This window comes from Lactuca virosa, chromosome 3, assembly GCF_052849685.1.
Source record: "Lactuca virosa cultivar CGN04683 chromosome 3, Lactuca_virosa_CGN04683_v6, whole genome shotgun sequence".
NCBI classification, from domain to species: Eukaryota; Viridiplantae; Streptophyta; class Magnoliopsida; order Asterales; family Asteraceae; genus Lactuca; species Lactuca virosa.
In genome coordinates, this window is record NC_136428.1 from 202,631,564 (window position 1) to 202,703,652 (window position 72,089).

Consider the following 72,089-nt stretch of genomic DNA (forward strand, 5'->3'; position numbering starts at 1 on the left):
ACATCCGGGGGCAGATTACGTCACTGTATAATATCATAGCAGTTGAATATAAATGATACATAGCAACCAAACATCATACATTACAATATACCAACATTTATTGTTTAGAAACTGTACTTATTCTTTGATTACACAAAAATACATAAAGTATGATATCTAAAAAAGATAGCAAAATATCCAGATCCAAGGCTCGAGTACCTGTTCACTAAGTACCTGAGAATACAAGTCATTTTGAAAAGCGTCAACATAGAATGTTGGTGAGTTCATAAACATGTTTGCAGGAGAAACTTTGTAATATCTTCCTTTATAATAAGTTGTAAAACTCCAGAAAATCCAATATTTTCTATAAAAAGTAGTCTGAGAGTCTCGTTCCAAAACCGTGTATAATTGCATGCTTGTTCTTTATTTTCCTTTGTTTGTTTTTGAAAAGGGTGTGTTCCCAGAAAATCCTATATTTTCTGTATATAAAAGAGTTGTAGTCTTAAAACCCTAAGACACGAGTGGTGAAATTAGTTTACAAAATAGACAAAACATAGTTGTGTATTTTATAAAACTAGGAGAGTGTATATTCTTCATAATTCAAATAATATTTTTATTCTCTATGTGAGTCGTTACAACCGTGCTAGTATGACTATCGCGCCTCTCTTAACGTTCTTCAGGCGTCGGTTTCTAAAAGATATTTGTCACCCTAGACTGGCCCGTCTAGCTGTAGCGAACAGCTCAGGTGTGGCGGTGTCAACCCCGTATAGATCTATACATAATTACCTTGCTCTCCCTCCAGGAAACTCTTGTTTTAACTATAGGGCTTACGGTGTACGTAGGGCTTACGATGTACGCTAGCTACGTACGATGAAGGAGTGTCTCACAAGAGCCTCAATAAAATTTACGCGAATTTACCGAAAAATGCATACGACGTTCTTAGGTTAAATTCATGACCGCGGTTTTATGACACGCGATGTTACGGCTTTATGACATACGACTTAATACTTGTATTATTAAAAGTTTTATGATGGACATATTATGACACGCGAATATTTCTGTCGTAAAACTATGTTTTGCTTACCGGTTATATTAAATTATTTATAATGATATTTATAAATAATTAGAATTAACTTGTCAACTCACCATATATGTTGTAAGCATAACAAAATATTGTAGGTTTTATACCTTTCAAATAGTGCAAACTTTTACGATTATTTTACTAACAAAAAAAACTATATTTAGTAAAATATTCAAATGTTGAGTTGAGTTTTTAACACACCAAAATTTTTGTTAAAAGTGTTTTGTAGCTCCAAAAATAATCTAATTTTGTTGTGGCTAAAACTTGTCATAATTTTCACAAAATTATATAAAACCTTGAAATTTATTATGTTTCCACAATATTACAAATGTTAGTGGTAAAAGTTTATATAACCAAAAATTTACCATTTTTGAGTGTAAACTCTCATATTTACCATTTTTTAAGATTTGATAACCATAAATGCTTCAACATTTCTTTGACATTATTTGTGATTTTTAACACACATATCAAAGAGACCACTTTCACTTAGCAACATGTTTCATTTTCAACATGACACCAAAATATGTGAAACCACACAAAGATAACTTTGTTCCAACAACTTCAAACTTTGTAAAAATTTCGAGTTTAAGGAGTTCTAGCATGAAATAACAACACTTCAACACACATAAACATATAAACATACAAGTACATGGAAATATCCAAAGATTTCAACAAGACTTGACTTCTATTCTCCCCCAAAAATGATGAAAACTTGAAAGGAGTGGGGTATGAAGCTCACCTTGGGGATTTTCGAGAGGTAGAGGAAGGAGAAGAAGAATTTTCGAGCCTAGCTTGTTCTCTTGGTAAGATTCTCGAAATGGTGGTGCTCTAGTGTTCATATTCACGAAAATAAGAGTGTAAAAGGAAAGATCTTAGTATAAACTTGAAGTAAAACATCTTGAGTTTACTATAGACTTACGAAGGAGCTTAAAGATCGATCTATGATGATTATAAACTCGAAAATTATTGAGAGAACAATGGAGACTTGTGAGAGAAATGAGATGAGAGTGATGTTTGGAAGTGGATGTGGAGAGAGAGGGGAGTTAGGCCGATTCAAGAGGATGGGGGAGAGAATAGGAGTTGATGTAGGCTTGGTGATGTGAGGTGCATAGGAGTTTGTTGGGAAAAAACCTTGTTACATGTTGTATATTTGTGAGGTGGCATGCACCCTTATCTCACCCTTTTTTTACCTTTTTTTTTGTTTAGATAGGTCAACCGATTAGGGAGGGTTCTCGGCCCACATGATGGCCCAAAAGGGTTTTCAGCTCATATAAAGGCCAACTAGAAGCTTTCGGCCCAAAAAGGCCCATTAGAGGAGTTTTCGGCCCAAAGTAATGCCTAATAGAAGTTTTTGGCCCAATAGGGCCCAAAGAGGGGTTTTCGACCCAACAAGGCTAGAAGGAGAAGTAATCGGCCCATTAAGGCCCAATAAGGAAGTCTTGGTCCAATAAGGGTTTTGGGCTGAGAATTCCTGGGCTAAGACCCAAAATTTATTGGACTTGGCTTATTGGATCTAGATTTTGGGCTTATACGAGGTTGTTTTGACTTGAATCACAATGTGTGAACGTAGGAACTGAAATACAACAGTAGTTCGATTTTCACTAAATGGAGAGTTGCAAGGTTTTATAGAGGAAATTATTGTGAGCAAGCTTCACATCTTAAATGCTAAATTTCTAGTTGTGACACTTGGCGATCTTAGAGAAATTCTAAAAGAACCTCTCGTAGTAACCAGTGAGGCCTAAGAATTGCATGATCTCCGTTGGGGTTTTAGGGGTTGCGCAGCCTTTGATTGCTTTGATTTTCGAAGGGTCCACATGTATCCCTTCTTCACTGACTACATGGCCTAAGAATTCCACCCTTCGGATCTAGAACTCGCACATGGAGAATTTCGCATACAACTTCTCTACCCTTAATGTTTCCAGAACATGCCGCATATGTTTACTGTGTTCTTCTTTACTTCGTGAATCGAAGAGTATATCATCGAAAAAAACAATCATGAGGTTGTCGAGGTAGGGTCGGCAAACTCGGTTCATCACGTCCATAAATGACGTTGGTGCATTTGTGAGACCGAAGGGCATCACTAAGAATTCATAGTGACCATATCGGGTTCGGAATGCAGTCTTGGGGATGTCTACTTCTCGGACCCATAGTTGGTGATATCCAGATCTTAAATCTATCTTTGAGAAGTAACTTGCTCCTTGTAGCTAGTCAAATAGATCATTGATCCGGGGAAGAGGGTATCGATTCTTGATGGTAAGCTTGTTGAGTTCTCGGTAGTCAATGCACATACAAAACGACCCATCCTTCTTCTTCACGAATAAGGTCGGAGCTCGCCAGGGTGAGAAGCTTGGCCTTATAAACCCTTTGTCCAGTAATCCACTTAATTGACTGGAAAGCTCTTGCATCTCCGCAGGAGCTAATCTATATTGCGCCTTGGCGATTGGTGTGGCTCCGGGTATCAAGTCGATCCGAAATTTGACTTGTCGTTCGGGAGGTATTGCCGGAAGGTCTTCGGGAAACACGTCGGGAAAATCGCACACCTCCGGGATGTCTTTGATGTTCCTTTCTTCTTTCTTTTTATCAACCACATGAGCTAAGAAGGCGTAGTTCTTCTTGTACAAACACTTATGTGTCTTGATACATGAGATGAGACGAAGGTTCGTACCGGGTTTGTCGCCATATATTACCAGGGTTTCATTGTCGGGTAGGTGAAGGCGAACGTCCTTCTCGTACTGGGTGTGTCGCCAATTAACTTGTCAACTCACCATAAATGTTGTTAGCATAACAAAATATTCTAGTTTTTATACTTCTGAAATAGTGCAAACTTTTACGATTATCTTTCTAACAAAATATTTTTGTGGTGAGTTTTTAACACACCAAAATTTTTGTTAAAAGTTTTTTGTAGCACAAAAAATACTCTAATTTTGTTCTAGCTAAAACTTGTCTCAATTTACACAAAATTTCACAAAACCTTGAAATTTATTATGTTTCCACAATTTTACAAGTATTAGTGGTAAAAGTTTATATAACCTAAAAATTTCCATTTTTGAGTGTAAACTCTCATATTTACCATTTTTCAAGCTTTGATAACCATAAATGCTTTAACATTTCTTTGACATTATTTGTGATTTTTAAACAGACCACTTTCACTTAGCAACATGTTTCATTTTCAACATGACAACAAAATATGTGAAACTACACAAAGATAAATTTGTTCTAACAACTGCAGACTTTGTAAAAATGTCGAGTTTAAGGAGTTCTAGCATGAAATCACAACATTTCAACACACATAAACATATAAACATACAAGTACATGCAAATATCTAAAGATTTCAACAAGACTTGACTTGTATTCTCCCCCAAAAAAGATGAAAACTTGAAAAGAGTGGGGTATAAAGCTCACTGCTCTAGGGTTCATATTTACGAAAATGAGAGTGTAAGAGGAAAGATCTTAGTATAAACTTGAAGTAAAACATATTTAGTTTACTATGGACTTACCAAGCAGCTTAAAGATCGATCTTTGATGATGATGAACTCGAAAATTCTTGAGAGAACAATGGAGACTTGAGAGAGAAATGAGATGTAAGTGAAGTTTGGAAGTGATTGTGGAGAGAGAGGGGAGGTAGGCCAATTCAAGAGGAAGGGGAGAGAATAGGAGTTGACTGAGGCTCGGTGATGTTAGGTGCATGGGAGTTTGTTGGGCAAAAACCTTGTTACATGTTGTGTATTTGTGAGGTCGCATGCACGCTTATGTCACTCGTTTTTTTCTCTTTTTTTTCTTTTTCCTTTTTTTTGTTTAGATAGGCCAACCGATTAGGGTGAGGGTTATCGGCCCGCATGATGGCCTAAAAGAATTTTCAGCCCATATAAAGGCCAACTAGAAGCTTTCGGCCCAAAAAGGCCAATTAGAGGAGTTTTCGGCCCAAAGTAATGCCTAATAGAAGTTTTCAGCCCATTAGGGCCCAAAGAGGGGTATCCGGCTCAACAAGGCTAAAAGGAGAAGTTATCGGCCCATTAGCGCCCAATAAGGAAGTCTTGGTCCAATAAGGGTTTTGGACCGAGAATTCTAGGGCTAAGACCCAAAAATTTTTGGACTTGGCTTATTGGATCTATTTTTTGGGCATATACGAGGTTGTTTTGACTTGAATCACAATGTGTGAACGTAGGAACTTAAATAGCATTGTAGTTCAATTTTCACTAAATGGAGTGTTGCAAGGTTTAATAGAGGAAATTATTCTGACAAAGTTTCACATCTTAAATCCTAAATTTCTAGTTGTGACACTTGGCGATCTTAGAGAAATTCTGAATGAACCTCCTGTAGTAACCAGCGAGGCCTAAGAATTGCCTGATCTCCGTTGGGGTTCTGGGGGTTTCCCAGCCTTCGATTGCTCTGATTTTGGAAGGGTCCACATGTATCCCTTCTTCACTGACTACATGCCTAAGAATTTCACCCATCGGATCCAGAACTCCCACTTGGAGAATTTCACATACAACTTCTCTGCCCTTAAAGTTCCCAGAACCTGCCACAGATGTTTACTGTGTTCTTCTTTACTGCGTTCATCACGTCAATAAATGGCGTTGGCGCAATTGTCAGACTGAAGGGCATCACTACGAATTCATAGTGACCATATCGGGTTCGGAATGTAGTCTTGGGGATGTCTTCTTATCAGACTCATAGTTGGTGGTACCCGGATCTTAAATCTATCTTTGAGAAGTAACTTGCTCCTTGTAGCTGGTCAAATAGATCATCGATCCAGGGAAGAGGGTATCGATTCTTGACGGTAAGCTTGTTGAGTTCGTGGTAGTCGATACACATACGAAACGACACATCTTTCTTCTTCACGAATAAGACCGGAGCTCCCCAGGGTGAGAAGCTTGGCCTTATAAACCCTTTGTCCAGTAATTCACTTAATTGACTGGAAAGCTCTTGCATCTCCACAGAAGCTAATCTATATGGTGCCTTGGCGATTGGTGTGGCTCCGGGTATGAATTCGAATCGAAATTCGACTTGTCGTTCTGGAGGTATTCCCGGAAGGTCTTCGAGAAACACATCCGGAAAATCGCACACCTCTGGGATGTTTTAATGTTCCTTTCTTCTTTCATTTTATCAACCACATGAGTTAAGAAGGCGTAGTTCTTCTTGTGCAAACACTTATGTGCCTTGATACATGAGATGAGACGAAGGTTCGTACCGGGTTTGTCGCCATATATGACCAGGGTTTCATTGTCGGGTAGGTGAAGGCGAACGGCCTTCTCGTATTGGGTTTGTCGCAAATTAACTTGTCAACTCACCATATATTTTGTAACACTAACAAAATATTCTAGGTTTTATACCTTTCAAATAGTGCAAACTTTTACGATTATTTTACTAACAAAAAAAACTATATTTAGTAAAATATTCAAATGTTGTGGTGAGTTTTTAACATACCAAAATTTTTGGTAGAAGTGTTTTGTAGAACCAAAAATACTCTAATTTTATTGTGGCTAAAACTTGTCACAATTTTCACAAAATTACATAAACCCTTGAAATTTATTATGTTTCCACAATTTTACAAGTGTTAGTGGTAAAAGTTTATATATCAAAAAATTTACCATTTTTGAGTGTAAACTCTCATATTTACCATTTTTCAAGCTTTGATAACCATAAATGCTTCAACATTTCTTTGACATTATTTGTGATTTTTAACACACATTTCAAAGAGACGAATTTCACTTAGCATCATGTTTCATTTTCAACATGACACCAAAATATGTGAAACTACACAAAGTACATACAAAATTTTCGAGTCTAAGGAGTTCTAGCATGAAATAACAACATTTCAACACACATAAACATTTAAACATACAAGTACATGCAAATATCCAAAGATTTCGACAAGACTTCACTTATATTCTCCCCCAAAAGGATGAAAACTTGAAAAGAATGGGGTATGAAGGTCACCTTGGGGATTTTCGAGATGTAGAGGAAGGAGAAGAAGGATTTTTGAGCCTAGCTTGTTCTCTTGGTATGACTCGCGAAATGGTGGTGCTCTAGGTGTTCATATTCACGAAAACGAGAGTGTAAGAGGAAAGATCTTAGTATAAACTTGAAGTAAAACATCTTCAGTTTACTATGGACTTACCAAGGATCTTAAAGATCAATCTTTGATGATGATGAACTCGAAAATTATTAAGAGAACAATGGAGACTTGAGAGAGAAATGACATCTGAGTAAAGTTTGGAAGTGATTGTGGAGAGAGAGAGAAGGTAGGCCGATTCAAGAGGAGGGGGAGAGAATAGGAGTTGACCTAGGCTTGGTGATGTGAGGTGCATGGGAGTTTGTTGGGCAAAAACCTTGTTACATGTTGTGTATTTGTGAGGTGGCATACACCCTAATCTCACCCCTTTTTTTCCTTTTTTTTAGATAGGCCAACCGATTAGGGAGGGTTCTCGGCCCACATGATGGCCCAAAAGGGTTTTTAGCCCATATAAAGGCCAACTAGAAGCTTTCGTCCGAAAAAGGCCCATTAGAGGAGTTTTCGGCCGAAAGTAATGCCTAATAGAAGTTTTCGGCCCATTAGGGCCCAAAGAGGGGTTTTCGGCCCAACAAGGATAAAAGAAGAAGTCATCGGCCCATTAGGGCCCAATAAGGAAGTCTTGGTCCAATAAGGGTTTTGGGCCGAGAATTCGTGGGCTAAGACCCAAAATTTATTGGACTTGGATTATTGGATCTATTTTTTGGGCTTATATCAGGTTGTTTTGACTTGAATCACAATGTATGAACGTAGGAACTTAAATAGCACGGTAATTCAACTTTCACTAAATGGAGTGTTACAAGGTTTTATTGAGGAAATTATTGTGAGCAAGCTTCACATCTTAAATCCTAAATTGCTAGTTGTGACAGTTGGCGATCTTAGAGAAATTCTAATAGAACCTCTTGTAGCAACCAGCAAGGCGTAAGAATTGTCTGATCTCCGTTGGGGTTCCGGGGGTTTCCTAGCCTTCGATTGCTCTCATTTTGGAAGGGTCCACATGTATCCCTTCTTCACTGACTACATGGCCTAATAATTCCACCCTTCGGATCCAGAACTCGCACTTGGAGTATTTCTCAAACAACTTCTCCTCCCTTAATGTTTCCAGAACCTGCCACAGATGTTTACTGTGTTCTTCTTTACTTCGTGAATAGACGAGTATATCGTCGACCAAAACAATCATGAAGTTGTCGAGGTAGGGTCGGCAAACTCGGTTCATCAGGTCCATAAATGTTGTTGGCGCATTTGTCAGACCGAAGGGCATCACTACGAATTCATAGTGACCATATCGGGTTCAGAATGCATTCTTGGGGATGTCTTCTTCTCGGACCCGTAGTTGGTGGTACCCGGATCTTAAATCTATCTTTGAGAAGTAACTTGCTCCTTGTTGCTGGTCAAATAGATCATCGATCCGGGGAAGAGGGTGTCGATTCTTGACGGTAAGCTTGTTGATTTCACGGTAGTCGATGCACATACGAAACGACCCATCCTTCTTCTTCACGAATAAGACCGGAGCTCCCTAGGGTGAGAAGTTTGGCCTTATAAACCCTTTGTCCAGTAATTCACTTAATTGACTGGAAAGCTCTTGCATCTCCGCAGTAGCTAATCTATATGGCGCCTTGGCGATTGGTGTGGCTCCGGGTATCAAGTTGATCCGAAATTCGACTTGTCGTTCGGGAGCTATTCCCGGAAGGTCTTCGGGAAACACGTCGGGAAAATCGCACACCTCCAGGATGTCTTTAATGTTCCTTTCTTCTTTCTTTTTATCAACCACATGAGCTAAGAAGTCGTAGTTCTTCTTGTGCAAACACTTTTGTGTCTTGATACATGAGATGAGACGAAAGTTCGTACCGGGTTTGTCGCCATATATTACCAAGATTTCATTGTCGGGTAGGTGAAGGCGAACGACCTTCTCGTACCGGGTTTGTCGCCAATTAACTTGTCAACTCACAATAAATGTTGTAACTGTAAAAAAATATTCTAGGTTTTATACCTTTGAAATAGTGCAAACTTTTTACAATTATTTTACTAACAAAAAGAAACTATATTTAGTAAATTATTCAAATGTTGTGGTGAGTTTTTATCACACCAAAATTTTTGTTAAAAGTGTTTTGTAGCACCAAAAATACTCTAATTTTGTTGTGGCTAAAACTTGTCACAATTTACACAAAATTACATAAAACCTTGAAATTTATTATGTTTCCACAATTTTACAAGTGTTAGTGGTAAAAGTTTATATAACCAAAAGTTTACCATTTTTTGAGTGTAAACTCTCATATTTACCATTTTTCAAGCTTTGATAAACATAAATGCTTCAATATTTCTTTGACATTATTTGTGATTTTTAACACACATTTCAAAGAGACGACTTTCACTTAGCAAAATGTTTCATTTTCAACATGACACCAAAATATGTGAAACTACAAAAAGATAACTTTGTTCCAACAACTTGAGACTTTGTAAAAATTTCGTGTTTAAGGGGTTCTAGCATGAAATAACAACATTTCAACACACATAAACATATAAACATACAAGTACATGCAAATATCCAAAGATTTCAACAAGAATTGACTTGTATTCTTTCCCAAAAAGGATGAAAACTTGAAAGGAGTAGGGTACGAAGCTCACGTTGGGGATTTTCGAGATGTAGAGGAAGGAGAAGATGGATTTTCAAGCCTAGCTTGTTCTCTTGGTAAGATTCTCGAAATGGTGGTGCTCTAGCGTTCATATTCATGAAAATGAGAGCGTAAGAGGAAAGATCTTAGTATAAACTTGAAGTAAAACATCTTCAGTTTACTATGGACTTACCAAGGAGCTTAAAGATCGATCTTTGATGATGATGAACTCGAAAATTATTGAGAGAACAATGGAGACTTGAGAGAGAAATAAGATAAGAGAGAAGTTTGGAAGTGAATGTGGAGAGAGAGGAGAGGTAGGCCGATTCAAGAGGAGGGGGGAGACAATAGGAGTTGACCTAGGCTTGTTGGCCAAAAACCTTGTTAAATGTTGTGTATTTGTGAGGTGGCATGCACCCTTATCTCACCCCCTTTTTTTTTCTTTTTTTCCTTATTTTTTTGTTTAGATAGGTCAACCGATTAGGGAGGGCTCTCGGCCCACATGATGGCCCAAAAGGGTTTTCAGCCCATATAAAGGCCAACAAGAAGCTTTCGGCCCAAAAATGCCCAGTAGAGGAGTTTTCGGCCGAAAGTAATGCCTAATAGAAGTTTTCGGCCCATTAGGGCCCAAAGAGGGGTTTTCGGCCCAACAAGGGTAAAAGAATAAGTTATCGGACCATTAGGGCCCAATAAGGAAGTCTTGGTCCAATAAGGGTTATGGATCGAGAATTCTTGGGCTAAGACCCAACATTTATTGGACATGGCTTATTGGATCTAGTTTTTGGGCTTATACGAGGTTGTTTTGACTTGAATCACAATGTATAAACGTAGGAACTTAAATAGCATGGTAGTTCAATTTTCACTAAATGGAGTTTTGCAAGGTTTTATAGAGGAAATTATTGTGAGCAAGCTTCACATCTTAAACCCTAAATTCGTAGTTGTGACACTTGGCCATCTTAGAGAAATTCTGAATTAACCTCCTGTGGTCCCCATCGAGGCCTAAGAATTGCCTGATCTCCGTTGGGGTTCTGGGGTTTGTCAAGCCTTCAATTTCTCTGATTTTGGAAGGGTCCACATGTATCCCTTCTTCACTGAATACATGGCCTAAGAATTCCACCCTTCGGATCCAAAACTCGCACTTGGAGAATTTTACATACAACTTCTCCGCCCTTATTGTTTCCAGAACCTGTCGCAGATGTTTACTGTGTTCTTCTTTACTTCGTGAATAGACGAGTATATCGTCGAGAAAAACAATCATGAAGTTGTTGAGGTAGGGTCGGCAAACTCGGTTCATCAGGTCCATAAATGTCGCTGGAGCATTTGTCAGACCGAAGGGCATCACTACGAATTCACAATGACCTTATCGGGTTCGAAATGCAGTCTTAGGGATGTCTTCTTCTCAGACCCGTAGTTGGTGGTACCCGGATCTTAAATCTATCTTTGAGAAGTAACTTTCTCCTTGTAGATGGTAAAATAGATCATCGATCCGGGGAAGAGGGTATCGATTCTTGACGATAAGCTTGTTGAGTTCGCGGTAGTCGATGCACATACGAAACGACCCATCCTTCTTCTTCACGAATAAGAACCGGAGCTCCCCAGGGTGAGAAGCTTGGCCTTATAAACCCTTTGTCCAGTAATTCACTTAATTAACTGGAAAGTTGTTGCATCTCCGCATGAGCTAATCTATATGGCGCCTTGGTGAATGGTGTGGCTCCGGGTATCAAGTTGATCCGAAATTCGACTTGTCGTTCGGGAGGTATTCCCGTAAGGTCATCGGGAAACACGTCAGGAAAATCGCACACCTCCGGGATGTCTTTAATGTTATTTTTTCTATCTTTTTATGAACCACATGAGCTAAGAAGGCGTAGTTCTTCTTGTGCAAACACTTTTGTGTCTTGATACATGAGATGAGAAGAAGGTTCGTACCTGGTTTGTCGGCATATATTACCAGGGTTTCATTGCCAGGTAGGTGAAGGCGAACGTCCTTCTAGTACCGGGTTTGTCGCCAATTAACTTCTCAACTCACCATAAATGTTGTTAGCGTAACAAAATATTCTAGTTTTTATACCTCTGAAATAGTTCAAACTTTTACGATTATCTTACTAACAAAAAAAACTATATTTAGTAAAATATTCAAATGTTGTGGTGAGTTTTTAACACACCAAAATTTTTGTTAAAAGTGTTTTGTAGCAACAAAAATACTCTAATTTTGTTGTGGCTAAAACTTGTCACAATTTACACAAAATTACATAAAATCTTGAAATTTATTATGTTTACACAATTTTACAAGTGTTAGTGGTAAAAGTTTATATAACCTAAAATTTACCATTTTTGAGTGTAAACTCTCATATTTACCATTTTTCAAGCTTTGATAACCATAAATGCTTCAACATTTCTTTGACATTATTTGTGATTTTTAACACACATTTCAAAGAGACCACTTTCACTTAGCAACATGTTTCATTTTCAACATGACACCAAAATATGTGAAACTAAAAAAAGATAACTTTGTTCTAACAACTTGAGACTTTGTAAAAATTTCGAGATGACAACATTTCAACACACATAAACATATAAACATACAAGTACATCCAAATATCCAAAGATTTCAACAAGAATTGACTTGTATTCTTTCCCAAAAAGGATGAAAACTTGAACAGGGTAGGCTACGAAGCTCACCTTGGGGCTTTTCGAGATGTAGATGAAGGAGAAGAAGGATTTTCGAGCCTAGCTTGTTCTCTTGGTAAGATTCTCAAAATGGTGGTGCTCTAGCGTTCATATTCACGAAAATGAGAGTGTAAGAGGAAAGATCTGAAGGGTTTTGAGCATTCTAACACTCCTAAGGTGTACATGCAACCCTAAATACCTTGGATCTATGTTTTCTCTATTATACAAGCAAATATCAATTTTCCAAGGTATTGTTCTAACTAGCATACAAAACATTGATTCATATAAAATAATACAAGTTAGATAACATACCTTTTGGTGTAGCTTGATTCCATGGAGCTTAAGAGCCTAGTGCCCCAAGTGTGACACCTCAAATGGTTCACACAACATCAAATGCACTTGGAATAACTTGAGAGAAATCGTACACTTCATGAAATCGGCTAGCCCTCACCATACACCCATAGTCTCTCATGGTGTCCGATTTTGGGAAGAATAAGATGATTATATAGTGTGTCATAATTAGGGTTAAACCATGTAAACCCTAATTGTCATGGCCTTTCATTTCCATGATCCATGGGTATAAAAACACCATGGAGCATCCATGGAGCATCCTATGGGTTTTAGCCCAACTTGATAATCAATGGAGCATTAGCCCGCTATACAAGTATGCATGATTTACACAATCAACCCATATATTTAATTAGTCTCATTTTGATCACTAAATTAATTCCAAATTAATTCTTGATCAATACTAATTAAATAATCTTATTAATATATTAGAACTTATAATATATTAACAAACCTTAAGTGTTATTTCTCTCATTTTAGTCTATCCAAATGCATGATCCCATGCAACCCAAATGGACCATGCCAATCGGGTTAAGTACATACCAAATATAGTTATGGACTTAGACACTAATCCAATAGTCTCCCACTTGGATAAGTCTAAAACTATTATTGAGTATGACTTCAAAAACCGACTGACAATCGTAGCTCTTTAAGCCGATGTCGAACTCTGACGTTGTAACTAAACTCTGATCTCGTCAATGACTTGTCCATTAGATAAGGGATCATATATTCCTCCATTCTGAATATCATATAGACTGAGACATGGATTATAAATCATTCTCTCTGTCCATTTGTTATTTCCTGATTTCCGGTTCATGATGACTGACTGATTGAACATATCAAATCAGTCCTGGCTTGGCCAATCACTCGCATGTGTCATCACCAAATCATCAAGGGGCCCATATATATCGCTTTTATCCCGAAGATAAAAGGAATGGATAAACTTCGACTCATATGGCTTGTTCTACTACTTGTTGAATCATACACAAAGGCACGTTTGATAACATCGAGTTACCAATGCGTTTTCGTGCAATCAATATATAACCAACTCATAGTAACAAGTCATATCTCTAGGTTTGAAGAATATAAGATATTATCGTATCATGATCACTCGTGATAAAATCCATGAAGTGATTCAAATGAGTGCGGGTTGAATCCAATACTCAGAACTTATGAGCACTCGTGAGTGTTGTAGCACCACTTTTTCCAACATCTTAGACCTCTACAAGCCAACCCATGACAGTCTTGATTCATATCTACTTCCAACATATGACCGACTGTGGATTGTTTGAATAACTTAGTCATTCAGGAAGAACGACCTAGTTATTCTGGAAGTCAAAACATGCAAAGTGAAACACAAGAATAATCGAATCCAATATGGTCTCACAACTTATGAATATAAATAAAGCACCTTTTATTTATCACCATATTGATTGCCCATTATTCATTGTATATTGTTTCAACTGTCAACGTTATACTTGAATTAAAACAATAGTTGTCCCATGCTCCAAGCATGTACACTATGTTTCCTAAACACTAGTCATGCCATACACCAAGTATGCACACTATGTTTGTCTAAACATTAGTTATGCCATACATTAATTATGCACTCTGTGAAATAGATCGATTGAACATAATTCCAATGCTTCTCATTTCACAATCCCAATTCCTTACCGCAAATGCAAGAATTCCAAATCCTGCCATTTACCAAAATCTGTTATATTCTAAACTTATATGCATTGATCCTCTTGTAATGATTATTCACAAAGTCACAAAGACTTGTCAACAGACATTACAGAGTATTCCAATGGAGATCAACTCCATGGAAATATCCTTCTTGCATTAAATTTTTCTAATCTTACACATATTGAATCCACCTATGGAGACAACTCCATATTCCCATTTTGACTATTATTTCTGAACAAGAGTTGCCTCTTTTCAGAAGATGTCAATATGGTCCTTCCAGAAACACTATACTTCCAACTGTCCCTGAGCAACCAATCTTTGGTAAACCTTAGATTGTCCTTGACAATTGCTTAATCAAATTAGTCGTATCCAATTATAGACTTTTCCCCTCTTAATGCCCTGAGCATTTGAAAATTTAGAAAGGATGAATATTATAGCACATGTAATCGATCCTATATCCGAAGCATATGGGACACGTTTCATGATGTCTCACATAAAGACATGATACTAGACCAGTCCTTTTGCTACAATATTTCTATTTGCCAAGTTCTCATAATTCAGAATATGAAAAGGGATGTCGTAATCATAATCGAATTTTAGAACGCAAATAATGGACCCATATATAGAATTTCCTTATGGTGAGCCATTCCAACACAAAATTCATATATATCCTTGACTAAAGATGATTAAAACCTCAATCTAAGCTTTTAGAATTGAAATGAAGTATAATTTCCTCTCCCTTAATTATAGCAAAACAACTTTTCAACCCCTACAACTTCACGAATTAAAACTTTTGTTTTCTATAATTAACATTGCTATCTTGAAATACTAATAATAATTATCATGCTCCCTCTAACATGATGATTATTAGCATAACATTTATGCTCCCACTAGCTTTGACATGTACTCAAAAATCAGCTGGACTTCTAGAAATCAATACTTTATTGACTTTCTTACCAAAGTTCAGATTTCTGATACTATATATGCTTTGATAAAACTTTATCAAAATCATACACCTTTCCTCAGATAGCACACATGTGTGTCTAAACAATTTCAGAACTATGAAAAGGGATGTCGTAATCATAGTCCCAGTTGTTTAGACCTTCGCCATTTCTCACAAGTCCATGTTAGTGTGGCCGTTAACTACCCACGCTCCACTAACGACTTTGAGAATGCAAATATCACAATTACTATCTACCTAAAATCTACTTAGTGAAAGCGTTTCCTCACCATCATTTTCATGAATCGGAGAGAAACCTTATGCCACTTATATTTTCTGGTGTATGTTTTCTTATCCATGTGAATTTGTCAAAACCATAATCACAAGACAAGGATAATGACAATTCCAATCTCATATCGACTGAACTCAATCTTAATTTCTTGCCACCTGGTAGCGCAAGGGCCTCTCATTGCTTCCAAGTTGTTATGCAACCAATTGAGAACTCTCAGAACTCATATGCAAGGCCAACTTTAACTGGAATGGGCACAGAAATAGAAATATGTCAACACGATAGGTTATAAACCTCACGTCGTGTGCTAGTGTCAAACTACAGGTTTTTATTCTTAATTAGATCTTGAAATTCTTTCAGGATCTTTAAGACTCGCACTGTCTTGTTGACATATAAGACTATCTTGCCAAATATTCAAGAGATAGTGCGGATTCTTTTTCAAGACAAACACTTCACACAAGTGGCCTTAGTTGGTATTTGTTTTATCCAAAGCATAACAACTTAACAATTTCAAATGTACAAGAGTAGGAAACTTTTACTCTTACATTTGACAAGTGTTATAAACCATCTTTAAGATGTGTCACTCAAGTTACAATCTTGGAGTATGACTCTAAGACTTGTTTTGGAACGAAGTATGACTCATCTTCTTGATTTAACAATTCATGCCTCCTCTTCTTAGCCATAAGAATGCACTAAGATGTCCTTAGAAGACCAATTGTGATATGGTTCTTTAATCATTAAGATGATCACAAAACATGATACTAAAGTACTCTCCCATCTTTTCAGATTTGAAAAACTTTTGTCCTTCAGCCAAATTTTGATTCTTCTTATTCGTTCTGCCATACATCGAAAATTTTCCAATGCTTCAGAATTATACTTAAACTTGTAAGTATAATCATATTTACTAAACTTTAATAAATCATAACGAATAGTCTTATCGATCTTTGGTGGTGGAATTGACCAGTGCACAAGAATGTGTACTCGATCCCTTAGTCCTTCACTTGAATCACATGTACATGTGAACAAGGAATTAGTCTTAATTTTCCAAAGATGAAAATTCTCATTCATCATACAATACAACTTGCATGATTCCAAGTTTCTATCCAACTCAAACTTGGTTGATGAGAATCTTTCCTTATTTGGTGAATTATGACACTACCACAAACGACAGAATCAAATTCATTTTCCAATGTTGCTATCAATGGAATCATATAAACAACAATTTTTCACAAGTGTCATTGTAAGGATACTTAAAATAAGTAAAATCAAAACTTTTCTTTTATTTTAAAACTTGCGGAAAAACTTATCCTTACAATGCAGATGCATATGAAAACTATATTGTTATTTATTCCTAAGCAATCTATCATAATTCTTAAGCAACAGCTCAAATTTCTGATCACCGAACCATGCGATCGAAATCCATCTTCGCGATCAGAATCAGCTTAAGATTCCTCTCCTTTCTTAGATTCTTAAAACTTCAACATGTAACCCAGTCACATCATCTAATAAGAATCACCAAATAGGAACTTAATAGAGTTAGATAGTGGACTTACCTAAAGTAGAGTCAAACTTTTTTGACCAACCTTATGATCTTTCAGGTAAATAGGGCAGCTTTGCAACCAATGCCCCTTCCTTTGGCAATATAAGCATATGGACCTTTTGGGAATGGTACACAAGACTATCTCAGACTTAGCCTTTCTCTTTACCATTTGGTCAACCGAGGTGACTATGGCCGATCCCTTTTCCATTGGGAAGAGAAAGCTTTTCTGGATTTTCAATGTTACCATTGTCAATGTCCATGGAAGTATGGGAAGTTGATCTTCAAATCAAATTTGCTTTACCAGTGCTCCAAATCATTGTTGATTCAGCAGCACCTAACAAATAGATAAGATCATTAAGGGTCATGTCACAGTCTGTTTCATAGTAGTCCCAAGGAAACTCACTATGTGACTTAGAAAGTGATTGAACATCCAACTTTCTTAAGACTTTGACACCCAACTCTCCCGGCTTGTCAATATGTGACTTCATCTCCAAGATGCAGTCACACATAGACCTTGCTTGCCAATACGGCTTGAGTGACCTTGAACTTGTAGGTTAGAGAGAATAATTGGAGGAGGTGGAGAAAGTGAAGTTCCAAGAGATTTGGGAAGATCATAGATGTGGGTTAGGGAGAATAACCATGCAAATATACTTTGTACCCTTAATATTTACCCCTCAATCGATGTGTCGGTTAACCACACGCGCTCCAACGATACTATGATAAACATTAAGTTACCCTTTGCCTACCTTGTTAAATCAAGCTAGTGTGCCGGTTAACCACACGCGCTCCACTAACCGACTTAAGCAAAGTGCAAAGTGTAATTTCATGGGTTAGCACCAAATTCACATTTTCCTAAGTAACTAAGATTGGGAATTTATAAAAGTTTAGTTACTTAGTATTTATCATTAATACTTTTAATGAAGGGAGAATTCTAGTCCTTGTCCTACCCGTTCCGCTAACGACCCTCCACCAGTCAACGAAGCAGTGGGTGAGAGTGGACACCCATTAAATTGCCATTTTATAGGCAGTAACCTTATACCCCCCTTATAGACCGGCTTCGTGAATGAGGCCTACTAACGGTAAGCCTGACTTTCTCTTATACATATATATATTATTAACTTATAATACTATAAAGTATAAGGGTTGAATTTTAACTTTTAAAATTCTAAGGGCTTAACTTGGAATTAAAGTAGTCATAAGGAAAACTTTACAAATTCCAAAACTTGAGGGCAAGTTTTGAAACTATTCAAAACTATTCAATTCCATAACTTATGTGTTTAAAGTAGTTTTAATTAAAAACTCTTCAAGTTCCATAACTCGAGGACAAGTTATGGAAGACTTTAAACCATTAAAAGAATATGACTTTTCTTTATTCATAACCTATGGAAATATTTATGAGTTTTATGAATCTTAAATGTGACTTTTCATATAACTTGAGGACAAGTTACAAAAAACACATTTTAGAACCAACTCTTAGATTAATTTGGATTGAAAACAACAATTTCACATAACTTTTCTATTAATCTGAGCAACTCATAAGAACAAGATAATTCAATCAAACTTTTTCATGTAATTAGCCTAACCATTAAACTAATACAAAACATGAATCTATTGACAATTATCTTTGAAATTGGATTAGAATGAACATTACCACATCAAAAACAGGTTTATAGGTTCAAAAACAGCTTAGAGTAATGATTCTAGTCCAATTCCAGCCTTAAAAGTCGAAAATATGTTGTCAGGGGGTCCTACTCGTCGAGTGTATGAACCTACTCGATGAGTATGATGAGTTTCCTCATGGACTCGGCGAGTCCATCAGTGAACTCGGCGAGTCCAGTGCCCAGACAGCCCGAAAATCGATTTTTTCAGCATTTTCAGCACTTTGCATCAAGTATAATTGAAAACAAGCCTAGGCTCTGATACCACTGAAGGGTTTTGAGCATTCTAACACTCCTAAGGTGTACATGCAACCCTAAATACCTTGGATCTATGTTTTCTCTATTATACATGCAAATATCAATTTTCCAAGGTATTTTTCTAACTAGCATACAAAACATTGATTCATATGAAATAATACAAGTTAGATAACATACCTTTTGGTGTAGCTTGATTCCATGGAGCTTAAGTGCCTAGTGCCCCAAGTGTGACACCTCAAATGGTTCACACAACATCAAATGCACTTGGAATAACTTGAGAGAAATCATACACTTCATGAAATCGGCTAGCCCTCACGATACACCCGTAGTCTCTCATGGTGTCCGATTTTGGGAAGAATAAGATGCTTATATAGTGTGTCACAATTAGGGTTAAACCATGTAAACCCTAATTATCATGGCCTTTCATATCCATGATCCATGGGTACAAAAACACCATGGAGCATCCATGGAGCATCCTATGGGTTTGAGCCCAACTTGATAATCAATGGAGCATTAGCCCTCTATATATGTATGGATGATTTACACAATCAACCCATATATTTAATTAGTCTCCTTATGATCACTTAATTAATTCCAAATTAATTCTTAATCAATACTAATTAAATAATCTTATTAATATATTAGAACTTATAATATATTAACAATCCTTAAGTGTTATTTCTCTCATTTAATCTATCCAAATACATGATGCCATGCAACCCAAATGGACCATGCCAATCTGGTTAAGTACATACCAAATATACTTATGGACTTAGACACTAATCCAACAAGATCTTAGTATAAACTTGAAGTAAAACATCTTGAGTTTACTATGGACTTACCAAGGAGCTTAAAGATCGATCTTTGATGATGATGAACTCGAAAATTATTGAGAGAACAATGGAGACTTGATAGAGAAATAATATGAGAGTGAAGTTTGGAAGTGAATGTGGAGAGAGAGGGGAGGTAGGCCGATTCAAGAGGAGGGGGGAGAAAATAGGAGTTGACCTAGGCTTGGTGATTTGAGGCGTATGGGAGTTTGTTGGGCAAAAACCTTGTTACATGTTGTGTATTTGTGAGGTGGCATGCACCCTTATCTCACCCCCTTTTTTTTCTTTTTTTTCCTTATTTTTTTGTTTAGATAGGTCAACCGATTATGGAGGGTTCTCGGCCCACATGATGGCCCAAAAGGGTTTTCAGCCATTATAAAGGCCAACAAGAAACTTTCGGCCCAGAAATGCCCAGTAGTGGAGTTTTCGGCCCAATGTAATGCCTAATAGAAGTTTTTGGCCCATTAGGGCCCAAAGAGGGGTTTTCGGCCAAACAAGGCTAAAATGAGAAGTTATCGGCCCATTAGGGCCCAAGAAAGAAGTCTTGGTCCAATAAGGGTTATGGGCCGAGAATTCTTGGGCTAAGACCCAACATTTGTTGGACTTGGCTTATTGGATCTAGTTTTTGGGCTTATACGAGGTTGTTTTGACTTGAATCACAATGTATGAACGTAGGAACTTAAATAGCACGGTAGTTCAATTTTCACTAAATGGAGTTTTGCAAGGTTTTATAGAGGAAATTATTGTGCGCAAGCTTCACATCTTAAACCCTAAATTGCTAGTTGTGACACTTGGCCATCTTAGAGAAATTATGAATTAACCTCCTGTAGTCCCCATCAAGGCCTAAGAATTGCCTGATCTCTGTTGGGGTTCTGGGGGTTGCCCAGCCTTCAATTTCTCTGATTTTAGAAGGGTCCACATGTATCCCTTCTTCACTGAATACATAGCCTAAGACTTCCACCCTTCGGATCCAGAACTCGCACTTGGAGAACTTCGCATACAACTTCTCCACCCTTAATGTTTCCATAACCTGTCGCAGATGTTTACTGTGTTCTTCTTTACTTCATGAATAGACGATTATATCGTCGAGAAAAACAATCATGAAGTTGTCGAGGTAGGGTCGGCAAACTTGGTTTATCAGGTCCATAAATGTCGTTGGAGAATTTTTCAGACCGAAGTGCATCACTACGAATTCATAACGACCATATCGGGTTCCGAATGCAGTCTTGGGGATGTCTTCTTCTCGGACCCGTAGTTGGTGGTACCCAGATCTTCAATGTATCTTTGAGAAGTAACTTGCTCCTTGTAGCTGGTCAAATAGATCATCGATCCGGCGAAGAGGGTATCGATTCTTGACGGTAAGCTTGTTGAGTTCGCGGTAGTCGATGCACATACGAAACGACCCATCCTTCTTCTTCACGAATAAGAACCGGAGCTCCCCAGGGTGAGAAGCTTGGCCTTATAAACCCTTTGCATCTCCGCAGGAGCTAATTTATGTGGCGCCTTGGCGATTGGTGTGGCTCCGGGTATCAAGTCGATCCGAAATTCGACTTGTTGTTCGGGAGGTATTCCCGGAAGGTCTTCGGGAAAAACGTCGGGAAAATCGCACACCTTCGGGATGTCTTTAATGTTCCTTTCTTCTTTCTTTTTATCAACCACATGAGCTAAGAAGGCATAGTTCTTCTTGTGCAAACACTTCCGTGTCTTGATACATGAGATGAGACGAAGGTTCGTACCGGGTTTGTAGCCATATATTACCAGGGTTTCATTGCCGGGTTAGTGAAGGCGAACGTCCTTCTTGTACCGAGTTTGTCGCCAATTATCTTGTCAACTCACCATAAATGTTGTTAGCGTAACAAAATATTCTAGTTTTTATTCCTCTGAAATAGTGCAAACTTTTACGATTATCTTACTAACAAAAAAAACTATATTTAGTAAAATATTCAAATGTTGTGGTCAGTTTTTAACACACCAAAATTTTTGTTAAAAGTGTTTTGTAGCACCAAAAATACACTAATTTTGTTGTGTCTAAAACTTGTCACAATTTACACAAAATTACATAAAACCTTGAAATTTATTATGTTTCCACAATTTTACAAGTGTTAGTGGTAAAAGTTTATATAACCTAAAATATACCATTTTTGAGTGTAAACTCTCATATTTACAATTTTTCAAGCTTTGATAACCATAAATGCTTCAACATTTCTTTGACATTATTTGTGATTTTTAACACACATTTCAAAGAGACCACTTTCACTTAGCAACATGTTTTATTTTCAACATGACACAAAAATATGTGAAACTACACAAAGATAACTTTGTTCCAACAACTTGAGACTTTGTAAAAATTTCGAGTTTAAGGAGTTATAGCATGAAATAACAACATTTCAACACACATAAACATCTAAACATACAAGTACATGCAAATATCCAAAGATTTCAAAATTACTTGACTTGTATTCTCTCCCAAAAAGGATAAAAATTTGAAAATAGTGGGGTATGAAGCTCACTTTGGGGATTTTCGAGATGTAGAGGAAGGAGAAGAAGGATTTTCGAGCCAGGCTTGTTCTCTTGGTAAGATTCGTGAAATGATGGTGCTCTAGGGTTCATATTCTCAAAAATGAGAGTGTAAGAGGAAAGATATTAGTATAAACTTGAAGTAAAACATCTTGAGTTTACTATGGACTTACCAAGGAGCTTAAAGATCGATCTTTGATGATGATGAACTTGAAAATTCTTGAGAGAACAAAGGATACTTGAGAGAGAAATGAGATGAGAGTGAAGTTTGGAAGTGAATGTGGAGAGAGAGGGGAGGTAGGCCGATTCAAGAGGAGGGGAGAGAATAGGAGTTGACCTAGGCTTGGTGATGTGAGATACATAGGTGTTTGTTGGCCAAAAACCTTGTTACATGTTATGTATTTGTGAGGTGGCGTGCACCCTTATCTCACCCCCTTCTTTTTCTTTTTTTTTCTTTTTTTTTGTTTAGATAGGCCAACCGATTAGGGAGGGTTCTCGGCCCACATGATGGCCCAAAAGGGTTTTCAGCCCATATAAAGGCCAACTAGAAGCTTTCGGCCCAAAAAGGCCCATTAGAGGAGTTTTCAGCCCAAAGTAATTCCTAATAGACGTTTTCAGCCCATTAGGGCCCAAAGAGGAGTTTTCGGCCCAACAAGGCTAAAACGAGATGTTGTCGGCCCATTAGGGCCGAATAAGGAAGTCTTGCTCCAATAAGGGTTTTCGGCCGAGAATTCTTTGGCTAAGACCCAAAATTTATTGGACTTGGCTTATTGGATCTAGTTTTTGGGCTTATACGAGGTTGTTTTGACTTGAATCACAATGTGTGAACGTAGGAACTTAAATAGCACAGTAGTTTAATTTTCACTAAATGGATTGTTGCAAGGTTTTATAGAGGAAATTGTTGTGAGCAAGCTTCACATCTTAAACCTTAAATTGCTAGTTGTGACACTTGGTGATCTTAGAGAAATTCTGAATGAACCTCCTGTAGTAACCAACGAGGCCTAAGAATTGCCTGATCTCCGTTGGAGTTCTGGGGGTTGCCCAGCCTTCGATTGCTCTGGTTTTGGAAGGGTCCACATGTATCCCTTCTTCAATGACTACATGGCCTATGAATTCCACCCTTCGGATCCAGAACTCGCACTTGGAAAATTTTGCATACAACTTCTCCGCCCTTAATGTTTCCAGAACCTGTCGCACTTGTTTACTGTGTTCTTCTTTACTTCGTGAATAGACGAGTATATCGTCGATAAAAACAATCATGAAGTTGTCGTGGAAGGGTCGGCAGACTCGGTTCATCGGGTCCATAAATGTTGCTGGCACATTTTTCAGACGTAAGGGCATCACTACGAATTCATAGTGACCATATCGGGTTCAAAATTCAGTCTTGGTGATGTCTTCTTCTCGGACCCATAGTTGGTGGTACCCGGATCTTAAATCTATCTTTGAGAAGTAACTTGCTCCTTGTAGCTGGTCAAATAGATCATCGATCTGGGGAAGAGGGTATCGATTCATGATAGTAAGCGTGTTGAGTTCGCGGTAGTCGATGCACATACGAAACGACCCATACTTCTTCTTCACGATAAGAATGGAGCTCCCCAGGGTGAGAAGCTTGACCTTGTAAACCCTTTGTCCAGTAATTCACTTAATTGACTGGAAATCTCTTGCATCTCCGCAGGAGCTAATATATATGGGTCCTTGGCGATTGGTGTGGCTCCGGGTATCAAGTCGATCCGAAATTCAACTTGTCGTTCGGGAGGTATTCCCGGAAGGTCTTCGGGAAACACGTCGGAAAAATCGCACACCTCCGGGATGTCTTTAATGTTCCTTTCTTCTTTCTTTTTATCAACCACATGAGCTAAAAAGGCGTAGTTCTTCTTGTGCGAACACTTATGTGCCTTGATACATGAGATGAGACGAAGGTTTGTACCGGGGTTGTCGCCATATATTACCAGGGTTTCATTGTCTGGTAGGTGAAGGCGAACAACCATCTCGTACCGGGTTTGTCGCCAATTAACTTGTCAACTCACCATATATGTTGTAAGCTTAACAAAATATTGTAGGTTTTATACCTTTGAAATAGTGCAAACTTTTACGATTATCTTACTAATAAAAAAACTATATTTATTAAAATATTCAGATGTTGTGGTGAGTTTTTAACACACCAAATTTTTTGTTAAAAGTGTTTTGTAGCACCAAAAATACTCTAATTTTGTTGTGGCTAAAACTTGTCACAATTTACACAAAATTACATTAAACCTTGAAATTTATTATGTTTCCACAATTTTACAAGTGTTGGTGGTAAAAGTTTTTATAACCAAAAATTTACCATTTTTGAGTGCAAACTCTCATATTTTCCATTTTTCAAGATTTGATAACCATAAATGCTTCAACATTTATTTGACATTATTTGTGATTTTTAACACAAATTTCAAAGAGACCACTATCACTTAGCGACATCTTTCATTTCAACATGACACCAAAATATGTGAAACTACACAAAGATAAATTTGTTCCAACAACTTGAGACTTTGTAAAAATTTGGAGTTTAAGGAGTTCTATCATAAAATAACAACATTTCAACACACATAAACATATAAACATACAAGTACATGAAAATATCCAAAGATTTCAAAATGACTTGACTTGTATTCTCCCCCAAAAAGGATAAAAACTTGAAAAGAGTGGGGTATGAAGCTCACCTTGGGGATGTTCGAGATGTAGAGGAAGGAGAATATGGATTTTCGAGCCAAGCTTGTTCTCTTGGTAAGATTCTTGAAATGGTGGTGCTCTGGGGTTCATATTCACGAAAATGAGATTGTAAGAGGAAAGATATTAGTATAAACTTGAAGTAAAACATCTTGAGTTTACTATGGACTTACCAAGGAGCTTAAAGACCGATCTTTGATGATGATGAACTCGAAAATTCTTGAGAGAACATTGGATACTTGAGAGAGAAATGATATGAGAGTGAAGTTTGGAAGTGAATGTGGAAAGAGAAGGGACGTAGGCCGATTCAAGAGGAGAGGGGAGAGATTTGGAGTTGACCTAGGCTTGGTGATGTGAGATGCATGCGAGTTTGTTGGGCAAAAACCTTGTTGCATGTTGTGTATTTGTGAAGTGGCATGCACCCTTATCTCACCCCTTTCTTTTTCATTTTTCTCTTTTTTTTTGTTTAGATAGGCCAACCGATTAGGGAGGGTTCTCGGCCCACATGATGGCCCAAAAGGGTTTTCAGCCCATATAAAGGCCAACTAGAAGCTTTCGACCCAAAAAGGCCCATTAGAGGAGTTTTCGGCCCAAAGTAATGCCTAATAGAAGTTTTCAACCGATTAGGGCCCAAAGAGGGGTTTTCGGCCCAACAAGGCTAAAAGGAGAAGTTATCGGCCCATTAGGGCCCAATAAGGAAGTCTTGGTCCAATAAGGGTTTTCGGCCGAGAATTCTTGGGCTAAGACCCAAAATTTATTGGACTTGGCTTATTGGATCTGGTTTTTGGGCTTATACGAGGTTGTTTTGACTTGAATCACAATGTGTGAACGTAGGAACTTAAATAGCACGGTAGTCCAATTTTCACTAAATGGATTGTTGCAAGGTTTTATAGAGGAAATTGTTGTGAGCAAGCTTCACATCTTAAACCTTAAATTGCTAGTCATGACACTTGGTGATCTTAGAGAAATTTTGGATGAACCTCCTGTAGTAACCAGCGAGGCCAAAGAATCTTAAACCTCTGATTTTGGAAGGGTCCACAAGTATCCCTTCTTGACTAACTACATGGCCTAAGAATTCCACCCTTCGGATCCAGAACTCGCACTTGGAGAATTCCGCATACAATTTCTCCACACATAATGTTTCCAGAATCTACCGCAGATGTTTACTGTGTTCTTCTTTACTTCGTGAATAGACGAGTATATCGTCAATAAAAAGAATCACGAAGTTGTCGAGGTAGGGTCTGAAAACTCGGCTCATCAGGTCCATAAATGTCGCTGATGCGTTTTTCCGACCGAAGGGCATCACTACGAATTCTAGTGACCGTATCGGGTTCGGAATGTAGTCCTGGGGATGACTTCTTCTCGGACCCGTAGTTGGTGGTACCCCGATCTTAAATCTATCTTTGGTAAGTAACTTGCTCCTTGTAGCTGGTCAAATAGATCATCGATCCGGGGAAGGGGGTATCGATTCTTGACGGTAAGCTTCTTGAGTTCGCTGTAGTCGATGCACATACGAAACGACCCATCCTTCTTCTTCACGAATAAGACCGGAGCTCCCCAGGGTGAGAAGCTTGGCCTTATAAACCCTTTGTCCAGTAGTTCACTTAATTGACTGGAAATCTCTTTCATCTCCGCAGGAGCTAATCTATATGGCGCTTTGGCGATTGGTGTGGCTCCGGTTATCAAGTCGATCCGAAATTCGACTTGTCATTCGGGAGGTATTCTCGGAAGGTCTTCGGGAAACACGTCGGGAAAATCGCACACCTCCGGGATGTCTTTAATGTTCCTTTCTTCTTTTCTTTTTATCAACCACATGAGCTAAAAAGGCGTAGTTCTTCTTGTGCAAATACTTTTGTGCCTTGATACAGGAGATGAGAAGATGGTTTGTACCGGGTTGGTCGCCATATATTACCAGGGTTTCATTGTCTGGTAGGTGAAGGCGAACAGCCTTCTCGTACCAGGTTTGTCGCTAATTAACTTGTCAACTCACCATATATGTTGTAAGCGTAACAAAATATTGTAGGTTTTATACCTTTGAAATAGTGGAAACTTTTACGATTATCTTACTAACAAAAAAAACTATATTTAGTAAAATATTCAAATGTTGTGGTGAGTTTTTAACACACCAAAATTTTTGTTAAAAGTGTTTTGTAGCACCAAAACTACTCTATTTTTGTTGTGGCTAAAACTTGTCACAATTTACACAAAATTACATTAAACCTTGAAATTTATTATGTTTCCACAATTTTACAAGTGTTAGTAGTAAAAGTTTTTATAACCAAAAATTTACCATTTTTGAGTGTAAACTCTCATATTTACCATTTTTCAAGCTTTGATAACCATAAATGCTTCAACATTTCATTGACATTATTTGTGATTTTTAACATACATTTCAAAGAGACCACTTTCACTTAACGACATATTTCATTTTCAACATGACACCAAAATATGTGAAACTACATAAAGATAACTTTGTTCCAACAACTTGAGACTTTATAAAAATTTCTAGTTTAAGGAGTTCTAGCATGAAATAACAACATTTCAACACACATAAACATATAAACATACAAGTACATGCAAATATCCAAAGATTTCAACAAGACTTCACTTGTATTCTCCCCCAAAAAGGATAAAAACTTGAAAAGAGTGGGGTATGAAGCTCACCTTGGGGATTTTCGAGATGTAGAGGAAGGAGAATAAGGATTTTCGAGCCTAGCTTGTTCTCTTGGTAAGATTCTCGAAATGGTGGTGCTCGAGGGTTCATATTCATGAAAATGAGAGTGTAAGAGGAAATATATTAGTATAAACTTGAAGTAAAACATCTTGAGTTTACTATGGACTTACCAAGGAGCTTAAAGATCGATCTTTAATGATGATGAACTCGAAAATTCTTGAGAGAACAATGGAGACTTGAGAGAGAAATGAGATGAGAGTGAAGTTTGGAAGTGAATGTGGAGAGAGAGGGGAGGTAGGCCGATTCAAGATGAGGGGGGAGAGAATAGGAGTTGACCTATGTCTGGTGATGTGAGATGCATGGGTGTTTGTTGGGCAAAAACCTAGTTGCATGTTGTGTATTTGTGAGGTGGCATGCACCCTTATCTCACCCTTATCTTTTTCTTTTTTTTTCTTTTTTTTAGATAGGCCAACCGATTAGGGAGGGTTCTCGGCCCACGTGATGGCCCAAAAGGGTTTTCAACCCATTTAAAGGCCAAATAGAAGCTTTCGGCCGAAAGAGGCCCATTAGAGGAGTTTTCGGCCCAAAGTAATGCCTAATAGAAGTTTTCGGCCCATAAGGGCCCAAAGAGGGGCTTTCAGCCCAACAAGGCTAAAAGGAGAAGTTATCGGCCTATTAGGGCCCAATAAGAAAGTCTTGGTCCAATAAGGGTTTTCGGCCGAGAATTCTTGGGCTAAGACCTAAAATTTATTGGACTTGGCTTATTGAATCTAGTTTTTGGGCTTATACGAGGTTGTTTTGAATTGAATCATAATGTGTAAACGTAGGAACTTAAATAGCACGGTAGTTCAGTTTTCACTAAATGGATTGTTGCAAGGTTTTATAGAGGAAATTGTTGTGAGCAAGCTTCACATCTTAAACCTTAAATTGCTAGTTGTGACACTTGGTGATCTTAGAGAAATTCTGAGTGAACCTCTTGTAGTAACCAGCGAGGCCTAAGAATTGTCTGATCTCCGTTGGGGTTCTGGGGGTTCCACAACCTTTGATTGCTCTAATTTTGGAAGGGTCCACATGTATCCCTTCTTCACTGACTAGATGGCCTAAGAATTCCACCCTTCAGATCCAGAACCCGCACTTGGAGAATTCCGCATAGAACTTCTCCGCCCTTAATGCTTCCAGAACCTGCCGCAAATGTGTACTGTGTTCTTCTTTACTTCGCGAATAGACGAGTATATCATCGATAAAAACAATCACGAAGTTGTCGAGGTAGGGTCGGCAAACTCGGCTCATCAGGTCCATAAATGTCCCTGGCGCATTTTTCAGAACGAAGGGCATCACTACGAATTCATAGTGACCGTATCGGGTTTGGAATGCAGTATTGGGGATGTCTTATTCTCGGACCCATAGTTGCTGGTACCTGGATCTTAAATCTATCTTTTAGAAGTAACTTTCTCCTTGTAGCTGGTCAAATAGATCATCGATTCGGGGAAGAGGGTATCGATTATTGATGGTAAGCTTGTTGAGTTTTCCGTAGTCGATGAACATACGAAATGACCCATCCTTCTTTTCCACGAATAAGATCGGAGCTCCCCAGGGTGAGAAGCTTGGCCTTATAAATCCTTTGTCCAGTAATTCACTTAATTGACTAGAAAGCTATTGCATCTCCGCGGGAGCTAATCTATATGGCGCTTTGGAGATTGGTGTGGCTCCGAGTATCAAGTCGATCCGAAATTCGACTTGTCGTTCGGGAGTTATTCTCGGAAGGTTTTCGGGAAACACGTCGGGAAAATCGCACACCTCCGCGATGTCTTTAATGTTCCTTTCTTCTTTCTTTTTATCAACCACATGAGCTAAAAAGGCGTAGTTCTTCTTGTACAAGCACTTCTGTGCCTTGATACATGAAATGAGAAGAAGGTTTGTACCGGGTTTGTCGCCATATATTACCAGGGTTTAATTGTCGGGTAGGTGAAGGCGAACAGCCTTCTCGTACCAGGTTTGTCGCCAATTAACTTCTCAACTCACCATATATATTGTAAGCGTAACAAAATATTGTAGGTTTTATACCTTTGAAATAGTGGAAACTTTTATGATTATCTTACTAACAAAAAAAACTATATTTAGTAAAATATTCAAATGTTGTGGTGAGTTTTTAACACACCAAAATTTTTGTTAAAAGTGTTTTGTAGCACCAAAACTACTCTATTTTTGTTGTGGCTAAAACATGTCACAATTTACACAAAATTACATTAAACCTTGAAATTTATTATGTTTCCACAATTTTACAAGTGTTAGTAGTAAAAGTTTATATAACCAAAAATTTACCATTTTTGAGTGTAAACTCTCATATTTACCATTTTTCATGCTTTGATAACCATAAATGCTTCAACATTTCTTTGACATTATTTGTGATTTTTAACACACATTTCAAAGAGACGACTTTCACTTAGCGACATGTTTCATTTTGAACATGACACCAAAATATGTGAAACTACACAAATACAACTTTGTACCAACAACTTGACACTTTATAAAAATTTCGATTTTAAGGAGTTCTAGCATGAAATAACAACATTTCAACACACATAAACATATAAACATACAAGTACATGCAAATATCTAAAGATTTCAACAAGACTTCACTTGTATTCTCCCCCAAAAAGGATAAAAACTTGAAAAGAGTTGGGTATGAAGCTCACCTTGGGGATTTTCGAGATGTATATTAACGTAATTGCACTTTTAGAAAAACTTATGATATGAGTTTCATGACACACAAACTATGCTAATAAAAATTTGTCTTGTATGTTTTTGTGTAGTAGTAAACTATGTTGTTAAACATAATATTCTTGGGTTTTAACCCACCAAAAGTGATGACTAAAATATGACCACTTTTACGAGAAAAACTATTTTAGCAAAGAGGGTTACCAAGACTTGTAGTTTTACAACTCATATTTTCTTGTTGCTACTTGTATCACATAATGAGTTTTACTTTTGTACATCAACTTATATATATACGATTTTTGTGTACATAAAATAGTGTTAAGCATATCTTATGCAAATATTGTTTCATAAATAATAAAGATGAATATAGCAAATATTCATAAGTTAAACAAGTTTGACTTGTACCCACCCCCCCCGCTAAAAGCATGAAATCTCGAAAAAATAGGGGTATGAAGTTCACCTTGAGTGGTTGATGTGTGTACTTGAAGTGATGAGATGAAGGTTTTGAGCCTAAAACACTTGTAGTGTTTGATGAACTCTTGAAGATTATGATACCCAAAAGTTTTCAACACATAATATTATGTGTAAATAGAATGAAATTAACAAGATAATGTGTAGAATCACTAGCCAAACTCGAAATACTTACAAGGGTCTAGGGAACGCTTTGAAGAAATAAGTCTTCTTGAAGCTTGAAGCTTGAATTCTTTGAGAGAAAATTTGGAATTTCACAGTAAGTGAAAGTGGAATTGTAGTATGGGAAGAAGGGTTCTCGTTCATAATAAAAGAGAGAAGGTTGACATGATATTTACTTGGATTACTGGAGGTTAATGCATTGTTATATGGTGGTTATTACGTGATTTACTGTGAATTGCATGAGAAATGGGTGAGATGTCACACCTTAAAGTCAACTAAGCTTGTTTTTTCTTTATTCTAGGCCGCAAACACTATATTATATCCTAGCATGACCGCAAACACATGTGATTGCGGTCCTAGGATGGGTTTCCTTTTTGGTTTTCGGTCCTAAGTCCTTTCCCTTTGTGATTTGGGCCAAACATTGAGCTAGTGAAGTGGTTTTCGGCCAAAGTGTGGTCCACTAGGGGTGTTTCCGGTTCTAAGTCTTTTCTCTTAGAGTTTTTGGCCAAAACATGATTCATTAAGGTAGTTTTCGGCCATGGTGCTTGGTTTTGGGTTGATTACGGTCCTGAGCTCCCCCATGGAAAGTGTTTTCGGCCTTAGTGGGGTGTCATGTTATGAATCCTAGGAAATTGTTTAATGTGTGCTTTCTTGTTGACTTGTCAAGGCTAATCACAACATGGTTCTTCAAGGCTTATATATATATATATATATATATATATATATATATATATATATATATATATATGATAGCTTATAACATCAATGCTCATATGTCTTTTAAATGTTTTATTACAATATGGTCACATCTTACATTATGGATACACTTGTACAGAAGACCCCTTAGACTAGGTTTGACGCTAATATTTCTAGTTACGACATTGTTGGGTAAGTTGAATGCAATTATGTGTGAATCTTATTTACACATGATTTCCAAAAAAAAAATTGATTAAGAATCAAATCATTGAGCTAGAACAAATTTCAAATCAGAAACAGTGATCTGAACAAAGAATTTCGGATCAAATTGCAAATAGATTGCAAAATGAAGAAAAGATCACAGAAATTCAAAGGAAAAGACAAAAGACTTGATGAACAAGAATAAACGAATTTAGGGATTAAATTGAGGTCAGAGAAACCCTTGCTCTGATACCACTTCTATGCTCGTAAGATTCCATAAGATGGAAATCAATATGCAAAAGATGTAGATCGACGTAATTGAATGAAATCGACAAAGTAAGTAAGATCTTCTTTCCATTAGATTGACTCTCCCTCTCTCTCTTTCTCTCTCTCTAAGCTAACATCCTTTATATAGGAGGATAAAGGAGTCTGATAGTTATCTGACCAATAAGTTCAACCGTCCTAAGCTAAGACAGCAGTCCTAAGCTAAGACAGTCTGTCATAACACTAACTGACCAAAACCGCAAAGCCTAAGTAATAACTACGAAACACAAAATTGAAAAAAATAAACATGTTATTCGCATACGAGAAGTGAAGACATACAAATATAATACTTAGGAATGTTTTTTCATATAGACTTAAGACAATCTAAACAATATAAGAGACCTGACAAATATTTTAATAATGAGTTAAAAAGATTCATTGCTAATACAATTGATTTGAGAAATACATATCATATATAAACTCAAATTCACCATTTAATTTTTCATATAATATTTGCCATATTTCTTCTCCTCTTCGAGGGCTTTGATCACATATTTACACAATATTTCAAGTACTTTTTAGTCATCGATTTGTGACGTTAGAAATGAAATAAATAAATAATTTTTTTTCCAAACCTAATAGTCTTCAAGAATCTGACTTTCCTTTCTCAAGCAGCTTGATAAGTTTGACGACATATGTAAGGATTATAAGTTATCTAACGTTGTTGATCATTTTCTTAAGAACTGATTTTGCAGATTTGGAAATTTTCTTTTCGAAATTTTTTTTTCCGAGGTTTGGGATATCTGATTTTAGGTTGAGGACAAGGAAGATGAAGTCTTCAAAAATGGATGTTGTTATAGATTTCATAGGAGTACATTTGGTTGTGAGTGTGGAAATTGTATGATGGATAGTCTGTTTATATTATAAGTAATATGTGTAGATATTATTGAATATTAGGAATTTTTAACAGAATTATTGAATACTAGGGTTTTTAACGAAATTAATGAATATTAGGAAGGTCTATCTTTTCAATTTATCGAGCATACCTACAATTAGGTTGATTGCGAGAATTACAACAGACGGTTTTATGGTATGATGATTACTGGTTATTATGATAGTAACTAGGTGTATATCCACGCGTCGCGCAGATTAATATAACGTGGTAAGATAGATGATTTGCATCTCAAAACTGTTTTACCCTCGAATTCCAATTGCATATAAAAATATAAAAAAATATATTTTTCAACATTCTAATAATTTTATTTATTTTTAGAATTAGCCTGAACATAACTTATATTACAATTTTTAGTTAGATCAGTCTTGATATGTTAAATATCAAATATTTGTTTAAAAACAATGTATATATATATATATATATATATATATATATATATATATATATATATATATATATATATATATATAATTTTTTTTTCAATTATTTTTGTTAATAAATAATTGCATAAACATTTTCTTGAAAAAGATATTATTATGAAAATAATTTATAGAAAACTTTGAATAGATATGATATTTGATATTTAGATATCGGTTTTTATTTAATAGTATACTAATACATTAAAACATTTAAGCAAAAATAATAACTACATAGTTTTCAAAGTTATTTAATATTTTGTTTTAGGCTTTGTGTTTAACATCATATCTATAATAAAAATTCTAGTAGGTTAGGTAATTAATTCAAACTTTGTAGCATTAAAGTTGGAAAGACACACATTGGAAAACCTATAAAAATTTGAGAATTAAATGGAAAATATTATATATCAATGACTTTTAATTATTTATTTCTTTCAAGCAAAAATAAATAATAAACAATTATATATAACATATGGAAATAAATATTATCAATATCACCTACATATATAACTTGTACCTAAACTAATTTATATTAATAATTTCATCACAAAATATATAATAAAAAAAAAACTAATATATACCAAACTTCCAAACTAAGAGTTCTAACATAATACCATATATGATATACATTAATGATTCCAACACAACATATGAAAAAAAATTAATATACAACAAAACTTACAAATTAAAACTTTTAACATAATAACATATCTAATTTACATTAATGATTGTACCAAAATATATATAAAAAATTAATACATAACAAACTTACAAAATAAAAGTTATAACATAATAACTTGTTTTCGAAAGTGGTAAAATGTCACACCCCAAAACCGAGAACGGCAGAATACGTTCTGCGGTGGAGGACGTCATGTACAGTATCATAACAATGCATAATAGTAAAGACAATCAACAACATCCATTGCATTAATATAATAATTGTAATACAAGCGTGTTCTGTACAGTTTGTTAGACACCAAAAGTATAATCAAAATAAAGAGGAGTCTTGTATGTGCTCCATCTTCTCAAAAGCTGCATCTGCACCCGTCTACTGATGACCTGAGAATACAAGTTATTTTGAAAGCGAGTATCAGCATAAAGCTGGTGAGTTCATGAGTATTTAGTGTCATTGCTTGTATAAAAATGATTACAACCATGTAGTATAATATTTGATCTCAATGTTGGAAAATAGTATGCTCCCTAGGAAAACCCTATGTTTTCCAGTAAAAGTGGTCTTCTACCAAGACCCGGTTGTATGTATGTTTGATCCTTTGAAAATGTAAAAGTTTTCCCAGAGATACTATTAGTAGGAAAATATAGTTTTAGACTTCATTCATGTAAAGTAATTGGGAAAATAGTGTTTTACCCCAGCAACATCACTGCCAGCTAATGAAATGAAAATGCAGACTGCAGGTAGTATTAAATGTACAATACACCTCGGGGAGTCTGTTTTGCCTTTAATTCTTAATGTATTAATTAAAGGTCGAAATGTGAACTTGTAAGTAACCATGCTGATTGACGATCGAATCCCTGATGACCCTCCGAGTCATCTGTAGAAATGTGACATTTTCTCACCCCTGGGCCTAGTCGGCTCGGACTGTAGCTAGCAGTCGGGATGTGGGAGTGTCTGTCCCATATAGATCTATACACATAATGCCCGCTCTCCCTCCAGGAGACTCTGGTTACACGGTGATAGCACAGTGAAGTGTCGTATCGAGAGATAGTATGTCACATTCTGTTGTAGTATGTTCTCTTTGTATAATGTATAATGTACTTTCTGGTATAGTGTATAGAGTGTTCTCTTGTATAGTATATAGTATTCTCTTTTATAGTGTTTAACATGTATTGACTCATAACTGTTCGGACTCTGGTAGGTACCATTGTAATAGTATACACGAGTAGTAATCCTTAACTATACCTATTATAGTTAAATAGTAAGCTTGGTTGCATGCCTTTGATACACAAAGGTATTGAACTGAAGTGAAGACTTTAATATTCAACACGAATATATATAATATATAACTAAGAATTCAATGACAGTCGGACAGATAACAATATACCCTAAGTCCACAATCAAACAAGAACAGGAAGTAAGGTGAGCTATCAGTCCTAGGTCCTTCAAGTCTTACTTATATAAATATATTGGTGTAGATATGGTTTGGGAAAAGAAGGAGTTTAAAAGAGTTTAGAAATATTTTTATAACAATTTAACATGAAAATGAGTTTGATAAACACTTAAAGCAGTTTTGTTGGTAAAGCAGTTAAAAGTATAAAAATCCTTTTGGTTGCAAGTTATAAATCACATGTGATTGATACTATAACTTGATTGATTCAACTTGTATCCCCCCCCCATAAAAGCATTTAAAAACATTTAAAAGGTTGATTAAGGGGTATGAACTCACCTGCAATGAGTGAAATGCATGGAAGTGTCGGGTAGGATGCTAGGTGTCAAGTGAGGACTTGAACACACACACGGATCCTATGTAACATGTAGTGATACATGAATGTATCTAATTAGTTATTTAATCACTAATTAGGTAAGTAAAGACACTCTAATGCATGAAGACACTTTGTTTCAAGTGCAAGGAGTGCTAAAGGTTGCATCTAAGGAGTGTATGGCCTCACTATGGAGTTTACACTTCAATTGGTTACACTTAAGTGTGTTTACGGTTTCTGGACCATTGTCCCCATGAGTTTACGGCCGTAAACTCATGGTAATGGTGCCATTGGGTGTTTCAAAGGTCTTAAACTACTCAAGGAATTATGCTAGACTCGAATCCATGGCTTAGGAAGTGATTGGGGCTAGAAATGGACACTTCTTGGAGTTTACGGTCCTTGGTCCACTCCCTTGGGAGTTTACGGCCGTAAACACATGAGTTTACAATCGTAAACTCATGTTGGTTCATTTCTCTTGTGCTTTGGTGGTTCTAGGCTATGCATGCAAGGTTCTAGTCACTTACACAAGCAGAGGGAGGTTTTTAAGGCACTTAAACATTCTTAGAAGGTGTTTACGGTTTTGGGAGGCCTTCCCAAACCGTAAACTCATGTTTGTCTCATCCTTACACGTTTTTGGGGTTCCCAGTTCATGTATGTAAGTCCTTAGTGCATTACTCAAGCATTGGAAGGAGTTTGGGCTTCAAAACCCTTCTTTGGGGTGTTTACGGTTTTGGAATGTTCCAAAACCGTAAACCCATGTTCTTGGGGTTTTTGTGTGTTTAATCCATGAATACTAAGCCAATAACTAGTTAGATGAAGTATACTTACTTATAGGGAGCTTGTAGAGGTGATTTAGGACCCAAAAACGCAAATGTGTTCTTGGTGTTCTTGAAGATTTGAAGATTCTTTGAAGATCTAAGTAAAAATCGGAATCCTTTGGATGAGAAGGTGTAGAAACACTAGATTAAGTGTTGTTTAAAAGGATCTAGGAAGAAAACTTACATTTTTGGGCGGATTTGGAAGAAGAAGATGATGATACTTGAGAGAAAAACTTGTGTTCTTGAGTGGAAGGTGGTAAAAAGTGAGGACAAGGGGTAAACTCATGTTGTATGCATGAGTTCTTGGAGAGAAGGGTGTTTACGGCCCAAACACTCCATGTTTGGCCGTGAACACCTAGTTAAGGTGTCGGGTTGTCCGGTTTATTACACGCCACTAATTACGTCACTTCCAATTAATAAATTGTTTGATGAAAAATAAAATAAAACACCAAACGGGTTTAAATCCGGCCAAAATGCATTTGAAATGTTTTTGAATATTATTATTTGACGTATATAACTGTGGAAATTATACAAAGAAAATTTCGGGTTGTCACATCATCCCCCCCGTTAGAGGAAATTTCGTCCCGAAATTTAGGATTCAAGCAGCTAAGTTATTACAGCACAACTAGGCAAAGAGATGAGGATATTTAAGTTTCATTTGATCCTCACGCTCCCAAGTGAACTCCGGTCCTCGCTTGGCGTTCCAGTGAACATTCACAATTGGGAAGCGGCTTTGTTTCGTTCGTTTGACTTCTCGGTCCATAATCTCTATAGGTTCCTCCACGAAGTTGAGGCTCTCGTTGATCTCGATCTCGTCGAGTGGGATTACAAGAGTCTCGTCGGATAGACACTTTTTCTAGTTCGAGACGTGGAAGATAGGATGTACATTACTAAGTTCGTGGGGTAGGTTGAGTTTGTAAGCTACGGGGTCGATTCTAGCGAGAATCTCAAAAGGCCCTATGTATCTTGGATTCAGCTTTCCACGCTTTCCGAAGCGTATCAAGCCTTTCCAGGGTGAGACTTTCAAAAGGACCCGGTCTCCCACCTGGAATTCCAAAGGTTTCCTTCGTTTGTCTGCGTAGCTTTTCTGTCGGTCTCTGGAGGCTTTCAATCGTTCACGGATCTGAACGATCTTCTCCGTTGTTTCCCGAATGATCTCTGGACCTGTGAGAGTGTTTTCAGGAACTCGTCCTTTAGCTAATTGAGTGTCACCCACCTCAGCCCAACACAGAGGGGACCTGCACTTTCGGCCGTAGAGGGCTTCGAATGGAGCAGCTTTGATGCTCGTGTGATAACTGTTGTTGTAGGAAAATTCGACGAGGGGTAAGTGGGTATCCCAAGTCTTACCAAAGTCGATCACACAGGCTCGCAGCATATCTTCCAGGGTTTGGATGGTTCTCTCACTTTGTCCGTCAGTCTGAGGATGGTAGGCTGTACTTATGTCCAGCCTCGTTCCCAGGGAGCTTTGTAGGGACTGCCAGAACCTCGAAGTGAATCTGCTATCCCTATCGGAGATAATATATATAGGAACACCATGCAGTCGTACGATCTCCCTGATGTATGATCTTGTGAGTTTCTCCATCTTGTCAGTTTCTTTGATGGGTAGGAAGTGTGCGGACTTGGTCAATCTATCGACGATGACCCATATGGTATCAAGCCCACCCGTTGTCTTGGGTAGCTTGGTTATGAAGTCCATAGTGATCCGCTCCCACTTCCATTCAGGTATCTCCGGTTGTTGGAGTAGACCTGATGGTTTCTGGTATTCGACCTTCACCTTGGCGCAAGTAAGGCATTTACTTACGAAGGTAGCGATCTCCGCTTTCATGTTAGGCCACCAGTATGACTTTTTGAGATCCAGATACATCTTATCTGAACCTGGGTGAACGGAATATCTAGTGTTGTGCGCTTCCTTCATGACCAAATCTCTATTGCCACCGTGTTTCGGTGTCCAAATCGGGTCCATGAGATACAAGGATCCGTTACCCTTGGCTATCAAATTCTTATCCATTCCTCGCAGGGATTCTTCCGCTACATTTTCAGGTTTCAAGGCTTCGAGCTGAGCCTCTTTAATTTGTGCGGATAGATGTGAATGGATAGTCATTGTCAACGACTTGACTCTTCGACCAGAATAATTTTTCCGACTTAGAGCGTCTGCAACTACATTGGCTTTACCCGGATGATAACGAATTTCACATTCGTAGTCATTGAGTAGTTCGACCCACCATCGTTGTCTCATGTTGAGTTCTTTCTGGTTGAAGATGTGTTAGAGGCTTTTGTGGTCGGTATAGATGACGCTCTTCGTACCATACAGATAGTGTCTCCAGATCTTTAGGGCGAACACAACCGCTCCTAGTTCGAGGTCGTGCGTGGTGTAGTTGACCTCGTGTGTCTTCAGCTGTCTTGAGGCGTAGGCGATGACTTTACCTCGTTGCATCAGAACACAGCCGAGCCCCTGATTGGATGCATCGCAATATACTACGAAGTCTTCTATCCCTTCGGGGAGGGACAGTATTGGTGCGGTTCACAAGGCTCGTTTTAAGGTTTGGAATGCCTTCTCTTGTTTCTCTACCTAGTCAAAGGCCATGCCTTTCTGGGTCAATGTCGTAAGAGGCTTCGCAATCTGAGAGAAATTTTGAATGAACCTTCGATAGTAGCTAGCGAGGCCTAGAAATTGGCGAATTTCTGTTGGCGTCTTCGGTGCTGACCAGTTCTCAATAGCTTTAATCTTGGATGGGTCCACGTGGATTCCTTCTTCGCTAACCACGTGTCCTAAGAATTCAACTCTTTGGATCCAAAATTCGCACTTAGAGAACTTTGCGTAAAGCTTCTCCGATCGTAGGGTTTCCAGGACCTGTCGCAGATGATTGCTATGCTCCTCCTTACTTCTAGAGTAGATAAGTATATCATCAATGAAGACGATGACGAACTGATCCAAGTAAGGACGGCATACTCTATTCATCAAGTCCATGAAGACTGCGGGCGCATTGCTTAGTCCGAATGGCATCACTACGAACTCGTAGTGTCCGTAGCGAGTTCGGAAGGCTGTTTTCGGAACATCCTCCTCGAGCACTCGTAACTGATGATACCCAGACCTTAGATCAATCTTGGAAAAGTAGCTCGCCCCTTGCAGTTGGTCAAATAAATCGTCTATACGGGGAAGAGGGTAACGATTCTTGACCGTCAGCTTGTTGAGTTCTCTGTAGTCGATGCACATGCGGAACGATCCGTCTTTCTTCTTTACAAACAAGACTTGTGCTCCCCAGGGTGAGAAGCTTGGTCTTATAAAGCCCTTGCTGATCAGTTCGTTAAGTTGGCCGGACAGTTCTTGCATCTCAGCAGGCGCTAAACGATAAGGCGATTTTGCTACGGGGGTAGCTTCGGGGAGTAAGTCGATTCAGAACTCGACCTGACGTTGCGGAGGTAAACCTGGTAGCTCTTCTGGAAAGACGTCGGGAAAATCGCGTACTACCGGGAAGTCTTTTAGGTCTTTCGTTCTCTGGCTCGTGTCGACGACGTGTGCAAGGAATGCACGATATTCCTTACGCAGGTACTTCTGAGCTTGAATACTAGAGATGATACGAAGACTCGTACTGGGTTTGTCTCCGTAGATCATTAAGGTTTCGTTATTGGGTAGGTTTAGACGGATGGCTTTGTCGAAACACAGGATATCGGTACGGTGGAGACTCAACCAGTCCATGCCTATGATGACATCGAAGTTTTTGATTGCTACTGGTATGAGGTCGATAGGAAACGAATGATTATCTAGTGTGAGGGTACAACCTATGTAGATTTCGTTAGAACTTTCCGTCTTGCCGTTAGCCATTTCTACGACGAATGTTTCTTTCAGTGATCGCGGTGTTTGTTTGAGTAAGCGTTTAAAGTTTTGATTTACGAAACTTCTTTCTGCCCCACTATCGAATAGAATACAAGCATAAGAGTTATCGAGAAGGAACCTACCCGTGACTACGGTGGGGTCTGCTACAGCCTCATTATGGCCAATAGCAAGTAGTCTACCCGCTCCTCCCGCGTTGCCAGCCTTTGGACAGTTTCTTTTGAAATGTCCGACTTTGCCACAACCATAGCAGGCCTGGCTTGCTCCCGAACTAGGAATTTGGGAAATGGGTTTGGGAGGTGCTCTGCAAAACCGGACGGTATGGCCCTTCCGGTCGCAATTGGTGCAGTGCATCTCACGGCAGGGGCCGTTATGATGGAAAGAGCACTTATCGCACTTGGGTAGATTCCCCGCATATGTTTTGGCGGGCACAGGGGCAGTAGGAGTAGTGGCAGCATGGACAGCCACTGTTTGTTGGTTATTGGAAGAGGATTTGGCTGATTTTCCTTTCTTTCGATCCCACCGCTTTCTCTTGTTGTCGGAGGTGTAGGTTGGGGCAGGGGTAGTGATTGCAGCAGTAGACGGAGTAGAGGGAACTTCATGATCAATCAGCCTTTGGGCCAATTCCTTGGCACTTTCGAAGGTCGCAGGTTGTGATGCTAGAACATTCCCTCGATATGGGGGTACTAATCCCCAGATGTATCGTTCGATTTTCTTGCTTTCGGTGGGCACCATGTTTGGGCACAGAGCCACCAAGTCGCAGAACCTGGCCGTATAGGCTACGTTGTCGGAACCCTGCATTTTGAGGTTCCAGAGTTCCTCCTCAAGTTTCTGAATTTCGCCCCTCGGGCAGTATTCTCTCGTCATGAGGTCCTTCAGTGTGTCCCAGCCCATGGCGTTGGCTGCGACCAGGGAGAGTGATTTGACATGGCCATTCCACCACGTCAAGGCCCTTTGGGTGAAGGTGCAAGCAGCAAATTTTATCTTGCTTCCTTCGGGGCATGAGCACATTTCGAAGATTGCTTCGGTTCTCTCAATCCATTGGGACAGTGCAAGGATCCCTCCGGTTCCATTGAAGTAAGTAGGTTTGCAGCTGATGAAATCCTTATAGGTGCACTCTCGTGCACGTGGGTGGATTTCACCATGGCTGGAGTTTGTGCCAGTTCCCGTTCCACTAACACCACCAGAGTTGACTTGCGCCAGAGCGGCGGTCACAGCTGCAGTCACAGCTGCTTGAAACATCACCGGGTCGAACTGCAGTGGGGGAGGTGGAGGTGGTGTTTGATCCACAGGCGTGCGTCTGGTCGGACGCTTGCGAGGAGGCATCTTTTACTGAAAAATTTTAAAAGATGATGACAACAGTGAGAATCAATTGTAAGTATGATGAGAGTGTCTCATGGAATAAATCGCCATAGACCAACAATTAGATAGATGCATATCAATAGAGTAAGAAAACACAAGGGCATGAACTTCCAAATAGATTAGACAACTGCCAATATTACTGGTATTACTGATGTAAAATGAGTTCAGGAAAAACGACCTAACAATTGGTCTTTCATCAACCATAAGGAGAATGTTGACAGTTTAGAGGGCTAGTTATAGTACTTTCAAAGTCGGGAATGTTTTACAGACAGGTGAGATGGAGGTATTGAAGAGGAAGGCTATTCTTCTTAGGAAGAGAGAGGATGAGTAGATAATCTTCTGCTGGCGACGGGCACCCCTCTCTGGGTTACCCTTGAATCAGCCATTGTATCTATGCGAGAATGGAGAGAAGATAGTTAGTAGAAGTACTAATCCTAAGATACTTATAAGATGATCGTTATTAGTCGACCCAATACTTGCATAATGCATACCAATTACATGTAATCGAGACAGGATAGACCTTCGAATAAGTGACCCTAACTCTAAATCCACAACCAAACAAGGAACAGGAAGTAAAGCAAAGATCACAGATTCTAAGTCTATAGCGTCTTAGTCACATGTAATTGTAGTGTATCCACTTAGCAACTATTGCCCTACTAGTAACGACCTTTTTAGTTCTCACATATGTAAATTACAGGAAATGCAGAATACTCCTATAGTATTCTTGTTCAAATGTTCTTGTAGTAGTGTTGGTAAGTTTTTAGACTTGTTGCAACACCACAACCACTCTTTGGCACAGGCTAGTCACTCCTAGGTAAATGTAGTTGATCAGGCTACATCCTCCCAGATTTGACTATATGTCTCTAAGCCTAATTGTGCTGTTCAACAATCTTAATACTTTTGTTCTGTTCTAGTATGATACTGACCCTTAGTGTGAATGGATGTATATATATACTTAGTTAAATATTTCCTTATTTAATAGTATATATTCTTGCTCAGAGTGTTTTAATCCCGATGTGTTTATAGTTCGTATATCTTTTATGGGTTGATATACTTGATTCACTATAAACAATGCTCTGATACCAATCTGTCACACCCCAAAACCGAGAACGGCGGAATACGTTCTGGGGTGGAGGACGTCATGTATAGTATCATAACAATGCATAATAGTAAAGACAAGCAACAACATCCATTGCATTAATATAATAATTGTAATACAAGCGTGTTATGTACAGTTTGTTAGACACCAAAAGTATAATCAAAATAAAGAGGAGTCTTGTATGTGCTCCATCTTCTCAAAAGTTGCATCTGCACCTGTCTACTGATGACCTGAGAATACAAGTTATTTTGAAAGCGAGTATCAGCATAAAGCTGGTGAGTTCATGAGTATTTAGTGTCATTGCTTGTATAAAAATGATTACAACCATGTAGTATAATATTTGATCTCAATGTTGGAAAATAGTATGCTCCCTAGGAAAACCCTATGTTTTCCAGTAAAAGTGGTCTTCTACCAAGACCCGGTTGTATGTATGTTTGATCCTTTGAAAATGTAAAAGTTTTCCCAGAGAAACTATTAGTAGGAAAATATAGTTTTAGACTTCATTCATTTAAAGTAATTGGGAAAATAGTGTTTTACCCCAGCAGCATCACTGCCAGCTAATGAAATGAAAATCCAGACTCCAGGTAGTATTAAATGTACAATACACCTCGGGGAGTCTGTTTTGCCTTTAATTCTTAATGTATTAATTAAAGGTCGAAATGTGAACTTGTATGTAACCATGCTGATTGACGATCGAATCGCTGATGACCCTCCGAGTCATCTGTAGAAATGTGACATTTTGTCACCCCTGGGCCTAGTCGGCTCGGACTGTAGCTAGCAGTCGGGATGTGGGAGTGTCTGTCCCATATAGATCTATACACATAATCCCCGCTCTCCCTCCAGGAGACTCTGGTTACACGGTGATAGCACAGTGAAGTGTCATATCGAGAGATAGTATGTCACATTCTGTTGTAGTATGTTCTCTTTGTATAATGTATAATGTACTTTCTGGTATAGTGTATAGAGTGTTCTCTTGTATAGTATATAGTATTCTCTTTTATAGTGTTTAACATGTATTGACTCATAACTGTTCGGACTCTGGTAGGTACCATTGTAATAGTATACACGAGTAGTAATCCTTAACTATACCTATTATAGTTAAATAGTACGCTTGGTTGCATGCCTTTGATACACAAAGGTATTGAACTGAAGTGAAGACTTTAATATTCAACACGAATATATATAATATATAACTAAGAATTCAACGACAGTCGGACAGATAACAATATACCCTAAGTCCACAATCAAACAAGAACAGGAAGTAAGGTGAGCTATCAGCCCTAGGTCCTTCAAGTCTTACTTATATAAATATATTGGTGTAGATATGGTTTGGGAACAGAAGGAGTTTAAAAGAGTTTAGAAATATTTTTATAACAATTTAACATGAAAATGAGTTTGATAAACACTTAAAGCAGTTTTGTTGGTAAAGCAGTTAAAAGTATAAAAATCCTTTTGGTTGCAAGTTATAAATCACATGTGATTGATACTATAACTTGATTGATTCAACTTGTATCCCCCCCCCCATATAAGCATTTAAAAACATTTAAAAGGTTGATTAAGGGGTATGAACTCACCTGCAATGAGTGAAGTGCATGGAAGTGTCAAGTAGGATGCTAGGTGTCAAGTGAGGACTTGAACACACACACGGATCCTATGTAACATGTAGTGATATATGAATGTATCTAATTAGTTATTTAATCACTAATTAGGTAAGTAAAGACACTCTAATGCATGAAGACACTTTGTTTCAAGTGCAAGGAGTGCTAAAGGTTGCATCTAAGGAGTGTATGGCCTCACTATGGAGTTTACACTTCAATTGGTTACACTTAAGTGTGTTTACGGTTTCTGGACCATTGTCCCCATGAGTTTACGGCCGTAAACTCATGGTAATGGTGCCATTGGGTGTTTCAAAGGTCTTAAACTACTCAAGGAATTATGCTAGACTCGAATCCATGGCTTAGGAAGTGATTGGGGCTAGAAATGGACATTTCTTGGAGTTTACGGTCCTTGGACCACTCCCTTGGGAGTTTACGGCCATAAACACATGAGTTTACGGTCGTAAACTCATGTTGGTTCATTTCTCTTGTGCTTTGGTGGTTCTAGGCTATGCATGCAAGGTTCTAGTCACTTACACAAGCATAGGGAGGTTTTTAAGGCACTTAAACATTCTTAGAAGGTGTTTACGGTTTTGGGAGGCTTTCCCAAACCGTAAACTCATGTTTGTCTCATCCTTACACGTTTTTGGGGTTCCCAGTTCATGTATGTAAGTCCTTAGTGCATTACTCAAGCATTGGAAGGAGTTTGGGGCTTCAAAACCCTTCTTTGGGGTGTTTACGGTTTTGGAATGTTCCAAATCCGTAAACCAATGTTCTTGGGGTTTTTGGGTGTTTAATCCATGAATACTAAGCCAATAACTAGTTAGATGAAGTATACTTACTTATAGGGAGCTTGTAGAGGTGATTTAGGACCCAAAAACGCAAATGTGTTCTTGGTGTTCTTGAAGATTTGAAGATTCTTTGAAGATCTAAGTAAAAATCGGAATCCTGTGGATGAGAAGGTGTAGAAACACTAGATTAAGTGTTGTTTAAAAGGATCTAGGAAGAAAACTTACATTTTTGGGCGGATTTGGAAGAAGAAGATGATGATACTTGAGAGAAAAACTTGTGTTCTTGAGTAGAAAGTGGTAAAAAGTGAGGACAAGGGGTAAACTCATGTTGTATGCATGAGTTCTTGGAGAGAAGGGTGTTTACGGCCCAAACACTCCATGTTTGGCCGTGAACACCTAGTTAAGGTGTCGGGTTGTCCGGTTTATTACACGCCACTAATTACGTCACTTCCAATTAATAAATTGTTTGATGAAAAATAAAATAAAACACGAAACGGGTTTAAATCCGGCCAAAATGCATTTGAAATGTTTTTGAATATTATTATTTGATGTATTTAACTGTGGAAATTATACAAAGAAAATTTCGGGTTGTCACATAAAAAGACCGCACATATTTATATAACATGTCATCAATAAAATAAAAATTAAAAACTATAACGTAAGAACATGTCTTCAAAAATGGTAAAAAAGTTCTCAAATATTTATATAACATGTGATCAACAACATGTATATGGCTAATTTATATTAATGACTCATCCACAACATATATATATATATATATATATATATATATATATATATATATATATATATATATATAAAAGAATTAGTATATAACTAACTTACAAACTAAAGGTTCTAAAAATCAACAAAAAAAACCCTTTAAAACTTGTAACATCCCAAGAATACTAAGTAAAAATTTTATTTTTAAACTCCTTCATTCATTTGTTCAAAATATAATCGAAGTATAATGTAATATAAAAACATAAGAGTGAATCACAAAAAGATAGTGCAGAATAAAACTCTGGGGGATGCAGTATGATCAGGCTGGGCCTTTCCCTTTGGAACCAGAAGTAGCTGAAACATTTAAACATGCAACCGTAAACACAAAGCTCAGTGAGTTTCTCAAAAAAATCACATACCATAGATATCAGTGGGCCCAACCTATGAGGTATATTTCAATCCATGTGTACGCAATGATAAAAGCATAGTCTTACAATCAGTTTCGTTGCTACAACCCTACTGCAGTCTTTCTTGCCATGATCCAACCATGTTCTTCCATACAAGTGATGTGATCTAACCACAATATTTCATGCAAGAGTCACAAAGATAATCTAGCAACCTACATAGTTTATTAAGAAGACTTAGCTCAGAACCCATCAAACAATCACCTCGGCTCCAGCAACAAGAAGGGCGATACTACGCACTTAAAAATATCATGAAGTCTAATTTCAGTCATGGACTCAACCCCAATTGTTGACGTAAAGTCAAAACGAGTAAAAAATTCAACATTTGGTCAAAAAGTACGTTTCGTACTTAAAAAGTGCCCAACTCTTTTCTAAAGGACAAATTACTCGGGCTTAAGGCTTAAAACAAGGGGCGTCTAAGAAAAATAAAAAACATCCCACACTCAAGAAAAACACCTCGCTTGATGAGGTCTAAATGAGTTAAATAGTTAAGTTGATTCCCCATCTTCTAGATTTGAATTCTATGAGGTCTAAATGAGCAAAGCATCTAGCTTTATGCACTAAGACAAACCAAAACTCACTAGGTCCAGATTACCAAGCCCAAAAATAACATAAATACTTCACAAAACCTGCATGTATCTAAGGACAAGATCAAGATAGCAACTTTATAACTAGAAAATATCCAAATGACAATCCATAGTGCATGCAAGGAGTTGTACTGATTCCAAGTTCAAGCTCACCACCAAAATGGAACGAAAAACATAAAAATGGACCATAAGCTAGATCTATCAAATAAGAAATCAACATTCAATCTTTTTACTCCTAATGGTCCAAAAATGAGGTAGCTTTGCTAGATCTACACTTGAGCTCTTCACCGAAACTATTTGAAAAAAAACTTGATCTTCAAGCTTCACACAAAAACATGAAGAGTAGGGTTTCTCTAGGGTTTGTTTAAGAGTGATATAGATTGTAAATGATCCAAACCTAGCCCATAAGTATGCTTAAATACTCAACAAACCCTAAAATCATGTAATTGGGCAGGGCTAGAAGCGCCTATCTCCCAATAAGAATGCCTTGCACTTTAATTTAAACAGATTAAAGCTAAAGCAATTACATACCAGGGATGTTACAACTCACCGCCACTTGAATCAGATTCTGTCCCTCAAATCCACTGCTACAAACAACCCTGGATAATGCTCCTTCATCTCTTCCTCGAGTTCTAAAGTTCATTCGAAACACTTCGGTGCTTCCATTGCACCTTCACCAAAACCAATCCCTTGATACGTAAGGTATTCGTCTTCCTGTGAATAATCGTAACTTATCTTTCTACATAATTCAACGTCTCATCATCATTAATGTCATACAAGGGAACCAGTACATAATCAATGGCCAAAAACTTCCATAGATGAGATACATGAAATGTGTTGTGAGTTTGGCTAAGCTCTACGGTTAGATCCAATCGATACGCAACCTTGCTCTTCTGGGTGATAACTTTAAACGAGCCAATGAATCTGGGGCGAAACTCTCCCCTCTTACAAAATCGGATAACACCTTTCTAAGGCGACACAGTTAGAAGCACACAATCCCCAACCTAAAACTCGTGATAGGAACATTGCCGATCAACATAACTCTTCTGGCAAATCTGCGTGGTCGGAAACCTATCACGCACCTGATGAATCAACTCAGCAGTTTGAGTACTACCTCAATACTCCTCATCACTCGATGTCTAACCTCACCCCCAATAAACCAGGGCTCAACACTTCATCCCGTACCGCATCTTCAAGGAAGGTCGATCAATACTTGCGTGATAACTATTTTTGTAGGAGGACTCAGTCAGTGGAAGATAAGTATCCCAACTCCTGCCAAAATCGAATACACAAGGTCTGAGCATATCCTCTAACGTATAAATAGTCCACTTCCTTTGCCCGTATGTCTAAGGGTGATAAGCCGAACTGAAATGCAACTGAGTACCCAACTCCTCACGAAACTTCTTCCAAAACCTGGATGTGAAACGAATATCATTATCGGAAATCACTGATACCGACACCCTATTCCATTCAACTACCTCCCTGATGTAAATATCAGCCAACTTCTCGACAAAAATACTGACCTAGATAGGAATGAAATGTGTACTCTTGGTTAATCTATCCACGATGAACCAAATTGAATCCACCCCACGCGTCGTCCTAGGTAGCTTGGTGATTAAATTCATGGTGATCTACTCCCATTTCCAAATGGGAATATATAATGGCAACAAACTTGTCTTGCGGTCTCTGATGTTAAGTGTTGACTTTTTGGTTATTCAAGCACTTATCCACATACCAAGAAACATATTGCTTCATGAAGGGCCACCAATAATCAAGTTTAAGATCCTTGTACATCTTCGTCGCACCATGATGAATAGAAAGTCTTAATTTTTGAGGCTCCTCCATCAAGGTCTGTCTTGCCCCACCTCGATAAGGAACACAAATCATACTATGAAAAATTAAATCTCCGACTATCATAATCAAAAGAGGGAACCAAACCCATAATATGTTCACTCTTCCAATGCTCTTCTTTCATAGGCTCAATCTGTACCCCTTTAATTTGCTCCAAAAGCATAGTAACCTTCGTCATCCTCAGACAAAGATCTCTGATAGTAGTATTGGTTGCGTTACGACTCAAGGCATCGCCCACAACATTGGCCTTCCCGGGATGATCAAAGATCTTATAATCATAGTCCTTCACTACATTTAAAAACCAACATTGTTGCATATTTAGATTTGGCTAATCCGTCAAGTGCCTCAAGCTCATGTGGTCTGTGTAGATGGTACAACGAACCCTATACAAGTAATGAAGCCAAATCTAGAGGGAAAAAACTATAACCCATAGCTCCAAATAGTGTGTAGGATAATTCGCCTCATAAGGCTTCAGTTACCTCGAAGCATACATAATCACATGGCCTCTATATATCTAAATCACTACCAGGCCTATAATTAAGGCATCACATTAAACCACAAGATCGCCCACTCCATCAGGTAGGGTCAGTATTAGAGCCTTGCACAACCTCTTCCTCAAAGCCTCAAACGTCGCCTGCTGATTAGTCCCCCAACAGAAAGTGACATTCTTCTTCCTCAACCGGGTCAAAGGAATAGCAATATTAGAGAAATCCTGAATGAATCTCCGATAATATCCTGATAGCCCAAGGAAACTCCAAATCTTAGATGGAGACCTTGGAACCTCCCGCTACATCATGTCCTCGATCATGGATAGATCACTCAATATACCATTCTGGCTGACAAGATGGCCTAAGAACTACACCTCACGCAACCAAAACTTGCACTTCGAGGACTTGGCATACAACATCCGCCTATATACCCGGTTCATGAGATCTATGATATCATATTTAAACATGATCACTAACCGGTCCAACATCCGCCTATATACCCGGTTCATGAGATCTATGAACGGTGCTGCTGCATTGGTGAGCCCAAAAGGCATCACCACAATCTCGTAATAACCACAACGAGTCTTGAAGGTTGTATTCTACAGATCCTTATCCCGGACCCTCATTTTATGATAACATGATCTCACATCAATCTTTGAAAACCAATATAAACGGTGAAGCTGATCAAATAAGTCGTCGATCCTCGGATGTGGATAACATTTATTCACCGTAAACTTGTTTAGCTCCATGCAATGAATACACATACTGTATGAAATGTACTTATTTTTTTAAAATAGGATAAGTGCTCCCTATGGTTAATTGTTCGGTCTAATAACTCCCTTGTCTAACAGTTCCTGAAGTTGTGTAGACAACACTTGAGTCTCCGGAGGTCCTAGGAGATATGGTGCCTTAGCTATCAGAGCTGCGTCCGGAACCAGATCAATCTGAAACTCTACCTACCTCTCAAGATGTGCTCCTGAAAAATCCTTAAGAAACAGATCGGGGAATTATCGAACGATACCTACACCATCCACAGTCTTCTTCTCCACAACGTATGTATCCGCATCATAAGCTACAAATACAGAACATCCATGCTGAAGATAACTCATACCCCTCCCAGATAAGTAGATATTTGTTACATGCAGTGCGCCCTCGCCATACATGTAACGCCCATGTTTCTCGCTAGGCATTAATAAAATACATAATTGACATCGGTTAACAATTGTAATCTTTTTATAAATAAATGAGAGAACCATGTTTGAATATATGTGATTTTTGTGTATATATTATATGTATATAATATTAGGTAAAAATATAGTAAATAGGACTAAAATAAGCATTAAAAATAAACATTATTTTGGACAAATAATCTAAACATAATTTTTAGTAGTCATGATGGTGATACTGTTGGGTTTTGAGCATTCTAACACTCATATGGTGTACATGCAACCCTAGAAACCTTGGATCTATGTTTTACTAAGATACATGCAAATTTGCTTTTCCAAGGTTCTTAACCTAACTAGCATGGCATGGGGATCTTTGAAACATAATAAGCTAGTAGAGTTATATACCTTTTACTAGTGGTTGATTGCTTGGAGTTTGAGAGCCTAGCACCAATAATCTGGATGCCTCAAATGGAAGTCACAAATCACCACAAACCTTGAAAACTTGAGAGAATAATAGAACACTTCTAGAAATCGGCCACCCTTAGTACTCACACAAAAACTAGTGCAATTTCAATTGCCAAGGACTCCTTTATATAGTGTGATGGATTAGGGTTACATCCATGTAAACTGTAATACCCATGACCTTTCATTTCCATGAGATCCATGGGTTAAAGCTCCATGGACTATCCATGGACTTACCGTGCAAGCCTTAGCCCATTCTTAATAAGCATTAGCCCATACTATATAAATACAAGAGTCCGTATTTAATTAGTCACACTTTTGATCACCAAATTAATTCTAAATTAATTTTAGATCAATACTAATTAAATAATATGATTTCATATTAATATATTAGAACTTATAATATATTAATAAATCATAACTTATACTATTCTCAAAAGATTATCCATATAAATTGTTCGATTGAAGTGCAACCCAAATGGGCCATGTCGGGTCGGGTTAAGTACATCTCAAATATAGTTATGGACTTAGACACCTTATCCAACAGTCTCCCACTTGGATAAGTCTAATAACTATATTTGCAATTTTGACTTCAGGAACCGACCGGCAATCGTAGCTTTTAAAACTCTGTTGAACTATGAAGCACCATTTTAGATAAGGGATCATATAATCCTCTGTTCTAGAGACAAATACATGGAACAATGTCTTACTTATTGTCCAGCAGTTTGTTTCCCGATTTCCGATTTGTTTGACATAGAACTTAATTGAATACATCAATTTAGTTCTGACAGGGCCCGATACATAGGTCACAACAAAATCATCGAGGGGCCCAGATATCGCTTCTAGTCCAAGAAGGAACAGATAAAGTTCGACTCATATGCTTGTTCTACTACTTGTTGAATCGTACACAAAGGCACGTTTTATAACATCGATTTACCAATGCGTTTTCGTACAATCAATGTATAACCAACTCATAGTCAACAACTCATATCTCTAGGTTTGAAGACTTATATGATATTACCGTCTCACGATCACTCGAGATAAATTCCATGAAGTAATACAAGTGAGCGTGGGTTGAATCCAAACTCAGAACTTATGAGCACCCATGAGTGTTGTAGCAACTCTTGCTATGTCCAACATCTTAGACATCTACAAGCCAACTCATGCCAGTCTTGATTCATATCTACTTCCAATATATGACCGACTGTGGAGAATTTGAATAATATGATATACCATAACATAATTATTCTGGAAGTCAAAACATGCAAAAATGAAATGATAGTAACGATTGACAAAAGATAGCAACACTTTACTTATAATAAAACAACAAATTTTATTTTTCATCAAATGTCAATTACACTTTACAAATTTCAGAGTTATCGAATTTCCAAAACTAATATCATCCTTTATCCCTATGCGCCTTGCATGCTGAAGATGCTTAACCCTAGTCAGTCCCTTCGTGAGGGGATCTGTTGGGTTTTCATCCAATGATACCCTCTTTGCCACGAGGAGTCCTTCTTCTATTCGATGTCTGATGAAGTGATATTTTCTGTCAATGTGTCTGGATCTGCCATGATCTCTGGGTTCCTTGGCTAAGTCAACCGCACTATTGCTTTCACAGAAAATCTACATAGGCTCCTTTATAGCTGGTACAACCCCAAGGTCTCAAATGAAGTTCTTTATCCATATAGCCTCCATTGCTTCCTCGCTTGCCGCTATATACTCTGATTCGCAACTTTAATCAACCACTGTATCTTGCTTGGAACTTTTCCAAGTAACTGCTCCTCCGTTTAAGGCAAAGACCCAGCCTGACAGAGAGCGGAAATTATCCCTATCAGTCTGGAAGCTAGCATTACTATACCCTACTACTCTCAGGTCATCACTCCCACCGAGGGTAAGGACCCAATGTTTAGTCCTCTGCAGGTACTTGAGAATATTCTTTACCGCAGTCCAGTGATTCTTATCAGGAATCCCCTGATATCTGATGACCATGCTCAATGCAAAGGCCACATCAGGACAAGTACAAGTCATAGCATACACGATCGACCCTACAGCAGAAGCATACGGAACTCGACTCATCTCTGCTATCTCAGCCTTTGTACTCGCGCTCTGAGTCTTACTCAGTCTGGCGTTACTCTGGATCGGTACCTAACCTTTCTTGGAGTTCTGCATGTTGAACCTTTTCAACACTTTGTCCACATAGGCGCTTTGACTAAGTCCAATTAGTCTTTTACTCCTGTCTCTCAAAATCCTTATCCCTAGGATATAGGCAGCTTCTCCAAGGTCATTCATAGCGAAACACTTACCAAGCCAGGACTTCACTTTTGGGTTTTGTGCATTCTAACACTCGTATGGTGTACATGCAACCCTATAAACCTTGGATCTATGTTTTCTCTATTATACATGCAAATATTAACTATTCCAAGGTTTCATCCTAACTAGCATATTATGAAGCACCTATACTACAAAGTTCTAGTTAGATGACATACCTTTTGATGTAGCTTGATGTCTTCAAGCTTTAAGAGCTTAGCCCCAATAGTGTGGAAGCCTCAAATGGAATCACAAATCACCAAAACACCATGGAAGAACTTGAGAGAATATGTATGCACACTAAAATCGGCCCACTCTTATTTTCACACACTTGTGCCAATTTTGTGAGCCAAGGACCCCTTTATATATTATGGAGGATTAGGGTTACATCCATGTAAACCCTAATACCCATGACCTTTCATTTACATAGGATCCATGGGTTAAAAGCTCCATGAACCATCCATGAAAGCTTAGCCCAACCTAAATGAACTTGGCCCATTTCATATATATAGGAGTCCATATTTAATTAGTTCTTTTTGATCACTTAATTAATTCTAAATTAATTCTTGATCAATACTAATTAAATAATATGATTCCATATTAATATATTAGAACTTATGATATATTAATATAAATCATAAGTATACTATTCTCAAAACACTATCCATATAAATTGTGCCGGTGAAGTGCAACCCAAATGGACCATGCTGGGTCGGGTCAAATACATACCAAATATAGTTATGGACTTAGACATTAATCCAACAGTCTCCCACTTGGATAAGTCTAAAACTATTATTGAGTATGACTTCAAAACCTAACTGGCAATCGTAGCTCTTAAAGCCGCTGTCGAACTCTGACCTTGTCAATGACTTGTCCACTAGATAAGGGATCATATATTCCTCCATTCTAGATATCATATGGACTGAGACATGGATTATAATCATTCTCTCTGTCCATTTGTTGTTTCCCGATTTTCGATTTATGATGACTGACTGATTGAACAAATCAAATCAGTCATGGCTTGGCCAAGCACTCACATGTGTCATCGCTAAATCATCGAGGGGCTTACAGATATCGCTTTTATCCTGAAGGTAAAAGGAATGGATAAACTTCGACTCATATGGCTTGTTCTACTACTTGTTGAATCATACACAAAGGCACGTTTTATAACATCGAGTTACCAAATGCGTTTTCGTGCAATCAATGTATAACCAACTCATAGTAACAACTCATATCTCTAGGTTTGAAGAATATAAGATATTATCATCTCATGATCACTCGTGATAAAATCCATGAAGTGATTCAAATGAGCGCGGGTTGAATCCAATACTCAGAACTTATGAGCACTCATGAGTGTTGTAGCACCACTTTGTCCACCAACTTGGACCTCTACAAACCAACCCATGACAGTCTTGATTCATATCTACTTCCAACATATGACCGACTGCGGATGGTTTGAATAACTTAATCATTCGGGAAGAGCGACTTAGTTATTCTGGAAGTCAAAACATGCAAAATGAAACACAAGAATAAATGAATCAAATATGGTATCAAACCCTATGAATATAAATAAACACTTTTATTTATCACCATACTGATTACTCATTATTCATTGTTTCGGTTTTATCAACTTTATACTTGAATTAAAAACACTAGCTGTCCCATGCTCCAAGCATGTACACTATGTTTTTCTTAAACAATAGCTTTGCCATACACCAAGTATGCACTCTATGTTTGTCTATGATCCTTACTTTGTGAAATAAACCAATTGAACATAATTTCAATGATTCAAATTTCACACTCCCAAATCCTTATCGAAAAATGTGAGAATTTCAAATTCCTATCATTTATCGAAATCTGTTTAGATTTTAAACTTATATGCACTGACCCTCCTGTAATGAATATGTACAAAGTCACAAAGACTTGTCAACAGTCATTATAAGGTATTCCAATGGAGATCAACTCCATGGAAACTAAGTCTCATATTCAAAGTACATTGCTTTGGACATGCTTCTTGCATTAAGTTTTCTAATCTTACACAGGTAACTTCCACCTATGGAGACAACTCCATATTCTCATTTTGACTATCACTTCTGAATAAGAGATGCCTCTTTTCAGAATATGTCAATATGGTCCTTCCAAAATTAGCACTATACTTCCAACTGTCCCTGAGCAACCAATCTTTGGTAAACCTCAGATTGTCCTCGATAATTGCTTAATCATTTTAGTCATATCCAATTCTAGACCTTTTCCCTTCTTAATGCCTCTGGGCATTTGGAAAAATTTAGAAATGACAAATATTATAGCACATGCAATCGATCCTGTACCCAAAGCAAATGGTACACGATTCATGATGTCTCACATAAAGACATGATTCTAGACCAGTCTTTTGCTGCAATATTTTTATTTGCCATGTTTTCAAAATTTGACTATGAAGAGGGATGCCGTAATCATAATCGAATTTTGAGAACGCAATATGTAGAATTTCCTTCAGTTGAACCAATGCAACATGAAATTCATATATATATTCTTGACTAAAGATGATTAAGGTTTCAATCTAAGCCTTTAGAACTGAAATGAAGTATATCCTCTCCCTTAATTATAGCAAAACAACTTTTCAATCCCTGCAGCCTCAGGAATTGAGAAACTTTTATCTTTCTGCCTAATTTGATTCTTCCCATTCGTTCTGCCATACATTGAGACTTTTCCAATGTTTCAGAATTATACTTAAACTTGTAAGTATAACCATATTTACTAAACTTTAGTAAATCAAATAGTCTTAACGAGCTTTGTGGTGGACATGACCAGTGCACAAGAATGTGTACTCGATCCCTTTAGTCCTTCACTTGACTCACACATCCATGTGAACAAGTAATTAGTCTTGATTTTCCAATGCTTGAAAGTTCTCATTCATCATACTATTCAACTTGCATAATTCCAAGTTTCGGTCCAATTTAAACTTGGGTGATGAGGAACTTTCCTGATTTGGTAAATTTAGACACTACCACAAATGAAAGAATCAAATCCATTTTCCAATATTGCTGTCAGTGGAATCATATAAGCAACAATTTTCCACAAATGCCATTGTAAGGATACTTCAAATAAACAAAATTAAACAATTTTCTTTTATTTTAAAACTTTGCGGAAAAACTTATCCTTACAATCCACATGGAAAATTGTTGTTATCTATTCCTTAGCAATATATCATAACTTCGTAAGCAACTGCTCAAAATTCTGATGCGATCGAAATCCACCTTCGCGATCAGAATCAGCATATACTTCCTTTAAGATTTCTCTCTATTCTTTGATTCTTAAAACATCAACATGTGACCCTGTCACATCATTTAATGAGGATCTCAGAATAGAACTTAACAGAGTTAGATAAGGGGCTCTACCTGATGTAGAGTCAAACTTATTGACTTTAACATCCTTAGGTAAATTTGGCAGCTTTCCAATCAACGCCCCTTCCTTTGGCAAAATAAACATATGGACCCTTTGGTAATAGGACTATCTCAGACTTAGCCTTTCTCTTTACCATTTGGTCAACCAGGTTGACTATGGCCAATCCCTTTCCATTGGGAAGAGAATGCTTTTTCTGGATTTCCAGTGTCACCATTGTCACTGTCCATAAAGTTTTTGGGAAGTTGATCTTCTAATCAAATTTGCTTCACTATCGTTCCAAATCATTGCTGATTCAGCAGCACCAAGCAAATAGATATGATCATTAAGGTTCATGTCATAGTCTGTATCATAGTAGTCCCAAAGGAACTCACTATGTGACTTAGAAAGTGATTGAACATCCAACTTTCTCAAGACTTTGAAACCCAACTCTCCCGGCTTGTCAATATGTGACTTCATCTCTAAGATGTGATCACACATAGACCTTGCTTGCCATTAAGGCTTGAGTGACCTTGAACTTGTGGGTTAGGGAGAATAATTGGAGGAGGTGGAGGAAGTAAAGTTCCAAGAGATTTGGGAAGATCATAGATGTCTGAACTCGACATCTTTTGGGAGATATTCAAGATAGTTGATCTAAAGTCCTTAATATAACACCCAATATGAAATATTAAGGCTAGGATCCAACAACCTATTTATAACTGGAAGAGGGATGCCGTAATACGAGTTATAAAATAGTTGAAGGTAGGTAAATGACGATTTACCAATTTCCACCATGAAAAACGAAATAATTTAATTAGGTTTTTTTTACTGGGATTTGAAACTCCTAGATCTTTTGAGATTCATTGAACTTTTCAATGGCATGTTTCAATCTCGAGTGTGCCCTTCAGGTTTTGTGACTGGGATGCCGACGATCACAAAACAAGGTGTGAAGTAACCATGCAAATATACTTGGTACCCTTAATATTTACCCCTCAATCGATGTGCCGGTTAACCACACGAGCTACACCGATACTATGATAAATATTAAGTTACCCCTTGCCTACTTTGTTAAATCCAGGTTAGTGTGCCAGTTAACCACACACGCTCCACTAACGGTTTAAACAAAGTGCAAAGTGTAATTTCATGGATTAGCACCTTATTCACATTTTCCTAAGTAACTTAGATTGGGAATTAATAAAAGGTTTAGTTACTTAGTATTTATCATTAATACTTTTAATGAAGGGAGAATTATAGTCCTTGTCCTACCTGTTCGGCTAACAACCCTCCACCAGTCAAGGAAGCGGTGGGTGAGAGTGGACACCCATTAAGCTGCCATTTTATAGGCAACAACCTTATACCCCCCTTATAGACCGGCTTCGTGAATAAGGCCTACTAATGGTAAGACGACTTGCTCTTATACATATAATATATTAAACTTTTAATATTATAATAGTAGTATAAGGGTGTATTTTAGACATTTAAAATACTTGATGGTTTAATCTATTAATTAAACTAGACTTTTAATTTAATTAAACTCAAACCATATATTTATGGACTTAATAATACTCTTTTAATTAAAAGCTTTAATTAACAATTAATAAAGTCCATAAGAGTTAATTTGAACTATTCAACAAAACATCATAATTTCAATTATTAAACTCAAAATTAAAATCATTTAATTAATTGTTTAAGTTATGAACTCAAGAGTTTTAGAATTCAATTCTTTTTTTCATAAAAAACTTTTCTCAAATTCCAAAACTTGAGGGCAAGTTTTGTAATTCTTGAAAACCTTTGGATTCCATAACTTATGGAATTAATGGTGTTTTATGATGAAACTTTCCATGTTCCATAACTTAAGAACAAGTTATGGAATTCTTTAAAACATTAACACCAAATTTTGTAACTCCATAAAAACTTTGAATCAAATTTTTTTTTTTTTTAAAATACTTTCATATCCATAACTTATGGAAGTTTCAAAAACCCTTAAGATCACAACTTAAAAAAAAACTTTTGAGCTCCAAAATTTTATGACAAAATTTGTAACTCCTTAAAACATTTAGATCAAACTTTTAAAACTAATAAAATAATCATATCATTTTATCTTTTACTAAATATGACCTAATTCAACTCATATAACAAATGATTCAAATTTTACAAATAATTCGTTTTTCACAAAACAAGTAATTATCTTAAAATTTGACAAACTTCATGTTTTTTTTTCCTTTTTTCCAACTTGAAAATAAAACATTTGCATCAATATAACAGAAAAGAACCCATGGCTCTAATACCACTGTTGGGTTTTGTGCATTCTAACACTCCTATGGTGTACATGCAACCATATAAACCTTGGATCTATGTTTTCTCTATTATACATGCAAATATTAACTATTCCAAGGTTTCATCCTAACTAGCATATTATGAAGCACCTATACTACAAAGTTCTAGTTAGATGACATACCTTTTGATGTAGCTTGATGTCTTCAAGCTTTAAGAGCTTAGCCCCAATAGTGTGGAAGCCTCAAATGGAATCACAAATCACCAAAACACCTTGGAAGAACTTGAGAGACTATGTATGCACACTAAAATCGGTCCACTCTTATTTTCACACACTTGTGCCAATTTTGTGAGCCAATGACCCCTTTATATATTATGGAGGATTAGGGTTACATCCATGTAAACCCTAATACCCATGACCTTTCATTTACATAGGATCCATGGGTTAAAAGCTCCATGGACCATCCATGAAAGCTTAGCCCAACCTAAATGAACTTGGCCCATTCCATATATATAAGAGTCCATATTTAATTAGTTCTTTTTGATCACTTAATTAATTCTAAATTAATTCTTGATCAATACTAATTAAATAATATGATTCCATATTAATATATTAGAACTTATAATATATTAATATAAATCATAAGTATACTATTCTCAAAAGACTATCCATATAAATTGTGCCGGTGAAGTGCAACCCAAATGGACCATGCCGGGTCGGGTCAAGTACATACCAAATATAGTTATGGACTTAGACATTAATCCAACATTCACTTCCTGCAGAGTTGGGATGTCATTGCCTATGAGTAGTATGTCATCCACATACAACACCAAAAAGCTAACTATACTCCCACTATCCTTGACATATACACAGGAAACATCTTCGCTCCTCGAAAATCCAAACTCTTTGACTTTCTCATCAAAACAAAGATTTCATCTGCGAGGTGCTTGTTTCAATCCATAGATGGATTTCTCAAGCTTACACACTCTATTAGGGTACTCTGCGCTGACAAAACCCTCTGGCTGACTCATGTAAACATCCACAACCAACTTTCCATTAAGGAAAGCGGGTTTTACATCCATTTACCATATTTCATAGTCATGAAATGCAGCAATGGCTAGCATAACCCTAATAGACTTAATCTTTGCTACTGGTGAAAAGGTCTCATCGTAATCAACTCCCGGAGTTTGAGAAAAGCCCTTTGCAACCAGTCGCACCTTATAAATGTGTATATTACCATCCATGTCGGTGTTCTTCTTGAAGAACTATTTGCACCCGACTGTCTTACGACGTGGTACATTGTCAACCAAGTTCCAAACTTGATTGTCATACATGGACTGTATCTCGCTGTCTATAGCATCTTTCCATTTAGCAACCTCAGGACCTGCCATGGCTTCCGTGTAGATGTTAGGTTCATCCAGACTTACCAGTGTGCTATCACTGATAAGTGTATCACCTTCCGCAGTAATGTGGAAACAATAGTAATCCTCAGGTGCATTCCTAACTCTCGTGGAACGCCTCAGAGGTACAGACTCATCTGTCGGATCAACAGGAGTTTCCTTCTCAGGTTTATTGCTAGGGTTTAAGGTTCCTTCACCACTTGACTCTTGAATTTCATCAAGGTCAATTTGCCTCCCACTATTTCCTTGGCTCATGAACTCTCTCTCGCGAAAGACTCCTCTCCTTGCTACAAAGACCAAAGGATCTCTGTGGGTAGCCTGAAAATACGGGTCTATAGAAGAGGTAACCAAAGGATCTCTGTGGGTAGCCTGAAAATACGCCTCTCCTCTCCGAGGTTCGAGCTTATCGTGAGTCCCACGCCTCACGAAAGCCTCGCAACCCTAGATCTTGATGTGGTCTAGATTGGGAACTTTTTCAGTCCACATCTCATGAGGTGTTTTGGCAACGTTTTGGTAGGGACTAGATAAAGGATATGGGCGGCAGTCTCTAAGGCATTCCCCCAAAATGAGATTGGTAGTGAAGCTCGACTCATCATGGAACGAACCATATCCAACAAGGTTCGATTACGCCTCTCAGCCACACCATTAAGCTGTGGTGTCCTGGGAGGTGTCAATTGTGAGACAATCCCACATTCCTTAAGATAGTCAAGGAAGTCTGTACTAAGATACTCACCACCTCGATCGGATCGAAGCATCTTAATGTTCCTGCCCAACTGATTCTCCACTTCCTGTTTCAACTCCTTGAGCTTTTCAATGGTTTCTGACTTATGCTTGATTAAGTAGACATATCCATATCTACTATAATCATCAGTAAAAGTCACATAGAAGCGGATAGCATCTCTTGTGTCGGTTCTGAAGGGTCCACACACATCAGTATGTATGAGGTCCAACAAACCCTCACCCCTAGCACAAGTACCAGTGAAGGGTGACTTTGTCATTTTCCGAAGCAAACAAGATTCACAACTATCATCTGACTTTAGGTCAAATGACTCCAAGACTCCATCCTTTTGGAGTTGGCCTATACGTTTCTAGCTTACATGTCCAAGGCGACAATGCCATAATGATGCTTAATCCATGTTAGTGGAAGAATCGATACACAATACATTATTTCCTAGGTTATCATCAACCGACACAGTTTCATACACACCATCACAAGGTAATGCTTTAAAATAAAGAACATTATTAAAGAAAGCATTAATACCACCACATTCATTATCAAACGAAAAGGTAAAACCTTGTTTGTACAAACCATGAAAGGAAATATTTTTTCTTGCCATTTCATTCGAGTAACAACACTTATTCACATCTAACACTAACCCACTACTTAGCAACAAATAATAAACTCCAATCTTGGTGACAGGTGAAGCTTTCCTATTCCCCATGATCAAGTTTATATTCCCATCCTTTACATTCTCACTTTTTCTTAGTTCCTGCAAATCAGAACATATGTGAATACCACAACCAGTATCAAGGACCCAAGAATTAGAATGGGGTGAGTTATTAGACAATATAGTGTAAATACCTGCATGGTTGGGTTTTACTTTTCCATCCTTAACATCTTGCAGGTACTTTGGGAAGTTTCGCTTCCAGTGCGACTTTTCATGGCAATAGAAGCATTCAGCCTCTTTAGGGTTGACAGAAGGAGTGACAAAACCTTTATTGGTTCCACTTGAAGAGGAGCCATCAAGGGACTTTCCCTTGGTACCCTTAGAAGGTCTCTTCCTCTTCTTTCCTTTGCCTTGCCCGATTGCCAAGACAGGGGCCGCGGTAGGAGTAGGAGTAGTAACAACCGATTTACCCTTAAGACCACTTTCGACGGTCTTCAAGAGTCCTTGAAGTTTGCTGAGTGTAACTTCCTCCTTGTTCATGTGGTATGTCATTCAGAATTGATCATAAGAAGAAGGTAAGGAGTTCAAAATGATGTCAATTGCCAACTCCTCGGGGAAGTTCACATTCAGTTTCAGCAAACGGTCCACATACCTTTGCATTTTCTGCATGTGGCCCGTGATAGGTTCACCATCTTTCATCCGGGTTGTTATCATGGAGGAGATGATTTCATACCGCTCTTGACAAGCACTCTGATGGTAGCGGTCCATCAAGTCATGGTGCATCTCAAAAGGGTAATAGTCCTCATAGGACTATTGGAGCTCAGCTATCATTGTGTCCAACATGATACATGCCACTTTGGTGTCATCTCTCTCATGTTCCTGGTATTCAGCGATCTCCTAAGGAGTAGCAGACGACTCATCAAGTTCCTTAAGCTCCTTGTCGAGGACATATTCTTTGTCCTCATACCGAGTGACCATCCTGATGTTCCTGATCCAATCCATAAAGTTGGATCCATCGACTATGACTCTCCCACAAAGGTTCATGAGAGAGAAGGAGTCGGTAGGGTTTGAGCCAGAAGAAGCAATGTTGAAAGACATCTGAAAAAAAGAAAGACAAGTTTAGATTAGATATAAAGATAGTCCTTAATAAGACACCCAAATGTAATATTAAGGCTAGGACCCAACACAATATTTTTGAACTTAGAAGACGGATGCCGTAATCCAAGCTATAAAATATTTGAAGGTAAGTGAATGACGATTCACCAATATCCACCATGAAAAACGAAATAAATTATTAGGTTTTAATTGGCTTTGAAACTCCTAGATTCTTTGAGATTCATTGAACTTTTCAATGGCATGTTTCAATCTCGAGTGTGCCCTTCAAGTTTTGTGACTGGCATGCCGAGGATCACAAAACAAGGTGTGAAGTAACCATGCAAATTACTTGGTACTCTTAATGTTCTATCACTCAATCGATGTGCCGGTTAACCACACGCGCTTCACCAACCTATGATAAACTTTAAGCCACCTTTTTCCTACCTTGTTAAGTCCAGGTTCGTGTGCCGGTTAACCACACACGCTCCACTAACAACTTAAGCAAAGTGCAAAGTGTAATTTTATGGTTTAGCACCTTATTCACATTTTCCTAAAGTAGCTAAGATTCTGAATTTATAAAAACATTCAGTTACTTTACATTCATCATACTTTTAATGAGGATCAAATTCATTGTCTTACCCGTTCGGCTAACGACCCATTAAGCTGTCATTTTATAGGCAACAACCTTATACCCCCCTTATAGACCGGCTTCGTGAATGACGCCTACTAACGGTAAAACGACTTGTTCTTATACATATATAATTATTATTAAACTTATAATATTATAAAGTATAAGGGTTGAATTTTAACTTTTAAAATTCTAGGGGTTGGAACTAAAGTTTTACCAAGGTGTGTGAGACTTTACTTGTTCCAAAACTTGAGGGAAAGTTTTGAAACTTTCAAAACTTTTCATTTTTCATAACTTATAAGTTAATGGTTTATTAAAATGAGAGACTTTTCATTTTATGTAACCTATGTGTTTCTTTAATGGACTTTAAGAGAGTGACTTTTGGTAATCCATAACTTGAGGACAAATTATGGATTCCATTAAAACACATAATGATCAAGAATTAAACTAACAAGCAATTTGCAAATAATTCCTATGATCTTCTAAAATCATAAGTGTATGAACATTCATATCAACAATTTCAAGAATCATAAATAAACCATACAAAACTTGAACTTTTGATAATAGCCGTTGAAAATGGATTAGCATAACCATTACACCATCTAAAACAAGTTTTATAAGACCAAAACAGTTTAGGGAAATGTTTCTAGTCGATTTCCAACAGCAAAACTTGAAAATCTGCATCCAGGGGCTCCTACTCGTCGAGTGAAAGAACCTACTCGACGAGTGGGATGAATAATCACATGGACTCGTCGAGTCCCCCCATGGACTCGGCGAGTTCATGTCGCAGAATGCAGAAAAATTGAGTTTTTCAACAATTTGCATCAAGTATCAAGAAAACAAGCCTAGGCCCTGATACCTATATTGGGTTTTTAGCATTCTAACACTCCTATGGTGTACATGGAACCCTAGAAACCTTGGACCTATGTTTTACTAAGATACATGCAAATTTGCTTTTCCAAGGTTCTTAACCTAACTAGCATGGAATGGGGAACTTTGAAACATAATAAGCTAGTAGAGTTACATACCTTTTAGTAGTGGTTGATTGCTTGGAGTTTGAGAGCCTAGCACCAATAATCTGGATGCCTCAAATGGAAGTCACAAATCACCACAAACCCTGGAAACTTGAGAGAATAGTAGAACACTTCTAGAAATTGGCCACCCTTAGTTCTGACACAAAAACTAGTGCAATTTCAAGTGCCAAGGACTCCTTTATATAGTGTGGTGGATTAGGGTTACATCCATGTAAACCGTAATACCCATGACCTTTCATTTCCATGAGATTCATGGGTTAAAGCTCCATGGACTATCCATGGACTTACCATGCAAGCCTAGCCCATTCTTAATAAGCATTAGCCCACACAATATAAATACAAGAGTCCATATTTAATTAGTCACACTTTTGATCACCAAATTAATTCTAAATTAATTTTAGATCAATACTGATTAAATAATATGATTTTATATTAATATATTAGAACTTATAATATATGAACAAATCATAACTTATACTATTCTCAAAAGATTATCCATATAAATTGTTCGGGTGAAGTGCAACCCAAATGGACCATGTCGGGTCGCGTCAAGTACATCTCAAATATAGTTATGGACTTAGACACCTTATCCAACAGATACATATTAAAGAACGCCTAAATCTGACTTCATATGAATAAGTTATGATCCTTTGAAGTTTCGCGTTCAACCCGATATGATAAAGTGTGTCGTAAAAAGTGAATATTTGATTGGTTTCTTATAAGCCTACGTAATCAAAACAAAATTCGTAGTAATCTAAAAAGAGAACTCGTGCATATAGAGAACGTAGAAATCTAACTTCTATGAGGAAGTAATGATTTTCAATGTTTCAGCTCATCAGTGCGGACATAGAAATCAAAGTTCAAATCGGTTGATTGTTAGCCGAAACAATTTAAATAAGAGTTGAAAATCTCGTGAATAGGATTATGTCGATATAAAGACAATCCGAAATAGATGTTGTATTAAAGATTTATGATTTTTATACGGACTTTAATAGTCTAAGCCTATTAAAAATGTAACTATAAGTATAAAATGAGTATCGGAGTGTAAATGGAAGTCGTTGCACTCGTGGATAGCTAGACATGAATATAAAGAACGTCGAAAACAGAGCTCGTATAAAGAAGATATGGATTTTTTAAAATTTGGAAATTCGTACGTGCGCGAGGGGCGCGACACGGGCGTTCTAGAAGCCAGAGGCATTGACCAAAAGATTAGTGAAACATGGAAATCGATGGAAGGAAAAGCGTAGTTGAAGGGGCAGCGTGCCTCTATAGGGTGTGGCGCGCCTGGTCGAAAATCCCCTATAAATAGATATTCCAGCACTATTTCCTCCTCACACCTTTTCCAAACATCTCTTTAGAAAATTCCTTCTTATGCTCAATTTTGACGTCTTCCTTCGATGTTTTGGAGTTTCTTACCTTATTAAACTATAGATATCTAGGCTCAACAACTAGAAGCTCTCGGGTCGGAGTTATGCCAATGCAATTTTTGACTTTTCGCTAGAAAATGTTTGTGAGTTAAGCTACACTTTATCTTATATAAAGTGTCACTTATATTTATAATCATAATCATTGTTATGAAATTATAAATAATATTTATCAGTGGGTGCAAGTCATATTACTGATTGATCTACTTATAGGAATTATGTCAAGGCAATATTTAGTGAGGTATTTAAAGTGGGATTTCCAAAAAGTATACTTTGTATACCAAACAGACCCTACCTCCGATATGATCTTACCTGGTTATTCAATATTTGATACTTCTTGATGTAGTCATTAGTACTGTTGAGAAATCTAGACTATCATTAGTCTCGAGGAATATCAGACTAATACTTAGTAAAATGTACCTAGGTCATTCAAAAGGAAAATCTAAAGTGCTAGACGAAGCGCTACCCAAATTTCGATTCATCCACTTTTAGCAAAGGAGTGTATAGTTACTTTCATCTTACACATAAATATAAGTATCTAGATGATTAATTGTTATATGTGTTTATTATCTGTATTTCTTGATATTTTATTAGATGAAATAATATGGTTTTTACTTGATTTAATATGTATTTTAATATATAAAATATATTGGGTAGTGATGGGAGACGAAAGATGAAATGAGGATGAAAGGTTGTGACTATTATAGAACTAGTGTACTGATAAACCAGTCATCTAGTAGAGTATAGATGACGACCACAAACTATTCCAGACAGTCTAGTGGAATGCTAGCAGGCTCACAACCTATAGGTTTGAATGAACTATGTCTTCATTCGATGTACTCTATACCCCTTGGTTACCTTATTGACATATATTGCTAAATGAATCCCCCAAGTAGTATTGTCTACTCGTTGCCTACGATGATCCTTAGGATAGTTCCCTTGTGATCAACATTTTAGGATCAGGAATTGAGAACAATGGGAATGGGTAATCGGTTGAATTATTTGATGAGAAATATGTAACTAAAGAACTTAAGTATTGTGTATTGAAAACCCTATGTGCTCACCAAGCTCCAAAGCTTAACCCACTCAGTTTCTTTGTAACATAGGTAGTGGTACAAAAGCACATGGAGGAATAGAGATTTGAGGAGTTTGTAGGGCATAAGTATGAACAAATGTGATAAGGACTCTAATGAATAGTTTATGCTTATGTCGTCCATATTGATGACGATATACCGGGATTTTATAAAGAAAAAAAGTTTTAAATTGGACGTGAAAATGGGGATGTCACAATGGATTACCAATTCTATCCCACTTAGGGTTCGAACTCTCAATAACTGATGCTCATAGTCAATCATAGCCCCATTCTAGCCAACCAATCCATACCCACAATAATCTTCGTCTCTCTTAAATAAATAGGTTTCAGGTCTATCAAATACTTCTCACAAAATAATTCAAGAACGCAACTCCAGTGAACTCTCGAAGTAGTAACTGTGCGATCGTGAGAGATGTCCAACTCTAATGGGTAATCCAATTCTCTCGGAGCTTCACCAAACTTCTTGCTAAGCGCAAGGGACACGAACAATCGACTGGCACAAAAATCGAAAAGAACAAGAGCAGACAAACCATTCACTAAAAACGTCCTTATACACAATCATATAAATCATAAGGATAAGTAGTAAATCAGTAAATGATACAAAAAGGACACATACCAGTGACAACATCTAGTGTAGCTTGGGCCTCCTCGGCCATCAACTGAAAAGCTAGGCTCTTCACCACATGAGCCTACACCTTGCCCTGGCGGTCGTAGGCAATCCTAAAGGTAGATTTTGCGGCAGCCGCCACCATCCCACTCTTCAAGATCGGGTAATCTCCCTTCTTATTGAGTATAAACATATCAGTGCCTCACGAACGCAATCCCCACAAAAATGACTTGTCTGCCTGCAATTGAAACAACCAGAACCACCTGCTCTACAAACCCATCGTGCGACTTCTCTCACTTTCTGCAACGGCCCCGAACCTGTTGGCCTCTAGAATGTGAGTCAAAAGTCTTAGGATTCTTTGTCGAATCCTCTAATATCTGAACCGGAGCTGGCTTACGCTTTGCCCGAAGCTCCAACTCAATCTCCTTCTCCCGGGCTCCGTCAATCATATGCTCTAACACCCTGCAACGAAATGCTTATAAAATCCATGATGTCATCCTCCAGCATATCATAGTATCTCGTCTTCTTCATTTCCTCATCTGCAACATACTATGGAACCAACAATGCCTTCTCCCTAAAAATGGAGGTGATCTCTGCCAAAGTCTTTGTCGTCTAAATAAGGTCCTGAAACTCCCTTGCTATCTAATGGATCTTCATAGCCGACGTGAACACTAATATGAACCTATTAACAAAGTATGTCTAGTTCATGCCCTTAAAGGCCTCCCCTCCCAAAGCATGACCAACCTCCACCCACCAATCGTGAGCCTTGTTCCTCAGATGGCAAGCTTCAATCCTCACATTCGACGCCTTAGGGCGGAAGCTCATCCAAAAAGAAATTATCATGCCGGTGATCCACCGCCTACTAGAAAAGGGGCCCTTCTTCCCTAAGAACTCAGAAGCCCCACAAGCTCGAAACTCTCCTGCTAAGTGAGAGTACGGGCCCGGAGTTGACTGGCATCCATCTCTATATGAAAGGTCTCGTAGAGCTCCTCCATCAGCTAAACAGTCGTCTCCTTGATCGACACAAACATGATAGGGGTCGCCTCAAGGATAGCTCCTAAAGTCTCAGATGTTATGAACACATGTAGCTCTACATCACTAGGTCCAAAACCAGAGCCTGAACTAGAACCAAAACTAGAACTGCCTTCATGAAGTGTCACCACCATTACGAAAAAAACAACAGATGGGTCAATACTTACAAAAGGAATCTGTCATGCTACAAGCTTCTTAGCATCTTCATGAATTTTCTTGATTCTAGTACGAATCATATGCTTCCATTAGTACGGGCCCATATTACCATCCACACGTATTCGTACTTTTCCCAAGAGTCATCACCGATTTTCTAAGTCACTCCCCTATGACTATAATCCTAGTTTCTCATGCTAAATGGAGTACTCATCATACTATTATACTTCCTAGGCTCTCTTAGTAATCTGTTGTCTATGCATGCCGAAAAAGTCCTTACTGACATCGATAATCATCCAATGAATACATGTCTTACATAATTCCAATAAAACAAATGTTCGAATAAATGTCTCTACTATAAGGACTTCATCAAACAAGAATGTGTATGAACCGAACATTCTAAAGATATATAGTCATTAATATATATAAAATTAAGTTAGGCAATTGGTGTTAATGCATAAAGAAGCTAGGATACATTTTTTTGATTCATACACCAAGCATGGCCAATTTTTTTTTTTTTTTGTAAAGAAGAGAGGTTGATTATCATCCATCTTATTTTGCTCCCCATGCTTCTAAAGGCTACCATTACTTTATGTTATTATAATCTAAAGGCATGTCTTTCATGGGACTATATAAGAAGTGCATGAGACTTTTTTTCGCTTGTTTTTTTTATCTTTCTTGCTCATCGCAGATACTACTTTATACTCCTCACCTTTCTATCTTTTGAAGCTAGTTCTGGTAATTAAAGCTCCCCTAAGTTGGATACTTGTTCTTAATGGCGGATACTTATAGAGAAGATCATATTCTTTGATCTTTCTATATTTATTAACACCCCAAAACCAAGCGGGTTCAAATTCTCCAAGAGTTATTATTCTAAAACATTATATGGTTGTTTTTAATATCATTCTAACCTCTATAATTGGTTCTTAGATGGTTTGCTTTTGTTATAAAGTCGAAAAAAACTTGTTGTTTTTAACCTTCCGTTGCCCGTTTTTTTTTATGAAAAACTATCTTTTTTTTGTATCAAAACTCATCAGCAGTATCAGATACATCTTTTATATGTTAGGATGATTTTTTATGTTTGATAATATTTTCTTTTTGGAAAACATGAATTTCTTTTGGTTAAGAATTGTTCATATTTCTCTTGTTTGGCAACTTGTTTAAAATTGTTTATTTTTATATATAACCATTTTCATGCATTTTGGTTATATAAAAGTTGTCTTAGCAAAAACAATGAGTTGTTTCTTATTATATTTGATATTTTTTTGTGTATAAAGAAGCCATTTGGACCTTTATGTTGTGTTTGGTTGATATTTATTTATTCATAAGATGTAATAGATAAATTAGTTAGACAAGTTGTATATTTTTTAGATGTAACAAGATGAATAAATGACCAATTTGAAGATGACTTAACCACTTGAGAACATAATCCCAACCATGATCTTCTATTCTTGGTTTTGGGCTTAATTATAGTCTTAATGGTTTAAATGTTACAACCTTTACAACATGAAGATTTGAAGTTCTTTTGCAAGCAAGAGTTTTCTTTGCAAGTGGGAGCTTGAAGACTTTTTCAAGTGTCCCTTAAGTCCTTTAGGAAACACTTAATCATTCTTGTGATGGATCACAAAAATTGTTATTAGACATGGCTTGATTTATATACATTTTAGTGGTTGCATGTGATGTTTATTTTATGATTGTTGTTTGTTATGATTGATGTATGAAAATGGTTTTTACAAGATAAATAACATTTTATCATAAAATAATATCAATTAAAGTTTGAGTAAATACTATTTAAAATATAACATAAGATGTTTATAAATAACTATTTATAAAAATATTTTACCGATTACCAGTTACCGGTAAAAAATCGATTTTTTATTAAAAATAGTTTTATTACGAAACTTATAAATATCCAACTTTAGAATATTTAAAATGCTTTAAAAGGTCTTTAAACATTATATAAATTTCATGTCTTTATAATAAATAATTATTATTTATTAAAAAGACTAATATCGATTCATAGTGTTATAATAACAAAATAATAAAACTAGTTATTATTTTTTTATCAGAACATAATATATGATATTAGTTTTTTTTAAGAAAAACACGACATGTTGATATTATATTTTATGCATGCCAAATGAGATTTAAAACATAAGTATCATCACCTAAGTTTTGGTTTATCAAAATATGACATTTATCATAAGATATATAAAATTGAGTTTATGAAATAAAACGAGTTTTATTCTACAAATTCATAAAGTCATAAGATTTTGATTGTTCAAAGGAGATTTAAAATTCTGATTTTATAACTTATCCAAAAATCCAGGTTTTAATTATAAATTTTAATTTATTAAGAATATAACCGGTTCTTAAGAGCTCTACGAGTAAACTTTAAAAAATCAGATTTTAGTATATAATTGATCGCGGCTAATTGTAAATAAAATGAAGTTTTATTTGGTACATAAAGTGTGGAAGTGATTAATCGAATATTAGAATCAAAATCAGAGTAAAGATAAACACGAGAAGTAAATAAGGTCTGGTTTAAGCTCACATTACTTCCAATGAACACGAGTACAAAATGATAATAGAAAATGGGAAAACTCTATTATCCACTCTATGTTCAGCTCCTATTGACAGGAGGCTGAATGTACAAAAAATACTAAGGCTAAACATTAAAGCTTCGTTAAACAGATGCCTTAGGAAATACATCAGGAACATACGAAAAAGACAATTACACAGACTTCGACATATTACATTACATTTCGACTCTACAATCTCCCCCTTTGTAATCATGTCGAAATTCTCAATTCGTGAGAATCTGTGCACCAAAATGCATCATCCTTCGTATCTCCGAATACCACGTTGTAATCTTCCTTAACTCCACCTTATCACCATCATTGTTCTTCTTGCAAT